The sequence below is a fragment of the Motacilla alba genome, chromosome 5 (assembly GCF_015832195.1).
Source record: "Motacilla alba alba isolate MOTALB_02 chromosome 5, Motacilla_alba_V1.0_pri, whole genome shotgun sequence".
In the NCBI taxonomy this organism is placed as follows: domain Eukaryota; kingdom Metazoa; phylum Chordata; class Aves; order Passeriformes; family Motacillidae; genus Motacilla; species Motacilla alba.
In genome coordinates this window covers 39,746,957-39,806,440 of record NC_052020.1, presented here as the reverse complement: position 1 = coordinate 39,806,440, position 59,484 = coordinate 39,746,957, and the positions used below count along the sequence as shown (strand labels likewise).

Genomic DNA, 59,484 nt, shown 5'->3' with positions numbered 1-59,484 from the left:
CTCCAAAGAAATCACTAGTGATGTCACTTAACACCTTTTTAAAAACAAAACCAAAAAAACCCACCTAACATGAAACATGACTGAAGTAATGATAGGGAAAATTCTGTAGTGTGAAAAGGACAAAGGGGATGGTGGCAGAGAATTCTAGATCAGTTAAACTTGATCTCAATCTGAACAAACAATGAAACAGTTAATCCAGAATTATATGGGAAAAATAAAATCAGAGGCTAAAAATATAGTGAAAAGTAGGTCTTGCTAGGCTGTTAGCCTCTCTCTCCAGTTCCTTCTTTTTTTTTGTTGGTTGGGTTTTTTCCCTTTTTTTTTTTTTTTTTTTAACATGAATGCAGGCCTGGTAGGCAAAGACAGCTGTGCTAATGCAGCATACCTGGACATCTACAGCAAGACTACAGCCATGGCCACTTTAGGTGTCATTTCATGTGCATTATGCAGGTTCTAATATATTCCAGGCCCAAAAACCACCCTGTTCAGTGCACGCACCAAGCTGAGCCCCAACTGTCCTCTGTACGTAGGAAGGCAGTAGTGGCAGTCTGATGACTGTGGCATGCTGGCTGCAGGGGAAAGCACTGGACGTGCTGCTTTCCCTCAGGCTGCTCAGTGCATTTTGCTCCGCACATCCTGGAGTCATGACAGGCTCTGGGCAGGGCTGCAGGAGACAGCAACAGAGCATTCACTCAAAGGACTGACATGCAAGAATGGCAGGGCAATCTATGTTCCTATAGAAGGAAAGGGATAGAGCTGGAGGTTTCTGGTTATGGGCAGGCTGCAGCCCCTGTCTGGAGAAACAAGTGTCATGACAGACTTGGAGCAATGTGACACAGAACAGGAATGTGGGCAGGATACAAAAATGTGCCTTGGTCTGGAACAAGGAAGACACTGGGCTGAGTTTTCAGGAACCTCATGAGGAGAAGAACATGTAAGACCAGATTCTTTGACTCAAACTTCCTTCTGGGACACCTCAAGTAATGAATGTGTGCTGCGAGCAACCCATAGGGTATGTAATCCATGGATTAAAAACAGGCTCTCTATTTGAGACTCAACAGTAAGATGACATTACACATAGACACGAGCACAGGTCTGACCCATTGCAATTCCAGCTCATTGTTGCTATTGGTACTACCTACAGATGGATGGGGTGGGTTAAAATATGGAAAAGAGGTTGCCCTCAATGACAAGGCTGCTCTCAATCACATCATTCTCTATAACCCAGCAATGCACAGCCCAGGGCAAAATACAAAGCTGGAGGGACAGATGCTGCAGGGGACTATCACAGAGATAAATTTGGGGCTCCCAAGCACAGCATGAGCTCTCAGGTAACCCTAGGATCAACAACATGGGAAAGATTAAAAGCACTATGTAAACATCTTGCTTACATCAATGAGGCAGTTGTGAGAGCCCTTGTCCCGCACAGGTGCAAGCTTTTTGTCCCCTTGACTAGTCAAGACTGAGAGAATGTGCTTACCACAGTAAAGCACCTGAGAGCACAGTGGCAGTCTTATAGAAAGAACTGTAAAGAGATACAGAGCCAAAAGGCTGAAGCTGCTAGATCCAGTTCAGAATGAAATACTGCCATACTGCCTCCTAATGGCAGGGGGAATTGTACACCAGCCAAGGGGGAATAGAACTCACTTTTCTGTGGCTTACACCTGTTTACATGAGATAAGTTACAACATAGAATTGTCTTCAAACACTGCTTACCAATCCTTGCAGATGTCCTGGAAGAAATTCTGTTGCAGGACTCTATTTTCACCTGATGAGGATACAATATCTTGGACTGCTGAAAGATAAACTGTGTGCATCTGAGAACATATTAAAAGCCAGCTATCAACAGAAGACCTGCAACAGGACTCTAGAGATATGGAACAGATCACACAAGGTTAGTAGACACATGACTGGATCACAACTGTATCTGAGGTTTCCAATCCTTCAGCTCCCCAAAAGACCCCTCACCACTAGCCTTCAGTAATCAAAGGACATGCAGATACTGTCCCAGAAAATTAAATTAAAGCAGTTTCATAAAACAAATTTAATTTTTACTTGAAGTCACCACAAATTGTCTGTGATGCAAGTCCTCTTTGATAGGTAGGCAAAGAGACAAAGTAGCTCTGAGTGCTCTAGTACCACTCCATAAAAGCACTGAAAGTCTTAGCCTGCAGTAACTGATCACTGGCTCTCTATTGCAACAGTTCCCATCCTATTTCCCCATACTCCTTTTTGTCAGGAGGTATTGTCTATTCAGTCCTTGTTGGGATGTTTATGGAGCACTGTGATCAGCTCTGAACCAAAATTGTCCAACTCTTGTGGACCTTTTTTTCCTTCCTACTATCAGAATGAGATTTCATCTTGATGTTCAGGGCTTGGAGACCCAGAGGTCAGAGGCCACCACACGATCCACTGAGCCACCCAGTCCCTGGATCACAATGTTAACAAATCACCATTTATCTTTGTTACTGCAGCAAGTGTCCAAGGCAAAACGGTGCCAAAGATCATATCTGTTGGGATAACCTATTGATTTGTGTCATATTCTGCCCAATCCCTATTTTATTCTTGCTCAGGCAGAGGTCAAGACAGGTTAAAAATAACTCCTTCAGTCTGAAGCGCAAGACTGAGGAATTTAAAGCCAGGCTGTTCTTCCCAAGGGTGGGGGTTCAAAAATCGCCAAGAAAAGCAACTGAATCAGAAATATACAGCAGTTGTGAGCAAGACCTTGTAGTCAGGGAACACAAGCCACGACAAAAAGTTTTGCAGCTTTAACTATGACTTCTTTTTTTTTTTTCTGTGAGAGGTAATAAATCAATCATCTTAGTTCATTCAAGCAACTAAGCATTACAAAACTTTACGTGATGTACATACACAGTAAATGCTTTGAAATACCAGTGCAGATTAATGCAGATGCTGTTACAGCATCCACATCTCCTAGCCAAAGTACACTGACCAACATCAGCATAATTCACTGTCCTTATTTGACAGTAAGTTAAAATTTTTACCCTTATTACAGGAGTAAAAAAAAAAATCAAAAATACCAGAGTTGAAGCAGTTACTGCTTTCCTAGCACTAATATTCACATGCCATTTTTGTCAGAGAACTCTCCAGGTAGATGCAAATTTTTATTTAGATTATTTTATCCCATTTTAAAACCTTAAATTGCCAACACTTCAGAGATATTTTCCCTTCCATTAACATTATGCCCTCCAGAAAATGGAATTTTAAACTAATACACATTTACCCTTCTTTTTCATTAAAGAAACATTATGTACATGCAAAGCAAAAAACATTTCTTTATCAAATCTACATGATCTCCTGAAAATGTTGCCTGGTGATGTAAAAGAGAATCTTACCTTTACTCTGGCTTCATATTCCCACTCTCATATACAGATTAGATGATTAGGAAAGGAACAGAGTTTGTTACTGCATCTTCTAAAAACAGAATTTCTGACACTTGTACTAAAGCTCAGCTGACTTTAAGGGGCCTAACAGGTGGAAAAGTCTTTTTCTTCTCTCCACAGAGAAATTTACATCTGAGTATCATTCACTCAATGGCCACACTACTACAGGCCTCAGAAGTCCTCCACAGAAGATAAATTAAACCAATCTATGCTACCAGGTGATAAAAATATGGACTCTGAATGACAGAGACAGAAAATAAAACCTCCCACCAACTACCAGTACCTTGCCTGTAGAAGAAGACGGGGGTATCAACTGTGCAACAGGTGTCAGAAAATTCACTCACTTTCCCAATCAAATGTCAGAAAAATATTGCTTCCCTTTCTATATCGTCCTTGGACCTGAAGGGACAGCATATTTGAGGAATATACATTAGTCATAGCACTCTGGATAAGGAACAATTAAGGACTTTATTGCCTTTGCACAAAAGTAATGTGGAAAGTGTGCGGCACCTCCATGGGAAGTGAACAAAACAGAAACTCCAGTTCTACCAGGACAGCTTCTCAGATGGGATGAGAAAAATCTCTGTATAAAGTAGTTTATTGAAAGAGAGCAGTAAAACCACCCTAATGTTGTAACAAAAAGCAAAGGAAAAATCGGGAGGGGCTGAAGTTTTCCTGGGCTTACAGACTGGCACAGGGTGGCAGAGGCTGGCTCACTGCACACAGCATCCTGCAGCTTTGGCAGAGGAGAAGGGCATGTGAGTGCAAGCAGGGGATACAGAGGCAAAACTTGACAGCACCAAAACGATAAAAAACCATGAATATGTTAATCTTTGCCCAGTCACAAAACTGACCTGCCCCATGGTTAGGCAGGCCCAGAGATGACTGACCTTGCTGACTGTCACAGATGGGTGACTCTCTGTAACAACCAACAGGTGGAAGAGCCAAAGGGCAGTTTAAGTCTCAGCAATACCATTACTTTATGATACATGCTCCAAAGCCATCTCTTCCCTTGCTGTATTCTTTCACCAGCCATTTCTGGAACAGCAGGCCAGAGCTGGCTGCAGGAGCTGGCCACAGGAATCATCCAGCTGGGGCTGCTCATTTACAGGTTAAAGAGGAGACCACCAGCACAGGCAGGAGGAAGAGCACACAGGGGCAGGAAGCAGCAGAGACTTAGCAAAGCCCCTCTCCTCTGCTTGCTCTCTAGTGGTTCTGCAGGCGATTACTCCAGAGCATCCAGCCATACCAAAATCAATAAACAATTTATACGCAGCCCAGGGAATTTTGCCACACTTAATAAAAGTCTCCAGTCACAGTTATGGCTTCATTTCACCTTAACGTCTTCTTTAACTGTCCCTTCTTTTCAAGATCAATTAGAGGCACGTGCAAAGAGAAAAACAAACAAAAATCACAACCACACACACACAAACAAACAAAAAAACAGGGGAAAAAACTAAAAAGCAAGGTCAAACTGAGCAGCCCAGCTTCTCCTCACCACTCTCCCGAGGCAAACGCAGAAATTCAGGGACTGACAGATAACACATTGGGACACCTTGTTTACACATGCTCCTTGCAGCCTCTGGTTCTGGGCACAGATCAGCAAGACAGCAGCCTTATTTAGGAGAGCTAGAGTATTTGGTAAGACAGTTGAGTCCACAAAAGACATCTGTGTTCCCTGCAAATTCAATGGAAATTCAGCACCTCTGAAAAATTCCAAATAAAAAGGGTGAAACTCTCCCTATCCTCAAAAGATCCTCCACACAGATCAGACACCTTTGAGTAGCTCTTCATCTTGCGCTAGGATGATCCAGTCTCACTGTCCCAGTCATGCTTTGGCTTTTGATGAGACATCCAGAAGCCCACCAGAATCATCTTCTTTACTCCAGTGATTTGCAAGAGTAAAGGGATAATGAAGGAGGGTAACTTCCATTAATAGCAATTGGGGAAAAATAGCTTTTGATCTCTCCTTGACTTTATGAATTGAGGTGCTAATATTGCTTTGATGTTGTGTATTCACTTTAAAAGTATTAGAAAAGCTGTCTGTGTTTTCTTGGTAACTTGCTTGAAAAAAACTATCTCTGCACCTGGGATATCTGCTCTTGAGTAAGACATAAAACAGTCTGGGAGGGCCTGGCCCATTTGCCAGACTTTCAGTCCTTATAAAGCTTCTTGAGTTCAAATGCTTCCTCAGATAGAACCCAAAGTCTCTGCCCTAGCTAAGCTGAGCCCATCAGCCACCATAGCTGTTGCAGACAAGAGCAGCTGAAACAGCCCTTTTCATTGTTTTACAACTTTTCAGACCCAGGCAGAGTAGGATTCAACAGCTTCATGCCCTTGATGCCAGCACTGCCTTTAGGTCCTTAACCAGAAATATGCAGCAGGAACTGGCTGAAATCATTACAATTCCTCAATTCTTCTCACTGCTGCAGGAATCAGCAAGAGAGGATTTGCTTTGCCTTCATGCCATCAGACACAAGAAGGGATCTCCTGAGAGCAGCCCTGGCAAAGCAACAACTGGGGCGACTGACCTCTTCAGGGAAGACACTGCTGAACTGCTGCCACTCGATAGCATGGGCCCAGAAAATACTATTCCCACAGGTAATAGTTTGGCCTCTGACCCTGCTCTTGGAAAGAGGGATCTTTTCATTGAAAGCAGTTTTGAAATGCAAATAACGGAGACTGAAGAAAACAGAACAACACTTATCACCATGCCACTGACACTAGCAGGCCTCAAACCTGAGGTGGATCTATACTGAGCCTGGGTCTCCTTCACCAGAAAGAAAGAACACAAGGGAGGAAGCCTGGGGACAGACAAACACCATTTTCTAGCTGGCTCCCACTGCGTTGGTAGGGCATACACAGAATGAAATGCATGCACTCAGTCAGCAGGGCAGTCTGGCTTTCAAAATGAAAAAAACCCAAAGAAGGTGGACAATAGTTTAAGATATAAGGAACAAAAAATTACTCAGCTTTCAACCCAAACCATATTTCTCTGTTAACATCTCCAAAATGTGAGGTCCAGCTAGATCTCTATTTAAAACACTACCTTTTATCTTGGTTCTTCTTCCTGCCTGCACATACCTTCATACAGGTATCTTCCCTGACGACTTTCAGTGTGCTTTAGCTAGCATCCTGAGATGCCCTGGCTCAGGTCCTGAAGGTTAAAGAAAATTAATTCAGCAATCAACAGTTCAGCAGCATCTCTTTTTTGCCATTTCATTTCACACTGATGTCATAATAGATCATGTATCATCCTGCCCTTCCTCACTTTTACTACTTGTGGCCTACACCCACATCCTTCTCTGCTTGGACAGTATGTTCTCTGAACAGTAAATATTCCTATTCAAAGTCTGTAGAGCCTTAGGGGCAGATGGACTTCAATATTGACCAAAACCTTCCAGGGACTATAGGAGTAGAGAAAGAAAGGAAAGAGTGAGTTTGCACAGACCCCACAGGCTACAGCAGTAGCTCAGGGCACCTTGGTCCTCAGATTCTTTGAAATACTGCTTTTCCAGAAGACTACCTGGTCAATTTTCTTCATCCAACCTTTGTTGGAGGAGTTTAGAGCTCTTCATCCACCACTCACATGATATCGTGCAGATTTTTCAGCACGCTCACACTAAAATAACCTGAGTTTGGATCAGATGGAGTGAAGCATTTCAAAGAAGGTTATGCAAACCTGCACCTGTTATAGCCTCATAATTCGAAGCCTCTCAGGGAACATTGAGATCACCAATATATTAAAGCACACATCAGAAACTAATAGGGTGTTAAATATTTCCAATTGAGAAGAGCTTACATGTCTGGGAGGAAACACGTCCAGTAAAAAAACTGTGTGCTGCTGTATCACAAGCCTTTGGCAAGACAAATAATTTTCTTACGTGCAATATTTTATAGATTGTTCAAGGCTAAAGAAAATCTATCTTTGTTACTTAAATGCAAAATATCTCAGTGATCCCCTGCAACAGAGAATTGGTCATTGCCTTGTGCCATGGTGCTGCTGCCTGTGACAGTGGGTACACAGCAAGAAGCCCTAGAAACTGGGACCTTCCACAGAATGTAGTCACCAGCTACTGGCTTGGTTGGGAGTGTTTGGAGGAAGAGGAGGGGTCTAGACAGAATAGACATGGAGACCAAATCATGAATGCCCTAAGTTAGTCACTGCATGGAGCCACTAAAAACTTGAAACAAAAGAATCCAGTCAGAGTATCACCGGGACAAAGGTGACCAGAGGGATGAGATGTTATAAACCATCCACTGGTAGGAATCAGAAGAGAACCTTCTCCTGCACAAGCATGTTACTACTCATTTATAACACATCAAGTTTATATCTGCCTGGAAAGCACCAGTTAGAAGCAAGCCAATCTCCCAGGCTGTGACAAAGCCAGCTTTCTATTAATAATCCGTAATGCCACCGAGAAAAACAGAAGGAGCACAGCATTTTCAGAACTACTCAAGATTCTCACCTGCCCATGAAACCCAGTTTTATAAACACAAGTAAGCTGATGGGTTTTTTTTTGTTTTCCCTTAATGTCCAAACACTTGGCTATATCCAGCCAAGGTCAGGAGGTGACCATGAGCAATAACAGTTTCTTAACCACTTTCAGGGACCTGATCCTATGGGGATTAAAAAAATAAAAAATTAAAAAAAAAAAAAAAAAAACCACAAAACTTCCTCCAGGAAAAAAAAGAAAAAAAGTAAGATGCCACTAACCACAGGCTATATAAGAGTCAAAGAGTCAACATACCGAGGCTTCCTCCTTTTGTATATCCCGAGAATTTCCATATTCAACAGAAAGTCTTTCTTGATGCTGAGCAACCAAGAGTCCTCATCTAGGGATGGAAATGGAGACCTAGTAGAACATGTAATAGATCGTGTAGCCAAACTGGATGACATCCAGTTCATAATGACATGTCATAAACCTGTGCCAGAATATGAGGAAATGGACCAAGTGGCTTCCCAAAGGGAGGCATATGTTAGAGCCAGAAAGGTAAAAAATATAGACTGAGTCTAAGCTTCTAAGCACTGAATAGCATTCCCTGGGTACAAGAGGGAAATGGACTACTTGACAAACAGGTCACTTCCCCCTGATCCCCCTACTGCTGGCAAAGCTGTGATTTTCTACAGGAAAAATTGAGCACTAGCAGGGTCTGGAATAGAATGGGTCACAACTCTTCTTCTCCCTGCCAAGATGACAGTCCTAAGGGTCCACCAAAGCACCATGCTTGTCTTACTCTTTCAAGAATCACTTCAGCTGTAGCATTGCATTGGACCCTCCCATCCAACTGGGATTGCCTCCAATAGCTTTAATTAAGAGGAAGAAGTATTTAATACAGGAATACCCTTATGTTAATGCCTTGTCAGAGATGCATGAAGTACTCCAGGATGCCAAGTGGCCTGAAATATACAGTCCCTTGGGACAAGGTCTTTCGTGCTTTTTATGGGCTGATGCAGTCTCCAAAAGTAGAACAGATAACCAGTAATACATGTCATTGCAGCACCTGAAAATAAGGCTATCCTGCCCTTTAAATCAACCTGCTTTATGCTTTCCTAGATGGAAAAATATAGTCACATGTTATGCCCTTTCCTTAAACTCAGACCCTCCAAGCCCCAGGAGCAGATAGTAACTGCACTTCTGCATCTGAGAATTACTCAGCACAGCTCATCTCCGCCTCAGAATGGCAATTGCATTGCTTGGATTGCCTCACTACAGGCACAAGAGGGCTAGAGGGTCAGACTCTCTCTTCAGCTGTGGAAGAATATAACCACAACATCTGTGTGCACCCAGGCACACAGAGGTCAAACAGCATTGAAGCAGTGACACTACTACCCTGGTCCTGGGAGATGAAAGAAAACAGAGACCTTTCTGGATTTGAGAGCACACCCCAATCAATCAGACATACTTCAGGCATTTGTTGTTTGTTTGTAGCGTAGTTTCTTGAGTTTGCTTGGTTGGTTGTTGTTGGGGTTTTTTCATCATTTATAAATGGCAGTTCTTTCCCTTCTGCCTTCACAGAGTCCTTCCAGACCCCAGAACGCTTCAACACTCCCATCTGACAAATTTTCATCTACCTGACCTACTAAAAGGGAACAAGAAGAATAAAATATTTTGTGTTCAACAGGACAGAAGGGTTTGTAAAGTTGGATGGTACAGGACAAGCTGAGAGATGTTTGTTGATATGACAGAGAATTTGAGAGTGGGCTCAAGTGAAAAAAATCTGAGAAAGACTCCTGCATTGCCCAGTGTGTCCCTCATTCTGTCTCAGACAAGTCTGTCACTCCTGTGAAATCCTTACTTGGACATTCTGTCCTTCCTTGGTGATTCAAACACTTAGCAAGCATCCCCGTTAGCAAAGCTAAGCCTCCCTTTCACAAGTGGCAGGCTGCTGTAGAAGGCCACTTTACCAGGCAATAACACCTGCTGGAAAGAAAATTCCTGTAAGCAGATTCCTTGTGACTGAAGCAGCAACCTTGACCAGTCACTTCAGAGCCCTGTTACATCCATAATGATACTGTCTCCACCTTTCCCTTCCCCCCAGCATGAAAGATGAGTGGTTGTGTGGAACGAGTCCCCGAGCTGTGATGGGAATCCGTCTCGCTTGGCTGCAAAAAATATATATATCCTGGTATGGCTGTGATGAATCCTTTCATTATTCATCTGCAATTGCCCTGCTACTGCTGCTGTTCTGTTCTCACTCTCTCTCTTTCTTTTATAAATAAAAATGGAAACAGATTAATGACAAATATTGACAGAGATTGCTTTTAAAGAGCCACACCTGGATGTGGGCTGTGAGGGAGAAGCAGTGGCAGAGCACCATCAGAGGGATGGGAAGACCAGGAAAGACTAAGTAAGAGATGGGAAAAGATAAAGATGCTCACTCCAATTGGGCTAGGTGAGTACTGACTGGAGCAAGGTATCCTTCTGGTGATGTGGACCTCAATTTGCTCCAACAATTGAGCTCTAGATTAACAGAGCTGTGCATCCAAAATATCTGAAGTAACTAGAAGCAGTCAGTTGTGCTGTCAAAGGTACTCTGGAGCAAAGTTTGCAGAGACTAGAGCAAAATACTCAGAGGACAAAACCACAAACCATAGAGGGGCAGTTACACACAGATCACCTGTTGATCAATACCCAGTACCTGATACTGCTGTTTGTCCCACTCCACTCCAGGTGACCAATGAACATCAAGGCTCTAGTTGGCACAACTGCCAAAGTTACCTGGATTTTAGGAATGTGAGATTTTAGGAATGTGAGTCAAGTGGACCAAACAAATCTGTAACCAGTCAGGTCACAGGCTGACAGTGAGTGAATGTATCCAATGGAGCCAAACCTGGCCTCATGCTACCCTTCCCTGTCTATTCCCACTGTGCAAAGAAACATGGTAAGTGTCATAATCAAGTAGCACTCCGAGAAGATGAATTGTTTATTCCTATTTAACATTTCGTCCCCCTATTGAAGAAAACAGGAGAGGAGTGGTAGAGATGGTATCTAACTCCTAGAGAAAGAAAAATCAACTCACTTTGGGTTTACTTCTCATGTTAAAATAACCTGTTGTAGCCACTCTGAGCAGATGGGTTGCAGGAGACAGAGCTCAAAGTCCTGGCCTCTTATAACCAAAATATACCCCTTCCTTGTAGATCCTGGTACATTTTTAATTATTACACTAACACATGAAAGACCTGACTTACAAAATAGCCAACTCAGACTGCTTGTTGTGCGGCATCACAGAGAAGGGCAGGGAGCTTCAGCCATTGCACTTGCCTTAGTATTTAGTCCAGATGTTGCATCTTAAACCTCCTAGGTGCTGTGTAAAACCCACAGATTGGAATAAGTCTGCTCTCCCAGTCAGAGAGCTGATGCCACTCTCTTGTCCTACACACCTAGTGATGGCCTTCAAATCAGCTGGAGGTTCAGAGATGACAGTATTTTTTTTTCCTCCATTCTTCTCTCTGCTTTTAGTCTCTTCTTCATCCTCCACAGACAGCTTGAGTTTTGTTACTACTTCGCTATATATTTCTATCCCTATGGTAATCTCCAGTGATTGCAGTCTCCCCCTCTTAGGTCCCATGCTTCCTAACTCAAGCACCATCTATCTCCTCAAAGATACCATGTCTGCCAAAATCACCTTCGACAAAACCATTTCCAAGGCTATCTCCCCTTCCTGCCATTGGTTACACTTCCTATGCATCTCCTTATTCCTTATATGAGTGTTTGACCTCACATATGAAAGCAGAGATGTGCACAGACTCATTGCTGCTCCTTGCCAGCCTCCCACTTAACTAAACCCATTTTCATCCTTCCCTCAGAATTGCTCCTGCTCTTTTGGTGCCAAGCCACTCTCCCACCCTCCTGTCCTCCTCAGAGCACACTGCTCCTTGGACTCCTTTCAACAGCAGCTAATTCAAGACATTACAGCACAGGAGCCTGTGCCAGCAACCAGTACATAAACAAAGATGAGATACATGAGAGGAGAGAACACACTGTCAGCATTTAATAACAAACACTAATTGCAAACAGGGGGATGGACTTCTCCATTCCTGTTCTCTCAGCAGCCTAAAGTGATCTCAGCCAAGGGACATGCCCATTCACAAAGAAAGATCCATTAATCACTAAATGACTCAGTAGCTGACTGATTGCCACCAGCCTGCTTGGTGTCTCACTGATCCACTGAATGGAGTGGATCTTGGAGTTTTATTTGCACCTCGTTAGTGTAGGGACACAAAAATATAAGGCCTCTAGTCATGCAATTTCCAAAGCCCTTCAGGTCTGCTACAGATCTGCCCTATAATCCTTGCAAAATTTTAACCTCTCTCTGTGCCTCCCCTTTTCCTGAGAAAATTGCCTTATATCAGATTCCAAAAACCTGCAGAGCAGGCTGTTTGTGGGCCTCAACATTTCAGTATTTTTACTGAAAGCTGCTGCAAATGATAGATGGCATTTTTAATAACATTCTCATTTACCAGAAAAGCTGGTTCTCATCACAAGTAACATGGGGTAGACAGACCAAGTATTTTCAATAACTTTGCCCCATCATTCATTGTGCTTCATAGATAACCAAATCAGACTCCAAAAGAGAAGACACCCATGTAAATGACTTTGGGTTCTCTAGAGCAGGCAAGTCCCTTTCAGCCATAATCCCTGTTTAGGAAGCGTATGCAGTCATGTCACAGGAAATGTCCCTTCTCTCCTCAGCTAAGATAGTGTCAAAACCTTTAAGGAGCACCTCAGAGAATAGGTATATGCAGTTTGTGGCCATGTGACTTTAGCACCCCCTCAAATCCCCTCTTGCAGCCTTGCACTGTGTGGATTTCCTGTGAGCTGCTGAATCCCTGGAGACCATGGGGTGGTGGGCAGAGATCTGTAAACAATTGAGCCCAAGTTAAAACCTTGGTGCTTGCCAGTTTTGTGAGTCTCCCTCATTCAAACCATTATTCCCAGGACCTTCTCCCAGCCCACCCAACTCCCCAGTCCCAGTCCTACCCTCATGCCCTGGGCTGCCTCTAGCGTTCCTCGTGCACATCAATCAAGTCAAATCAACTGACTAAACCAGCAGAAACCAAGTCAATTTTTGCAGTTGAAGTGGTTTCTGTGACTCAGAGGAGTCAAAGGAGGGAAAGGCAAACAGCAGGAGCTTACAGCCAAGCATGAAGAAACAATGCAGTGGAGAAGGAACGACAAGGCTTTTCCTTCCATCAGTCACAAACCATTTACCTCACTTCATGGCCTTGCATCCTGTATTTCCAACCAAAAAAAAAAATCCCTAAAATTTCAGTCAAATGCAGGCTTTTTAGAGTGCTTGGATGAAATAGTGCAGAAGTATAAAGTGAACACCCTTCCAAATTTCTGCATGCTTTAGGGTTTCAGCTCCCACAGACACTCAAGGTGATGTTGGAAACCCTTTGAGTGCATCTGCAACTGAACTCACTGTATCCTGATGTATCCAGCTGCACATGCATCACACATGCTGCTCTAGTCCTCATGGTACTTCTCCACTGATTTTAAGTTACATAGCCCTTCAGAACTCAAAGTCTGACTCCTCAGTACCCTCCCTTCCTCAGGCTCTGGGGCCAGTAGTTGCAGCTTTACCAGTATATTTACTTAGGGCAGACTTGTGAGAGTTTCCGCTGTTGTCGTGCCTTGAAAACGTCATTTGCTTTGATGTTGCTTTACAAATGCACACCCTGCATTAACCTACATGATGTTTTAGCTTTAACAACACTGAGCAGATTTGAAATCTGTGGAAAGACAGAAGATCTGGAGTTTACTGACCTTCACACCCCATTACAAAGTCCACTTTTCACTCAAGCTTATGTTTAATGAGATGACATGAAGGGCTTAAGTAATGGGGTATAGTATTCATATGGATATAAACTATCCAAGCAAAGGCCTACTCCTGCCTGTTTTTTCTTCCTCCTTTATCTTGCCCCTTGTGTCTCACAGCTTTGCCCCTTTGCCCTTGTTCTGACTCCTTCCTGATCCTCCCACCAGGTGACAATTTGAATTTTAAAGCCATTTACATTCCAAAATGTGCATAATCAGATTTTTATCCTGTACTTCTCTGATGTGACTTTTTTATTATGACATCAAGTACTGACCCATAATAAGGATGTAAATGCCCACTTTAATGTCTATTAGCAGTATCTGCAGATGCATATAAAATTATAGTATCATCACATAACTACATATTAACCTCTTGAGCTCCATGACAAACTCTCCAGGGAACACTGCATTCCAATTTTCAATTACCAGCACTAGTTCAGTGACAAGCAGTAGAAGTTGTACTCACCCATATCCTAAACACTTGAGGTACTTGACGAATGACAGAGAGTAGACATATTCTAAATAGACCAGCTCTGATGCTTCCAGTTGCCAGTTATTTGTGACAAGCATTTGGGCTCTTCCCAGGGACAAATACACAGTTATATTTAAGTATACATACACATGGGATGTAACTTACCTGAAATAAATTTGTGGTTTTCAGCAAAGTTGTTTCTGAGTCATATGGTAGTGCACCATCATCACTTTATGCACAGCGATTAGCAGAGGGAAGATAAGGTGTACAGCAACTTACCATGTGTCATCTTTTATGCTTCTGTTGAGCAAACAATGCACTTGCCTCAGAAAATGCCCACTTAGCACAGGTGTGAGGTGTAACGTATGAGCAAGGAATTATGTGGACTGCAGTACTTTACTGCAAGGATAAGAAAATCACAATTGCAGCTATCTGTCCAGTCCCAAAATGGTACTAATGGAAATTCAAACATTTTGATTTTCATCTTTCAGCTTAAAAGAATCTCTTTAAATGAGACAATGGGTATTCAGCTTGCAAACAGAGCCTGCCAACCCACATCTAACAAATGAACACAATAAAGCTTGTAGAGGGAGCTTGCTTGTCTTTGTCTTTTTGTTTTTTTAAAGATGCACTAATTTCTCTAGAAGATGTAAACCAAGAGTCCATGGAGAGAACAGAACAAGACTTAGGATAATAAAGACAATAGTTAGTATCATTTCCTTTTTGTACCCTTTTCCTTTTTTCCAATACAGTTCAGTCAGATGACTGATTCTGGTTCCAAGGGCATTCTTCCCAAAATATACACCAAGACTTTGATATTTTAAAACTTTGCTGAATTGGGCATTAGAAGGCAGCCTATCATTTGTTAAACAACAGTCAGGTTTACTTCACTAGACAAGCATTACTCTGTAGGTTTAGAGAAAACAATCAAGAGGACAATACTTGAAATATCACTGCAAGACATGAGTCAAAATTCATGTCATCCTATGATGTTCAGGTAAAAGTATATAAAGTGTGATTGTTCCATAGCAAGTTTTCACCTACCTATTGCTCTTTCTTGAGATGCAGTAGACAAGTTATTTCACAGCAGATTCTCAATAATATTTTGCATTTGGGACTGCTCTTTCAATTCCTTTGAAGTCCAGGAATCATAGTATTTCCAGAGACAAAACATATTTGGGGAAATTAAAATATCTTTATAAGGAAACTCCAATACAAAGTGAATACATACCAAGTCCTAGCTCAAAAATAAATAATATATATACACACAGATATACATATATCTGCTTACAGATAAAAATACTCAAAAAGGAAGAAATCCCTTTTCTGCCATCCTAAGTTGTCCCTTGGTCCATACACTTTACAATAATGCTAAATCAAATGATTACACAGTTTATTTTTGAGACTTTTTATACAAAGCATAGAAGGCATGCCTCCAGAGAGGTGAAGGGCAAGAACTGAAGGAGATGAGCACAAATGAGTCAGACCCAATGACAGAAAGCACAAAGCAGGACGCTGTCCAGGTTCTCATGATGAAGGCAACTGACCATCAGCCCTGGAGAGATGCCTGCCTGCTGCCATTTCTCTCTTAGCTGAGAAGCCATAGAAAAACTTCAGCAATGCGGACAGTGCTCCTCACCTCATCAGTAATTGTGGCTGGATGTGCAGAAGCTCTGAGCACTTATAGCTGCTAAGGAAGTTTGTAGGAAATGTGATTTGAACCCACAAAAGGGTACAAAGTCAGTCCCTGCAAATTGCCAGTATCTGTGTATCTCAGGCCCTTCAAATAAAAAAAAAATTAAAAAATAGGGTTTTGCTTCAGTCTCAAATTCCTCACTTAGGCAATAAGGGTGACAGTAACATCCAAATGCTCAGCACACAAATTCAGTAACATTCTAAGCTGTCATAGCAGGAGGTACCCTGAAGATATTAACAAGTATCTTTCCTTTTCAGAGTGGAATCTCCTTGCTGTGCAGTAAATAAAGCTTGAAGTCAGCCTAAGTAAGGGGGAGAAAAAAAATCCAAGCCAGCAGCTGTACATTCAGAGTCTCAACTGTCCTACAATAAGGCAGGAACCTCGTGAGAAGTGGGCAGATGGACAGACTGAGACACACAACCCTCAAACCCAACAAGAAATCATGCAAGTGCCTGTTTGCATTGCACTGCACATGCAGAAGGGCACTGATTACAGTAACATGGGCCACTCAAATTGCACCTCTGTCACCAGAGCAGAAATTTTCTGGTTTGGTTTATTTGTTACTTGAGGGGTGGGTGGGGGTGCTGAAGAAGATTCTTGTTTAAATGTCTAAATACATATGTAAGCAGATGAAGCCCATGGTTTAGAGTCATGCAGCCTGTCAGTGTGGGGAGAAGGGTGAAATGTCACCTTCCCCAGGCAGCTCCTGCATTGAGCGCAGAACAACAGCCACACCTCATGGCCCCCTCTCCCCACCCAGCAATCAAACCCTGCATGTCTAATTCCCTCCTTCCTGTCTCCACAGTATCTGAAAGGACCAGCAAGGGATAAAAGATTCATGAAAGCTCCCCTTGCTGTTCACTGGACAACCAAGAAAGAAAACACAGGACTTCTTTCGCTCACCATACAACATTCAGCAGCAGGAGTGTCTGGCTCAAAATGGGAACATGTGTTTCCCCATGGAAAAGGGCTAGGTGAGTCCAAGCATTTGCAAATTATTTTGTGAAGCAGGATAAAGAAGAGCCCTAAGGCAACACTGGTGAACCTCTCAGGAAGCTGGTGTCAAAATTACAAGGGAAACATCAGTGTCAGTGCTGGCATTAGTTTATCAGAACCACTGGTCTGCCAGCACTGCACCTGCAGGCAGTCTGTGAGTGATGACACTTCTCAGAGGAAGATTCTCCAATCTTTAGGTACAATTCTCCAATCTCCAGTACAATTTTTAAAGTGTGTTTTGAAAACTCTGTGTGCTACATCTGCCCTATTGCAGCAACTCCTAAGATCTGCTCACGTACTCATATTTAGACACCTCCTCGTCACTCCCTCACCAAAAATTAATTAAATTAATGTAGTTTACCACTTTGAAACCCTATACTATATTTCATTTAAAAACTATCTGTTCTTACTGAGAAATTGCTCTATGCAAGTAGAGAACAAAATTTGTACCCCAGATTTTAAATACCCTTTTATTTATATGTCAGAAGTTCTCCATTAATACATAGCAAGTCTACTTGCATTCACCTGTGGTTTCAGTTGATTTTTATGAGCTGGAAAAACACAAAGAAAGACTTCCTGGTTTGAAAAATATCAACATTTATAAATGCCATCATAGTCAGCCCTGTCATCAAACTTACCACCAGTTATTCAAATTGAACTGAGAAAATTCTCAGCCCTAGGATGTAAAATTAAGGACATTAAAAAAAGCACCATTCAGCTTTTCCTTTTTGAATAGAAAGGAATCCAATTATGAGATTAAATGCTTCATTACTCAAAATTTTAAAATTACAAAATTGCAAGTAGGTGTAAGACTGAAATAGCTAATTTTTAGACATCTGAAATTTTTGACATAGTAGTTTGCTAAATCTGAGCCCTTCCCATAAGACAATCTATTGCTCCTTGTTCCAACTTATACCTAATCAAAAATATTTCACAGGGAACACTTCACAATTCTCACAGGTGCAGCTTGTAGATGAGAGAGGAAAATAATCACTTTTAAAATTTGGACAACCCTCTACTCCCAATATGGTGTTAAAAACTTGAAGCCATTTCCAAAGGATCTTGGTCTTTTTGTTTAAAAACATTTAGTCCACTTGGGATCTAATTTTTACAGTTTATTAATTGGAACAGTTAAGGTAAAGGGATTCCTGTGTTGCTCCTACCACAAATATGCATAGCTGTTAATACTGGGACACAAGCATAGACAAAAGAAAATTAGAAGTCCTCCATTCATTTGATCTTTGAAGTCACCGTTATCAAGGTAAAAAAGAATTATGCCAATCTATCTTAAAAGGATGTTAGTGTTGGCAAAATGAATTGATATCCATTAAACTATCAATTGAAACTGACCTGCTCATTTAAATGGCATCCCATTTGGGACTGGGCAGATCTGAAGCAGTGGCTTAGAAATGAAAGGCTATTTAAGAAACTCTGGAATTGTTTCAAATTCCAAACAGGGAGCATCTCACTTGTCTAGAGACAATGTCCTGACAAACTGGGAAACAAAATCATTACAAAAAAACCCCAAAGAACGGACATGATAAATTACCTCAAATCCTTCACTCAGGTTTGCAATTCAAAGCAAGAAAAGCATAGTAACTCCCTACAGACCTTCAGATTACAGTTTATACTTTATACTTACGGAAATGGTCAAGGAAGCATGCAGATTAATGGAGAGCCCAATACTGTAAATCTACTCAGATGTCAGTGAAACCTCTCTTCCCCCACTCTCAATTCAGTTCGCTTTATATCAGATAAAACACTTCTTTCATATATTGATTTATTTCCAGTTTCAATAATCAGAACAGAGATTCTGCAAGAGCCTCATTCACAGAATACATGTCTTATTTAAAACAGAGGAATACAAGCAGGAATCTTTCTTATTTACATGTTACCCTTAAAATAGCGTCCCAAGAACCCAGAGTTCAACCCCTATCAAACAGCTAAATCTTATGACCTCATAAAATATTTGGGACATGCACAAGGCAGCTCTTCACAGACTTTGAGTAGACCTTTTTGTGAGCTATCTTTACGAGAGCCCTCTTTGACAGGAGGAGGAAGCTGAAATGCAACTGATGGTAGCTTTGGTTCACTATCTGGTGTTGTCAAAACCTGAGGGAAAATTCAAGGACTTCAGAAGTGCCCAAGGACTCTGGTCAGACCAGACCAGTCTCAGATCATGGCCCTCTTAGAAATGCCTCCAGCAATGAAATCTCACATGCACCAATCTAGGCAGCCTAGGCTTTGGGTCCAAGTTCATTTATATGCCCATCTGCAAGACAAAATATACTTTATTACTTAGAATTTCCAATGCCATAAAGGGTATTCTACCACTCTGATCTTTTCCAGATAAAACTAAACAGACTGAGTTCTTAAGAATTGCAAACTATAAATACGATTGGTACAAAATTGCACTATAATACTTCTAAAGGAAATGCAATAAATTTTTTAATTAAAAAAAATAATTCTTACTTTCTAGGATCTTGTACGTTGAAAAGCAGTGGTAAGAACTTTAGGTTCAACTGCCTGAATACCACCTCCTATGGTAGTGTAACAGCAGCGTTTGGGCAGCAAAGACTAGCAGCATATTTGGCTATATGAGTATATGAAGCCTGAATAGCAATATTAGAACACTCTATGAGAAGTACCATAAGTGACTCTTAAGAGTTACTCTGTAGCTCTGAAGAATACTTTGAGTATAGACACTAGAACTGAATGCATACGGATGTGGAGTACTGGGGATTTTCATGCAGGAGCACAGTTAAAGGTTAAATGACAAGTTTTACAGTATGAAGCTTATGAAAAATGATTTATATGGGTTAATGGATTACATAGGACTTGTTGACTGGGCATACAAATATGTATCAAAAAAAGCCTCATTGTAAAGAAAGAGCAAGACTTCACCCTTGCTGAAAAAAAGCATGGTAAGAAACAATGTCAGGATGTTGATATTAGGAAAAAATATTCCAAGAGAAGATGCTATTTACTTATAAAGACAGTAATTAATAAGAAAACTGATTACAAAACAAAGATATGCTAATCCTTACTTGATGTTTTCATCATCAGGATGTGTCCTTGTAAAAATATATTTAAATCCCATTGCAGGATAAATACTATAACCAATATTTTAAAAATGTTTTCTCCAGCCTCAAAGAAAGTTTGTACATCTTTTTGAGACAGGACACTGGGCCAAGAGAACACTAAAAAAAAGTATCACTATATTACTGCTTTATCTTTACAGTACCCCCCAGGTAGGCAAACCAGGTCACTGTGAGAGACAGACTCCCAAGACAAGCAGACCTTTGGTCTGACACAGTACAGCATTTTTCATGCTGTTCATCCCGTTTCCTTCAGAGTTTACAAGGACAAGACGGCAGCTTTGCAAAACCCTGATCATCCTCATAATATTGGCATCTCTGCTTTAGGACATTGAATACTCTAGCTCATAACACACAGGGCTCAGCAATACTCTTCTTGATTATTGTCTGTAAGTATATATATTTTGCATCTTTCTCTGATATAACAGGTTGTACCAGTCCATTTTCCAGTTTTACCAATTCTTTAGGTTGGTACAAGAACTCTCTTCACATAGCATGCCAGCGAGCACATCTTTTCAGCTCGCTGGACTCACAGTGACAGCCATGTTTGAATGGGAAGGCATTCTCACCACATTAAAGTTGAGAACGATGTTGAAAGTTCCTTCTGTCTCTAAAGTGTAAATAAATCTGTATTAGATGTCATGTGACTGAGGCCCAGCCACACGTGGGTCTCCAGGCACTGCTGCCAGTTTAGTTGCCCCGAACTTGCGTGTGGCACTATTCACTCTCTTAAAAAGAGATGCTTTGGTATAATTAAGCCATTATGTCCTCTGTGCTGAGTTCAAGCCTTGTACTGGGTGAAGTTAATGGCCTAAGATAATCTTTTACCTCCTGTACAGCAAGTGTCCCCTTATGCTTCATGCCTTAAGAAGCATTACTGTAAAGTATTTTTCCTGCATTTGATGGTACAAAAGAATGTTGCAATCACAAAACACAAACTGGAACAGAATACAGGAAACAAAGACAGAGAAATGAAGTATCACAATGAGAACATAAGTTCGTCTTCCTTTGATAGTCTCCCAACAGACCATTAAAATACATCTTCTGAACAAATCTGAGCATCCTTCACTTTTGCTTTACTGAAAAATTCTCTGGTTACAACCTGTTCCTCAAGACAATAAAGCAAAGTTCTTATCAACTTCACATAATTTCTTTTCAATATCTAGGCACACATACGGGTTTTTGTAGCATCTTCCTTCTTCAGTACTGAAGGGGTTACAATAAAAGAGGCACTCCATCATGCTTCTTGTTGCCCTTCCTACAATTTCCCTTCTCATCCTCTGCCCACTAAGCAGATCGCTGCAACATCCACAAAATCACAGCAAGAGCATCTACAGTTTGAAGGACAACACTAACCTACTCAATGTCATTATTCAAGAATGATGCTGGCAAGACACACCTCTGCATACCACAATCACATAGCTAATCTATCATTCAGTAGCACTAGTCCCAGCCTCTAACAAGTTTCTCTCCAGCTCCTGTTTTGCTGCTTTCTCCACTTGTTACTGTACCTTAAAATCATAAATCCATCACGACAGAAACTACATTCTTTTAATTCAGTCTTCTCCAGTACTTACCAAACTGGGCATTAATCCTGACTAGAGCTCACTGGAACCACTGGGAATGTGCAAAGAACAACTAGGAAACATGGTTCTCTCAGCTTTAGATTTCTCTTTCACTGAATGTCCATCTTCTCCCTATATACAGAAGTATGTCATTTTGAGATTGGTCACTGCCATCTATGAAAAACTGTTGCAATTGCATGAGGTCCCCAAAGACAAGAAGGGGTATGTCTCATCACCTTCACCATCAACCACCATAGCACCCACTGGACCTGTTTGGTTGGACTTGATGATTCCTGTGGATCCCTTCCAACTCAGGATATTCTATAATTCTGTGATTTAAAGGACTTTAAATGCCTTTCAGTAGCACCCAGTATGATCTCCTCTACAATTTTTCCAGGTACTGGGGCTAGACTAGCAGGTCAGTGTTTCTTGGGTCTCACTTCATGCTCTTCTAGTAAACTTGAATAATGCTGAGTAGATTTTAGTCAGCATAGACCTTTCCCAGACTCCCAAAACCTTCGGCAGGGACTGAGAGAGGTCATGCTACAACAACCACTAGCTCCTTCAGTACTCTGGGATGAATCCCACCTGGCCTCATAGACTTACAAACATTCAACTGGTCCTTTACAATCTCCATGTACACAAACGAAGTCACAATTCCCACAGTAACGGTCCTCCAAATCAGAAGACAGAGCAGCCCAAAGTCTGTCAGTATTATAGTGAGACCAAGGCAAAAAAAAGTACTTAATGTCTCCACTTTTTCTTCACTCCAATTTGTCAGGTGATTATCTACAACAAACACCAGTCCAATGTTTTCCTTAGACCGCCTCTTGCTATTTATGTATTTCAAAAAGCCTTGCCTGTCTAACACAACAGTTCTGGCCAGTTTCAACTCTAATTAAGGTTTGGTCTTTCATATTTTCTCCCTGCATATGTGAACTACAGCTCTGTAATTTTTCTGTGAAGCTTGACCTTGCTTCCAGAGATCATAGAATCTCTTTATCTTCCTGAGATTCAAGAGGAGTTCCCTGTTAAGATGGTCTTCTGCATGGCTTATCTGACTTTCAGCACAGAGAGATCACCTGCTCTTGTGCTTTTAAAAGATGATTCCTAAAAACGGACCAGCCTCAAGGAACAGCACACTAGTAACTAGCTCACTGAGTCACCTGAAGTTAGCTCTGTTAAAATTCAGGGTAGCAACCCTGCTGACCTCATTGCCTCAAAAATTTTAAAATTACCCATTTCATGATCCTGTGGCAAAGGCAGCCACCTACCATCATATCTCTCAAAAGTCCTTCTTTATCAATAAATAACAGGTTTAGGAGGGGATCTTTCCTAGTGGGCTGAATACTTCTGACTACAAATTATCTTCAACATACTTCAGGAATTTCCCAGACTTAATTGTCACAGTAGTATGGTATTCCCAGGTTCTGTCTGCGAACAGAAGTGTCTGTTGAAGTGTCCCATAAGGACAAGGAGAAATACAACTAGAGAGAAGACAAAACTGAAAAAAAGACTGGGGAGTCCTGGTGGACAAAAAGAGGAATATGAGCGAGCTGCATATCTTTATAGCAATAATCACATACCGGACCATCTTCGCAGAAGCACAGCTACTAAATCAAGGCATGTTATCACTCCTTTCTACTTAAGTAATCCACATGGGAAGCAGTATCCTTCACACTGAGCACTGTGTGAGCAGAGTGAGTTCTAAGAAATCTGCCTTTGATGAAAAAAGAGGCAAAACAATGGACTTATTAATCTAAGAATGCTGTAGATACTAAAATCTGTACCAAGTTCCTGAAGTCTGAAGATATATTTTGATAAATACCCTGGAGTAACAAGATACATGATCCATTTAGGTTGCCTACCACTCAGGAGAATCAAATTTGGTTGAGAATCTGACTGATTTGTAAATGAATTTTAACCTAGAAATAGAAAAGACAAGGCAGCTGCAATAATTGGAGTCTCCTGGAACTTCCAGAAAGTTGCCTTGGCAGGAAGTATGGCCTGTCAAGACACTGCCACAGGTGCTCTTCAGTACTGGCACGGGTACAATCTGCCTTTAAAGGCAAGAAATACCCCCTAGGAGCTTACAACCTAAGTAAGGGCTCAACCAGATAACAGTGCTACTGACCTCAATAGGAAACTATGACAAATCCTCTTTCCCTGTACCCAGAGAAAAATCACATGAAGCATTGCAACCCACCCCTCCACCACCACAATGAGATGAAGGCTCTTGATTCCCTAACATCTTTCTTGAAAAAGCTTTTAAAGCATCCTGACATCATGGAAGAGAAAAAACTATTTGGACAATACTCAGAATACTCAGAATGTAGCAAGATAAATCACAAATTTTAAAAGGGGATACAATGGCTAAAATTGTATGTAAATAAAATAAATTGTATTTATTCCATAAAGCTAAATGGTCAGTAATCTGAGTAAGTCTGTTAAACACATTCAAACTAAGAGAAGCTGTGGAGGATACCCCACAAGATCAAAACCAGTCAATTTCACAAATGCTCTTTTAGGGAACTACTCATTATCATTAGAGCAGCATGTAGTTTAGATTACAAGGCTTCAAACCCTAAATTTTGTCTCCAAGTTGTCAGGAGAACATTATCACCTTTCCCATTCACTGTATTAATGAGTACTAGACAGTCAAGCTAGTACTCTTCAGGTTTGCCTTCTCTTCAGATGTTTGAGATTACAGGCCCTCCAGTGCTGAAACTTCCTGTGTTACCCCTTAGGCATAATTGTTCAAAATAGCTACAAATAAGAAAAAGCCATGACAACTTTAAAACAGGAACACTTCTTCCTTTATAAACTGTTACAGCTTGTCCTGTAATCCAAACGGACTTCTGTATTCCTTCATTAAGGTAAAAAGGGTTTCCCTGTTCTAATTACTTCTAAAATGTACCACCCAAATAAATTAAAAAAAAAAAGGAAAAAAAAAAGAGTTTTGAGAAGGATTTATAGATTTATGGTGACAGATCTGACACTTTGCTTGTGCTGCAAAATATAAATCCAATTTGGATGTCTCCCCAAGAATTAGTAGGTATTAGGGGATCAGACACAGTGTGCATGTAGTATAACTAACTATATCTGTCAATCATGATTTAGCAAGTAATACAGTTTGTTTTGTGTATATTATGACCATTTCCCATTTTAATACACAGCTAATATAAATCACTGCTTCATATTCCCCCAATCAAATCTGTCCCTCAGTCATTTGATTCATAAGAGAACAGAACACTGCAAAATCAGTAAAATCACACAAATTTTGCTGCCTGCTTAAGACTGCTAGATGCACTGCCACAATCAATACAGATTTTACAAGTTTAAACAGTCCTGTCTGAAAGCTTCACACAAGGAAAGCAAAAAGTTCTATTTATACAAATAGGACTTTAAGACTTAAGAAGCTGTGAGGCCACCTGTTCCTTGGTACATGCTATACAAGTACATATTCTGAAAACATAGTCCAAGATAAGCTCCAGAGTTATTACAGAGAGGGAAGAAATCCCTGTCCATATATTCTGCAACACAGAAGGTAACAGCAGACCAAGTGCAAGTTCTATGAAGAGAATCTCTTTAGTGTACACTGCAGTGTAATGTGCAATCATCAGCAGGTGGAGACACCTCCAGTAGGTATAGCAGACAATACTTTTGAAGGAAGAGGAAGCATGATACAGAAGGAGTCTGATCTATACCTATAATGCTCTGAACTCAGGTGACACTTTAAATGGCTTTTTTTGTTAAATGGCATGTGAACTTTAACAAGCATCCTTTAGAAACACTAACAGACATTTTTAATTTATACACTGAGATATGGATGTTTTGTATACTCTTCTACCATACTGCAACAATATTCAAGGCTCCAGGTTTCTATCCAGGACACCAGCTTGCACATTTATGTCCAAGTAGTCCTCCCAAATCCTCATCCAGTAGGAGGTTTAGGAATGAACATGCAATACACAATAAAGACTGAAGACATTCAGAACAAGGGAGAAGGAAAAGGTCGAATGGACAATGCTGCCAGTGAGCTAATGGCAATTTCTACATAGACAAGCACCATATTTGCTTTGCCAGAAGCAATGTGATTTGAGTCTGTTAGCATGTGGCCTAAAACATTCTGCTAATATAGGATTCAGGTTCCATGTTTCAACGTATTAGTATTCCCTCCTCATTCCCCAGCCAAGAAATCCTTCTGGTCTTGAAGCAAGCAGAGGGAGACTCCTACCTCCCTGAATGGCAGAGGAACTTTCATCCTGAAAATGCCAAATACACAAACAAGCAACATGTCCGGGGGGTGAATAAAGATCTGAAAACCCAAAAGAAAACCTGTACATGACCCATTACATATGAGCTGGAATCAGGGAAAGAGATGAATTCATAATAAATACAGTGATAGCAGGAAAACTTCTAAAAGCCACTGCAGTCCCAACACTGATTACCTTTTCTTAAACATAGATTCACAAACATGATTTAGGTGTGTGAGGCACACAGACCAGCCTGGATGATGGCACGCATCACGCACCAATACTGAAGATATCACTACTGCCAAACAAGATGTTTGGTGCAGACAAACACCAGGATCAAACACTTCCAAAATCGAGCAAGCCTTTACAGTTGCAATGCTTCCTTTTAGCTGTATCCAGGGCTCTTCTCTGGTGGCATTTTAAAAAAGTTACTGGAGGCAGCAATAGTAGATTTCTCAGCTGCTGGTGTTTTCCCAGTCCACTCAGAGTTCTGGGATCTCAAGGATGGTGTTGCTGGTAGCTCTGATTCTGCTGCATCCATGTGGACAGATAAAGTTGCTGGAATATAAAATTGCAGGAAAGGGGGAACAGAGGAAGACAATAAGAAAGGGCAATAAAAAAATGTTAGAACAACTAACTTCATGGCAAGTCCCTCATATATATAATTTCATTTATGAGGATATTATTTATTGAATTTCTAAAAGTTCTTCATCCAAATTCATCTGAAATAGAGGTTCTTGATAGCACTAACAATTTTGCTCTAACGATTCACACATTCAAAACTCTAAGTTCCCAGTCCACTAACTAGTTCCCTTAGTCAGAATTCCTGTTGAAAATCAAAAGTTTTAGCTGTCCCATATTTAAAGTGAATCAATTCACAATCATTTATCTTAAAATAACCTGGACTCCTTGCAAAGACTCAATTAACTCTCTACTTGAGATTTTCAAAGTCTCTGAAAGTATGGCAAATTTCAGGTTGCAAAGCTCTTCTAAAGAAGAAAACATGCCTCTCTTCACCCAGTACGGGCAGTACCATCAACCTCCACATATATCCAAAATGGTAAATCAGCGTATTATGACAAGAAACTACTTGCCAAACTAGGTTGAAATCCATTCTCATTTTCTCAATACAACCACTGCTTCAAAATAGGACAGGCTATAATAGCCAGAGAGATTTGCAGACCCTTAGCTCAACCCAACAGTCGCCAAAATTTCCAGAAGGATTGCCAAAAACCTAGAGATACGAGAGTTTACTCCAATTCTCAGCATCCTGGATCACTCAATCCTCACAAGCAGAACAGGGCCAGGTAAAGAAAAGTAATTGCCATAGGAGTCTTTGGGGCAAACAGAATTTTTTAAACAAGTAACTACTTAAATACAAAATACATTTCTTCATTGTAGTCTCACAACAGATAATAGTTGTTTGTGTGTTTTAATTACAATTTGCATCTGCTGCTCTGTATTGGATGAAGGATAAAGAGGCCACAGCAAGCCTCAACTAGAGGACAGACTGCTTTGAAGTTTAAATAAAAAGTCAGTTCAATGCTTGAGGTTCTACATTCAGTAGATCTGGAACCCAAACAATGCTGCTTTTGTAAATCCAAAACGGTGAGTCATTCCCATACAGCTACAACACAGCTGACAAAAGTACCTTGCAATTTTAGATCCAGCCCATCATCTCCTCCATCTCCTCCATGAAGGTCATATGAAACATAAAAAAAAACCCAACAACTCCAACAGTCCTTAAACTCACAATCACCAGCAATAATACACTATGTGCCCCTTGCTAGCAGCCTCCACACTCAGGCTCTCCATCTTTCCTCATGAAAAGAGAAAAAGAAAAGGACTGAAACTGGCTTCTTGTTTCTGGCTATGGCAAAGAGTGAATAATTAGCAAGAAGTAGAAGAGGGAAAATTCACCAAATTGCTATTACTCATCAGACTGTTCTCTGATAAGCAGTTTCACAGGCTGCTAACTGTCACCTTTTTACAAGCTAAGTGTGAATACATGCCAAGGCAGACAAAAATCTATTTATGCAGATTTTTACCCTGGACTCACTATAATAGCTGATTAGGATGCCAGCTACCATGTGCACTGCTACATACATAGAGGATTAAACCACATAAACATTAAAAACATCAGTGTAAAGATTGGTAGTTGTTCACCATTTATGACACAACCATCTGTACTTGTGGCCTATTCTGACAAAACGAAGACAGACGTGATGGTCTTCATCAGATTCCTTTCAAACCAGAGAATAACTTCCACGAGAATAACATTTTATGCAGTATTCTTTAGACAAGCTCTACTGTGCCACTGGGGATATTATTCAAAATCTACTGTATTGCAATGGAAAGTAACTAAACACAAGGACACTATCCATGCCTTCCAAGTCTCAGAGCACAGAAAGGTCAAAGGACCTTTACCACCACAGACCTTCTTCCTCCCTAGGCACTGGCTGTTGGTCACTGAGTTGGATGAATCTCTGGTCTAATCCAGTACAGTCAACCTTAACTTCCTCCAGATTTCCTTATTCTACTGCCAAACTACACTAGCCATATTTTTGTTCTTATCAGGTCAAGGCCTCATGCTTTAGGGCTCACACTGTTCAATTGTGTAGTGTGGAAAACATGAATTTTTAGCCTCTCTGAATATTTGCATAAGTTTGCCCAACTTAACTTTGATAAAAGTAATTTCCTGAAGTGCAAATTAATTCTGAATTTTCTACCCACTTTTTGTTGTTCTCAACAGCTCAGTTATGGTATTTAGGCCAGTTAGACTCAAAGAGCAGGATTAATACCAGAACTTTAATACTATAGCAATACAATAGAGACCCAAGGCACTTCTACAGTAATGCAGTTTTTTGATGTTCATGCAAGGGTCTCTGGGAAAAGATACTTTACCAGAACTCATAAATACTCACAGTCTTGAAAGTATGTTAGAAGACATGGAATAAATTTAGTTGCTTGGTTCCCAAATAAGTATTATCTCTAGCTGCCTTTATTCAATCCTGCACTGAGGAGGGAAATAGCACCCACATCTCATCTGCCTTTTATTAGCATCTTCTGATTTCAGCCAAATTCAACTCAAAACTTTCTGTGGATGGTGGGGGGGGGGGGGGGGGGGGGTGTGAGGCGACAGGAGAAGATTTGTAGCTGCATGTTTAAGAAAGAAGCTAAATTCATCACAATGACAGGGGATAGTGTTGGCAGAGATTTGAGCTATTTATTCTTTTAGGAAAATCCTATAAAGAATGACACGAGGAAGCCTCTATCTGCAGTCTTGTTCATCACACTGGTGAGGAGTCCGATAACAGATGTATGCAGCAGCGTGATTTAGTGCCGGGAGCTGGCCCCTGATGTGTATTAATACAGCGGCAAAGCGGAACGAGCCCCTCTTCATCACTCATCTCTATAAAAGAGGTGGAATCCGAGATGGCCCGATGTTCGGCACAGCAAGCCCATTTGTTCTGCTGACTGATGAAGCCAGCTCAGGCTGTGTCCTTCACCTCCACGGGGCACTCAGGTTGCAAAAAAGGAGATCACTGAAGCAGGACCTGGTCAACAAGTGAGACGAGAGCAGTTGGACTCAGTGAAGGAGCTATTTAAAGGTGAAGAAATCCAGCACTCTGTGTCTGCATGACAGGCATGGGCCTGTATTCTGATTTGTGCTCCACCTTCTGTAGAAGTAAAATACCACAAATATAAAAAGCCTCAGAAGTGTAAAAAATGAGACTGCCATGACTCCTCAGGCACACATGAACCCCAGTATACGGCATTTATATGGGGGTGAGTAGGTACATGGCAAGGGAGAAAAATCTTTGTCTCATCAATATCCAAGAAACATAAGTGTCCAACTAATTCTACATTATTGCAGAATAATACTATGTATCTTTCTAGATACTGGTAATTCCATAACAAAATCTCCTTGACAGAAATAACATCAGATTCCAGAAGTTTCCAAGTTACATTTCCAGGTTGTGCTTCAGCTGTAATTGGGAATCTGTAGTAGAACATCATTTAGGACACAGCTTCAGTTACCCAATCACAAAAGTTTCTTTCCACAGTCAAATCCTGTCCACAACTCTTGACTTGGCTGAGGATATTTCTAAACAGGATCTCAGGAAGAGATCTTTACCATTTCTGACCATTAAAGATTTTGCAGACCCTGTCTCTTGATAATCAGCGTAAGCATGCTGCCCATACTCTGCTAACTACACTTCTTCCTTATTTTGTAATACATAACAATCCTCTCTCCCTCATCCATAGTAAGAAAGCTTTCCAAACCCGTGTGCTAATTCCAGAGCTAAGTTCCACTCCAGATGCACTCTCAACTCTTCAAAAACTGTTCACTATACAATTTGCCTAATCAGGTAAGTACAACTTAAATAGTACTTTGAAACATGTAGGCATGGAAGCAGAAGCTCTCCTTATGGAAAGTGACCAGCAATGCAATACATAATACATTCTGAATCGTAAATAAATGGACAGGTAACAGGGGACAGTGAGACATTACCATTCATACCAAGAAAATCTAGTATTCCAATGCTAAGATTCTGAGGTTTCAGATACTATTCCTTTTACTACAGAAGTTCAAACATCTCAAAATGGAATACTCAAAAGCCAGGAAAGAAAAACCTAAATAAATAATCAATAATAGATGAGACTTTTGCTGAAAAACAAATTATTAATGCTCTTTTCTCTTCTTTTTTTTTAGTACAGAACCTTTCCAACAGTTTGCAATCCAGATCAGTGGCCTGGAGAAAAAGCTCAGCTTTCTTCCCTACTTCATTATTCTGTCTCCACCAGCCCAAAGAAGAAACACAAACTTCCTCCTATTATTCATCAGTTTATTTGGTCTTCCCCACTGCTTTTACATCTCTGCTTTTTCCATCATCTTACCCACTACGTTGTTACTGGATTACAAGAAGAGATATTAATAAACTAGTTGGAAGAACAGCTATCAGTGGACAGTCACAAGATAGGGTAAGGTGAAAGGACAGAAAGAAACATGCTAAAACCCACCGTGTTCACCAGATTAAAGCTTTTTCATATTCTGGTGACTAATCAATGACTTTTCAGAAATCTGCCACATGAAAATAGGTCAGCATTTTAATGACTACATCCCCATAACAAGAAAAAAGTATTTCCATCCAAAAGAATAAGACAACCCCCAAGGAGTAAGTGGTTTCACCCAATGATTACACAGAAATTGCCAGATTTTTGCTCCTGTGAAAGTGTCTGTGAAGCAGATTACTATTCACAATAAGGTGAAGCACTGCAAATTATATTAACTTAACATTGCTACATTGCCAAAAAATTGTTTAGTGAGCCGCTTTTGATGCTATGTAAAAACACCATATGCCCTCTCACACTTCACACTAGCTTCAAAACAAAATAACACTATGTTTGCCTTGGAGCTTTGCTCAAAAGGGGCATGACTATAAAATTGCTAGCAGGTTACCTGATGTTGGGCTAGACATGGAGGCTGCAGCTGGCTTTCGTTTCCTCTTGATGTCCCTTGAACATGGTGGTCCCAGGTGGACATTTGCTTGCCTATGGAGAAAATAAAACAAAATAAACTCAGTTCCAACATCACATATCTGTAAGACTGACCAGTCACCTCCAGCTCCTACCTTCCCATCAGCTTCTTCACTAGTAAGTAGCACAACCCAAAAGTTTCTCAGGGAGTTTTGCTCACATTCTTTGTCAATATAAATTATGCTCCTATTTCCTTTAAGAGCTCACACATAAACTGCTCAGAAGAATAATTATTTCTTAGCCTTTAAAGGCTTTAACCTTCTGGTTTTATATTAATTCCAAACTAAGTCCTTGCGTACATAAAGACGTAATCAAGCAGTGATATGACATGTGTCCTACCATTACTTCTATGGAAGAATAACAAATGTCTGCAAGATTGCTCTCTATGTAAACTGTGTGGTATTTGCTCCTAAGTCAGAAATTATTTTGCAATCTATTTGGTACTGTAGAGTCATCTTAGAATGCACCTGTAATGCCAAATGTCCATGTATGTTGTTTCCATGACAGTAGTAAGTTCATAAAGTTAGGAACACAAAGCTGTCTCATGTGTTTTTAAAATCATTATTTCCTTATTAAAGTGCTGTGCAAACATCTGAATCTGACTTATGGCAGCCTTATTACACCTCTAAACTGGCTGAAAGGCTTAATCTGTTCTGTTAATATCAACTGTTAAGTCTGAAGCCTACTGATGGCCGTTTCAGTTTAAGCATTTGCCAATTAACAAGTAGCCATTTGCCAATTAAGAAGAAATCTGTATTGTTGGAACTGACTTGAGCTGAGAACTCCTCCAAGTCATGTACCTGTAGGAAGTAGAGAAGTTTAATTCAGAAATGACAGTCTTTGCAGCAGACTAGAGAACTTCCTCAAATACCATCCATAATGAATATAAACGCATAATTTAGCAATGACATTGGGTTCAAATCCCTTCTTTGTCTGATATAACAGACTTCCTTTGGCAAGTTCCTTGGCCACTCTTATCATGAGATCTGATGTGCAAAATGCAGAACTACAGTGCAAATAAAATCAGTTAAAGACTGTGAGGAGCTTACATGATGTAAAATTTGTAACCCTGCAAGTTTTGATGATTAAGTGCTGAAAAGCTTCAGTGTCTTCAAAGCTTGTTACTTTGACTTAAAAAAAATCCTGAAAGTTTAACAAACACTTTTATCACATACTAAAGCCTTTGAAATATAAAAAAAGGAAAACTTAATGGGTTTCTATTTTCATGACAAAAATCTATTAAAAAAACCAAACCCACATATTTACAATATGTATCATTTTAGATGCTGTATTTATGCAAAACTAAATTGTGCTTTTGTATCTATACAGAATAGTGCAGGGAACACAAAGAAATTCCTATACTAGTCCAGTCTATAAATTGTTAGAATGCTGCTGGGTCTTTCTATTTACCTGAAACAAAAAAGTGCAACCACAAAAAAAAAAAAAAAAGAAAATGCCTACTGTCTCATCTTGTCAACTAAAGTTCAAAAGTTCTACAAGAAGTCTGTAAGATCTGTCCTCTAAATCTGACACTGAAAAACAGCTTCAAAAATTTTTAAATAATGCTACGTTTCACAGACAGCCAGTTTTTCAAATGTGAGAGCACAACCAGACAAAGTCTCCTGAGGGGATGGAGTGTACTCTCAGTAAACTCACCAAGACCAAGTGCAGGGTCCTCCACTTTGGCCACAACAAGCCCCTTCATCACTGCAGGCTGGGGGAAGGGTGGTTGGAAAATGGCCCAGAGGAAAAGGGCCTGGGGGTGCTGATCAACAGTGGCTGAACATGAGCCAGGGTGTGCCCAGGTGGCCAAGGCCAGTGGCATCATAGCTTGGATCAAGAATATTGTGGCCAGTTGAACCTGGGAAGGGGTCATTCCCCTGTACTTGGTGAGGTCGCACCTCAAGTCCTATGTTCAGTTCTGGGCTCCTCACTACAAAGGACATTGAGGTGCTGGAGCGTGTCCAGAGAAGGGCAATGGAGCTGGGGAAGGGTCCAGAGCACAAGTCCTGTGAGGAGCAGCTGAGGAAGCTGGGTTGTTTAGCCTGGGGGAAAGAAAGCTCAGGGAAGATCATATTGCTCTCTACAACTACTTAAAAGGAGGGTGTAGCCAGGTGAGGATCAATCTCTTCTCCCAGTCAACCGGCAGAAGAATGAGAAGACAAAGTCCTGTGCTGCACCAGGGCAGGTTCAGGTTGGATATCAGGAGGACTTTCTTCAAGAAAAGGGTTGTCAAACATTGGAATGAGCTGCCCAGTGAGATGGTTAGAGAAACCATCCCTGGAGGTAAAAAAGCTTTCAAAAATAGTGGCACATCTACAGAATGCACATTCAAATTTGATGTTTGTACACCAAAGTGACTCACCTCTAAGTAACTTTGTGAATGCTAAAAACTGCTTTTGTACATGACTATAATAGTGGCTATACAGTGTTTTAATATAGCTTTAACCATGTATTCTGAAACATCTAAACACACATAGCCTGAAGAAAAGATTCCATTTTTATTTTGCATCAGTGACACAGTATTAGATTACTAACTGTAAGACTATTGTATAATTGTATATAATAATCCAATTAATTTTAAATAACATAACACCAAAAATAATTTTTAAATGTTCCCTTTTTAATTTTATGAACTTACACCAACATTAGCCAGTTGATCCTAGGTGGACAAGCACTATGGACTGGGAAAGAAGTATGTACTATCATTTCCAAGAGACTTTATGCAATTTTCCCCAGCTCACAAACGTTACAGCCAGATTTTTCATAAAAGCTCCTGGCTCTCAGCTACATACTCGAACATCTACCCTTACCTGATGATTACACAAGGGGTAAAAAAAAAGAAAAATGAAAATAGAAGAATCTCAAAATCCCTTCTTATAGTGCAAGTAAAGGCAAATCATACTTCAGTTGAAGACTACTAGCAAGAATGCTCTACCTAATAGTTGTATCTAGTAAGATACAAAGGCTCAGAGGACATAAATTGTCCCTGTAATATGTTTTTCTTTCAGGTTTATCCCTTACTGATCACCCACACTTCAGTTAGTAAATCAGGAACCTATTGATTATTCACTGGCTCGGACTGACCCAGTGGTAAAAGTGTCATTTCAAGTGGCTGGTGTACTTTATAGGCACCATAAATCTGCAGGGAATCTCCAGGTGGGAAGTACCTTGGGAAGAAGACTGCATTCAGGGATGATTGTCCTCATTAAGGCCTGGACAGAAAGGATGGCTGAGGTATAACTTATGAAATATGGAGATTTTTGGTAGATAGCACACTTTTCAATGTAAATTTCTAATCACTAGCTTGCATCAAGGTCTATATCAGTGAAATAATAGAATTCATGAATCCCAGTTTAACAGCAGACTCCTACAGACTCCTACAAACACCACCACTAGGAAAATCAAGTCATGGATATGCACAGCACCCAACACAGCAGTGATAGGTGACAGGCTGAATTATAAAACATGAAAATATCACAAGTTGCAATGATGAATTAGTTCTCCTTCCAAAGCTGAACTTTAACAACTCTTCTGAACAGTTAAAAATTACTCTAAAGTAGACTAGAACAGGAAAGGCTGACAGAAAATGCGTATTTGTGCATTGTCACAGCCTTCTGTGAAAAAGTTTGAGACCAGAACTTTGTGAGATGAAAGATCTGGGCCTAAACTTAAAAAGTAGAATAAGATTTACACTGTCCTTACTAGCCTTCAATCTCTTCTGCTAGGCCTCCATGCTTTCTTCAATTTTGCATAAACAGTAATGAGAAAATAATTCCCTGGTTTCTTTTGGACTATGACAAGTTTATCATAAGAAAAAACCAAAGTTGCAGGGCTTAGTCACAAGTGGATCTGCCAAGTGACCACAGACTAACATGAAAATGTAGTTTACAATTTAGAGATTATAGCCCTGGAAGAAATTCTAACCAGAAATTTTAACCCTGGAAGAGAAAAAGGAGAGCACACTTAGAGAAACAAATCAGGATCAAAAATGTGGCTGTTTTGTTGGCTGCAATATATTCAACTCACACAGCAGTCACTGCCAGGAGTTAGTGAATGAAAAATTACACATATGTAGTAAAAATGGCTTTCAACAATATGAAAAGTCTATAGTGTCTTTTTGACAGTGATAATATTTTTTGTAATGACAAACTAAAGGAATTATTCAGGAAATACTTTTTGTCTTTTGTTTTTAACATAGTACTTTTTTGGTACCCAGTTCTGCATGCAGGTCATGCAGGAGAAAAAACAGGCTTTGTTATGCAGAAAGATTAAATTCATGGTAGTCTCTAATGTGTCAGAAGTAATGCTTCCTTCCATTTCTTTTCCACATATTTATTCTGTTACTTTATTTACACGATTTTTAATGATCAGTGCTTGCATACACAGGACTCCCATCTCTCTTCTACAGTTTGACGTGACCATGCACTGGAGCTTGCCACTATTTTACATCTACCACAGTATTTCAACAGAAAATTAGGATTGGCAATATAGTCTGTGGGAGACAATACAGAGCACAAGCAGACACCAGTCCACAAAGAATCTTACTGGACAGCATCAGGACCCTGAAAACTTTGCTATTTGTCAAGTCTAAACTGTAGCATGAAGTACACTCTTTTAAAATTCAGGATAAAAACCAGCTCAATCTTGCAACAAAGGTCTCTGAAAAGGCCATACAGAGCTAAATGTGACAACCTGTGGCCTTCTTGGAGGCAAGCAGCAAACTGCACATTTGTGGTGTATGCCTCACTGTCATCTCACATCATCCAGCTTGTCTGCTTACACTCTTTATTCTAACCCACTCCTCAGAAGAAGCAAGGCACATGGATTATACAGTGAGAGGCAGTCATTAGACTACTACTAGAAAAACAAGGGATGTTATTATCCTCATGTTAAAGTGAATGTTAATAGAGACTGCCTTTTAACAAAGATACTGCTACTAAACTCCACACAACCCAGCTGTTGCTGTTGTGATGCTTTATTCAGAGCAAACACAAGCCAAATGAAAGGCTCTTTCTCTAAGCCCTGAGGTGTTACCTGAGGCTGTTGATGGTGGCTTCACAAAATTAATAGTAAAAGCAGAATTCTTCCTCCTCTTTGACTACAGAGCCAGCTGGGCACCCGTCTAATCTACACATAACATGTGTAAATCAATACAAGTTGCTCATCCTATCTGCATGCAAAGCTCCCACACGCACAAGTGCTTCTTGCTATCACATCCCAGTGTAGATATTCCCGATGCACAGCAGTCTCCTATGCCCTGCAGAGCCTCTTGGGAAGGCTTCTAGAGCACATTTTCAGATTCCAAAATCTCTTAATACATCAGCTCACTTCTTCAATCATCCAAATCTCATAAATCTTCAACAGCAGCAGTCTGTTCCCCAAGTAAGCATTATAATGATGTGGCAATTTAGTTCCTAAAATTCTACATGTGGCAAATGCAAGTGAAGGCATCTTTTTCTTGTTTTCCATGTAAGCACCCTAAGCAGAGATGTGATCCCATATATTATATTCCCTATTTTCACACTGAATCACACTGTAACTGTGCCACAAAGACTCCTACTGTTTTCCAGATCTGCTGAGTACACAGATTTGAAATAGCAAGTAAAAAAAAAAATTCTGAAGCCAAGGGGAATTTATTTTTCACTCCAGAGAATTAGGATTCATCAAAATGGGACTATTAGGCCCCAGTCAACTGCATGTGACACTAGGTTGATAGCTGCTGTTCATTGCATGCCTGTCAGAAGAATTCAGTTACATTCCCAACTGGAATATTAGCCAGGCTTTAGCAAAGGAAGACATGAAAATCTTCCAGCTAAATAGAAAAAGAGAAAAAAAATAATGAGAAAGGTTGCCTGGAATGAACTGGATACTGTCCTGCTCAAGCGGCAAAAGTATGTGATTGTGGACATCTGTTCACTCCTTTGGCTGCCTCGGAAAAGGCCTGACCTTGCAGGCAATCCCTGTATTTCCACATGCTTGGGGTAAGAGGCAAAAATATCAAGATCTCTGTGTACAGATACAGAAGTGACAGAACAATATTTATTTTCACAAGAGTATTTCTAGAGCCAGAACTAGAATTTCAGACATTCAAGTCTGGTCAATTTAACAGTACCACCAAACCCAGAGTACAGGGCAACTGGCAGTAAATGAGGAGATCACTCATGCCTCTACATCTTTATCCCATGTTCCAGGCAAAATGACAGACTTGCTTCTAAATCAGAGTAAACTCTAGATTTACAGTTTGTATTAACAGAGCACATGCAAAGCATTTCTTTTTTTCTGCGTTGTTCAAAAGTCTAATACAATTCTTCAAGTCTCCACCTTCAACATCTGCCTGCCATCCAAGGTCCACTTTTCCTATGACCTCCAGTGGGAACATTTAATTGCTTTTTTTCACTCATAATCCTGTTTTCAAAGCTACGCAAATAATAAACAGAATTAGGGACAATTTATCATCTACCTTTCTCTCTTATTCTGCCTGCTACTCAAATTAAAGGGAACGTTGGTTCTAGGCTCTTATCCTGCCTCAAGGGAATAGCATTCCATCAACCAACAACCTACAATATCTTCTCAGCTACAGAATATTGAATAACCAACATCTAATAAAATATTCAACTTCAGCCTATACAAAATCCTCTTAAGTAGAAGAAGCTCAACAACAAAATTCTGCTCAGACCGCTCCTCCCAGAGAGGCAAACAGGCAGAGGGGAAAGAGGGAAGGATCCCTTGAGTTGCCTGTGTAAGTCTCTACTTGCTTGCTTTTAGCAGTCTGCATCGTGAAGTCAAAACCTTAACAGACAAGACATGATTAGCAAACGTTTTGTGCTCTTAAAGGAGAGTAATTATAGGCATGTGAAAAAAGAAGAGATCCCTGAGGTACTCTTCCTTGCATGCCTCCCGAGAGGCAGCAGGGCCATTAAAAATTCCATGATGAAGAGGAAAAACAGTCTGGGAACAGCCAGGAGGCAATACAGCAAATTAATACACCAGCCATCCCTTGGGAAGACTGCAAGAAAGCAGAAAACTCTCCTTGCTTCACAAAATAAAATTATACCACTAATGATAACAGTCACCACACACACAAAACTGCTTCTAATGATGGGTGTGAAATTCCCAGTGCTGTGCATACACTTTGAATGAAAGCTCTTCTCATCACAGACATAAATCAAGAAAGGTAGTGTACGATTTATACTGCCTTTCAAATAAGACTTCCCAAGGAACCTTCCACATAGGCTTGTCAGTGTCAAGGAGGAGGTTCCTTCTCAATCCTCAGCTGCACTCAGTATTCTGGCTTCAGCTCTGCTTAAACAAAAGTACTGGGTTACCAGTCTTCCAGATACACTGCACCAAAATCCACCAGTGAGACAAAGAAAACAGTTCCATAGCAGAGAAAAGACTCCACTCTAAATATACTCCACTGGACACACTCCATCATAGCAGAAACAAAGCAGAGAAAGGAGATTTTGCATAGCACAGCAGGCAACAGGTTGAAGAAACTGGATGGCCTCAACATCAAGACGATTTATTTTCCAGTATGTTTCATATCATTTGAGAGGATTTGCTTCCCACACACACATGCATCCCATTCTGGCCAATTTCAGAGCAGAATTTCTCCAGGATGAGGCACAAGCTCTTAGAAGCTTCCTGAAGCACAAACTACTGAAATTGATTCCATACATGGCAAAAGCATGAGATGTTAACTGGGGCAATAGCTTATCTGAGCTTACAGAGATCAGCTGAACCTCCTGTAAGAAAGTGTACTACTAACAAGTATGCTTGGCATGCAAAGCTAAAGAAGAACTACTATCAAGAAGATGTTTCTCTGAAGGAACAATCTCCTTCTGTGCCCTTAGCAGCATCTTTACATAAAGAAGCTCCTTGTACCAAAGAGTTCAGTCCTTGCCACATACATGAGGCCACAAAACACAGTCATTCTTTTCATATTTCTTTCTTCTATAAAGGTTCTTGAGCACATTTCACACTAAAATAGGAACTATTTTCTCAAATTCCAGGCATTTAAAAACACGATTGCATCTGGCATGGTACCATTTCTCTGTCAACTCAGTAACAATTCATCAGTGATTATGTTTGTCAGGACACCAACCATCTGTTCATTAAAGGAGGGAACCAAGCATATATATTAATTGGTTAACTAGACTATACACCCAGAAAAACCTAGCAAACACAATCCCTCCAGGTTTAGAAATCCCTTGCAAAGAGCTTGGCTTTGCAAAGGGCCTTCACTGACCATCATAAAGGCAGAATTTTTGCCCAGTTTGAATTTGCAAGCAGGATTTGTCCAGCTCACCTTTCTGGAAGACAAACTTCTATAAAGCACCAAATAAAACACTGGAGGCAAAAGAAAGGCTACCCTAGCTGAAAATTAAGAGACCATTCAATCTTCTTGCTTCACAGGCAGAAAACATCCCCAGAGTGGGGCAAAAGCACAGAAAGGAATCAATTTGCTGATGCACAATCTTCTGAATTCCTTTCATTCTCATCCAGTTGAACATTTAAGAGCTGATTTCTTCCTCCCTCCCCTTTTCCAGCTTTAACATGCTGGCTACAGCAGCATGAGGTCATGGTGCGACATCGCAAAATTCCCTGCAGAAGCCAGTGGGAAGAGAGGCTTTGCTGGGTGGGTGCCAAGCTTCTGTTCAGACACATACAACCTTAGTACATTTTTCATGCTCTATTTGCTAATTAACAAGGGAAAGAAAACCATGAAGCTGAAAGTCCAGACATTTCTTTCAGATTGGGCCCCTGGTACAAGCACATAAGCAGGATTGTGTCCAAAGCAGGGCCTTGTCTACTTGCACAGGACAAGAGCTCAAGGGCACCTTACCTTTAGACAGTCACCTGCAGCACAAAAACAGGAGTCACTTCTAAGGCAAACACTTGAATTTCATTTAGGATTAGTCAGCAGAAGGTGCCTGAATAGTATATTAACCCAAACTATGCAGACTCAAATATACCTAACATCTGGCCAAACCAGATCTAAATTTCAGCTATTGCTATAGAGAGGTATCAAGCTTTAGAGGTCACCTCAGGTGAGTTCTTAATCTGCTCAGAGGGTCTATTTTAGACACCTAGGATAGCAAAATGCTTCAGCATGTCACCTACACCAGTTTGTCAGCATTTTCCCTCTCATCTTGTTCCAATTTTAGTGGGCAATGATACTATGCCCATTTGTACCTATAAAACAGACTTAACAGCAACTCATTGCACATTTCAAAACACTGCAGTTATTTCCAAAGGAACAGTATGTTCTGCCTGTCTGTCATACACTGTTTCATATACCGTAAGCACTTAGTTCATTGAAATTCTCAAATAAACTGCACTGCTACATTTTGTGCTAAGTTTGGACATGGACTTCCCAGGGAAAAGTGTGTTAAGTTACAGGTCCATTCCTGTTCAGATCACACAGTACTACTGAAGACATCGAGGAGAGGGAAGTGAGACAACCCCAAGAAAGCAGAGCAAGGGAGTTACCTGGCAGTGCAGTGTGCTGGTGAGCATCTTCGGTGGGAAGCATCAGCAAGCACATCCAGAGAGTACAGAGGAGATAATGGATTGAACTGGAAAGTCAAGAGATTTTATTTAAGCAAAGCATTAAAAGAAATAGTGTCCAGATAAAGCTCCTCAGATCTGTTCTGTTCACACAGTATAAGGAGATTTTCAGCTGTCCACATAGTAGAAGGAGACCTTTCTGCCACCTCAAGGGGTAAGACTAGATGAGAAGAGACTCTCAGTTCAGACAAAAGGGTAACACAAAGGGTGAAACAGCAAATCTAACCACCTTCTCACAACAGACAGCCTCAGCACACTCCTCTTCTAATTGAATTATTAAAAATGCTGGTTGATTAAGAGCACAAGTGCTCTATTGCTGCATACCGTGAGAAAAAAATCTGCCTCTCTTTCAGAAAGTCTCTTGTCTACCTTCACACTGCAGAGAAAAAAGTCACTGTTATGAATTGTGCAAGCACAGGGCAGTTCCTGTATTCCCAAGGGTTGTGTATATCACTGAAACAGACCGGTGCAAGACTCAGGTCCACCAAGTTAAGGTCACAATGAGCACCTAATTCATTCCATGGCAAGCGAGTTGCTCCTTCACTCCCCTCCAACCTCACAACCTGTCTCTGCAAACTGCTTAAAACAAATTTTTGAAACAATGCATGGTCAGGCTAGTCTACTATGTCTACTACTCCATTAGACATACACTAGACAAATCTTGAGGGCATCAAACCTGTGCAAGACAGCATGTTGCACAAAATGCAATGGTCAGGATTTCTAATGGTCAGGACAGAAATGGAATAATCTAGTCAATCAATGCACAGAACAAACTTTGCTCAATATGTAAACAGAAGCTTTAGACTGGTAGTTTCTCTGGGGTACCTGCTTTGTACTTCCATTCAGCATTTCCTCTTTATTTATAATTCACACCTCAAGCACAAAATTAATTTCTATCTGCTTTGCAAAGTGCTACACCAATCTCCAGAACACTTTTCTTGTATTACTAGGAGTACTGATGCATTTTTAAATAAGGACAAAGGAACAATCCACACCTGTAGCTGGACTCCTCACACAAGCTGTCTGCAACTTCAGAACTCAGTACTAGGCCTTTACCTTCCACCTTTCTGAGAAAGAAGATGCACCACAAAGCTGCTGCTATCAGGGAGCTCCTCCTTAAGTGGGACTGCTCGTTTACTGTCACTAACACTGCAACTGCACAGGAGGGAGAATCACCAATAACCCTCTGTTATTGGAATGGCTAATTCAAGTTCATTTAAGAAAAAAAAAAGTTACTTATTTTTGGTCATTTTAAAGCTTATGTAGTTACTCTTATCTTTAGATATTGGTATTATTATAGCAATATAAAACTAATCTGTAAAATGTTCTCACTAATGGAAAATACACAATTGCACAAAGGTTTTAAAATAATTTCTTGCCATATAAGCATTTTTAGACACCTGAAAGGTAAAGAAAAATCAGTTCTACTACTCACCAACCATAAACAACTCATATAGGAATAGAAAGGAGTGTGCATGGCCAGGAGCAGTGCTACAACATGACTGCTCAAACAGAAGAGTGGTTTTTTTGCTCTTTGCTATCAAGAACCTCAGCTTTTATATCTTAAAGTAAAAAAAACCTCCTAGCACTGAAGCTAAGAAAGACTTACTGGAGAGTATAAAAGTGCACACACAAGAGTTCAGTTACAAGAATGCCTATTTCTCTTGCTTATCACCTCTTATATTTTCCCGTTACAGCTATTTAACTATGTAATTTAAAGTTCACCATTTTTTCCCTTCTCTGTGAATGAGACTATCAGGTAGAAGCCCAAGCCAAACAAGGCAAAACAAAGTATTTAAAAAGAGAAAAATGTTCCAGCTTTTATAGAATTTGAGAGGCCAAAGCTCCTCCTGTCAAGAGGCATTTTCCCTCCCACTCACTGTCAGAAAGGATGGCAAACGCTAACCTGAAACAGGGAGATAAATAAAAGGAGTTCCTGAGCTATTCAGTTTAAATAGACAATACAACGCCCAGGAAATGGGTTGTGTTCAAAGTCCAGAAGACATCACTTTACAAAATGAGAAGGGGCGGGACTGCCTTACCTCAAGTGCACAGGCCACAGTGTGTGGGAAATCAGAAGCCAGCATTGTGTTCTTTCTAGAGAGAAGGGAACCAAGAAAATAAAAAAAGGAAAAGCAGAGTCTCCTTACCTGGTTGCGATCTCTCTTCCCCATGGATGGTAACCAAAAACTGGAAGGAGGCAGAGTCAAAAGGACAGGTGGACACAATGCCAAGGGACGAACATGGTGGGGAAAAAAGGAGGGTTGGGGTAAAAAAAGAAGGGGAAGGGAAGAACAAAGATGGAGGGAGAATGAAAAAGATTAAACATCATCAGGAGTCATATTAAAAACAACAAATTTCAGATCCAAGCAAGAAAATAAGGTATCAACAGCTGGTGAAGGCTGGACCCACTGCACTACACCCAGACATGCCATTCTTACCTACCCATTCCCCAGAAAAGCATCAGGGAGATGCCAAAGGATAAGCACCAAGACTATTTCCAGTGCTGACTACAATTTAAATACACTAATTGTGGAAGGAGACATAACACCAAAGAAAGAAGAAGTAATTTCACAGCTGCCTTGTCAGCATCATTTCTGCAGTCTGGGCATGTGCCCATAGTACAGCTCCACAAAGAAGCATTTTAAAAAATGAACATATGGGCCTCAGTCTTCTCTTAATGCCCAAAAGATCTGCAGTTACTGCAATGGCACATTATAAGGGAGGAGGAAAAAAAAAAGCTGACAGTAAAAAAAAAGCATTTGAGTAGCATCCACACACTGGGGCAGCCTTATATAAACATATATATATAACAAAGGGGAAGTCAGCAATTACAAGAAAACAGAGGAGCCGTCAGTAGAATACTGTCTCCCATTCCACAGGTTATTCTTAACTGTCCACCCAGTTCTTCATGTTCTTCACCCCCAGAAGGGAAGAGGATCCTTAGCTCTTCTTCCCTTCCCAAAGTTCTATACAACAACCATTCAGGGCCTTACTCTTTCTGGCGCGGATCACTAACAATATGACCTAGCCTCTCGGTGCCCAGAGTGCTCATGGAGGTCTCCTGAAACACAAAGACAGGCAAAAGGTTGCAAACTCTCACACAGTGAGCAGAAAATAGCTTGCTGCTGCCAGTAAGAACAGATCTCACTCCCCTGGGTCACATCCTTTCCTTACCAGCCCACTCTCAGCTAAACATGTTCACTCCTTCCTTTTAGAACTTCACCTGAGATGATTTAACTAATTAGAATAGCAGAAAATAATTCAATTTTATTTATGAGGCTTGGTTTTTATTTTTATTGATGATATTTGCTTGCAGAGGGGCACACCATAAACTGAACTGGAACAAAGTATGCAGCACAAGGATGCCTGAGAGCAGGGGAGATGGCTGGGAAATGCTTCTTTCCATGTTATTGGGGTCAGTTGGGCTAGAACAGGCTGAGATAGGACACTACACTGTTCCATTAACAGTGGAGATTCACCAATCACCAATGAATAAATTAAGGAGTAAAAGCATGATGCTTTTGCCATTTCTGAAAACAGCAATTCAGCAGCAGGACCTCCAGCAACTAAAGAAAAGACAGGTCCTAGGAGGAAGGACTTGCTCTGGGAGCATGTTGCTTCCTGCAAGATGCTGTCCTGTGTATGTGCTCGATGCTGGCATACACGTACACGCACAGCCTGAAGCACCAGTTGTTCTCATCTGCATAGCAACTGCCCCCAAGAAAGAAGTATACTTTTCAACAAGGGGCTGAAGATGAGGGCAAAAGTCTTCCACAGGTAAGGTTTGTTTGGGCCTGGTATATAGGCAAAACACACTCAAAGTTTGAGGGCAGCTGCAGCAGCAGGGGTGAAAGATGGGCTATTTGTTACAGCAGGAAAATTATTAACTTAAAGTGCCATAATGTTTAAATTTACAGTTTATTACTGTGTAAATTACAAGCCGTACTTTTGGTAATTAGCAGCTCGCTGGCGGGGAGCTCTGAATGAAACTCATTATTTATGATTACAATTTCGAGAGAGATGGGGAAGGGGGAGCAGTGACCTCCGCTGCAAATGACAAAGATCCCTTTAAGGTGATGAAGATGAATTAAACAAGTAAATATTATCCTTCTCATTTGGATCATTAGAGGTGTGCCGCCAGGCCCAGTCGCTTGCAGGTGCCTCAGGAACCCTTCGCAAAGTCAGTTTCTTGCCAGCTGAGGATTCATATTTTGAATGCCGGTTACAATTAAGCAAGGTGAGTGGAAGAAAGAAGGGGCAGACAAGGATCTTTCAAGTATGACTGAGCAGAAGGCAGCTGTCACACCCCTCTAGACTCCAGGCCCCCCTAACACACCTTGTTAGCAGACTACAGTCAGCCAGCTCAGAACTTATGCCAATGCTTTCAAAAGTACAGAGCATATCACAACCAAAAGAAAAGCCAAACACAGCCAACACCTTCCTTCTCAGAACCATCTTTTATAACAAAGAGCAGTGCTCAATACTCCATGATGCAGACCCAGAGGTGTACCCTCTATTTTAGACAGACATCTGCAAAGTATTGTTTGTTCTATTAGAAAAAGGACTGATATGTTGCTTCGTGTTTGCCCTACGTATATTAAAATTAGTCAATAGCTTTGAGCAGCTTTGTCTGCATTTACTGCATATACTTTTTTACTCTCCTGTCTTCCCACTAAAAATGCAACTGCTGAAACCACCTTCCTTTGCTGTCATTCCTATCAGTCTTTGTCCCTATATAAAATTTGGCCTTCCTTCACCTTTGAGGCACCTCTCTGCCCTTGTAGTTTCAGATGAGCATGCAAAAGTCTCATGCCATCATCATTTTCCCCTACATTCTGTCTAAATCTTCCTCATATTTACGATCCCTGACATTCTTCTTCAGGCCTCCTTTTATACTGCTTTCAGCGCTGATCAGCTGTCTTTGCCACTCCAAATGTGCCTTAAAATCCACTTAGTCATTCAATCATCTTCTGACAGTCAAAGCAGTTAAACAAATCAAACAATACATGAAACAAAAAATTTACAGGACCACTTTCTGCAGAAAACAATTTACGTAGTATCTTAGAATGGTACTTCAGTACTGACCAGAATTTGAAATACAAAATTACCATCTTTCAAAAGGGCATACCTTGCCAACCAGCCTCCTCCGACCTTTACGGAGACAACGGGCAGCAGCTCCTGGAAGGCGATTCAGGCGAGCATGAAATCCTGAAAACCAAATGCAGAAAAACTGAGCAATGAACACAAAGATTCTTCCTGACAAAGCTAGCAGGAAAACTCCTTAGTTCAGTAATCAAATCAGATCCTCTGTCTCTTGTTTTTCAGTCTTGAAGATGCAGATATGCTGGTTTATTCACAAATCAAAAAAAATCCTTACATTTAAAAAAAGGAGGACTGCCAGTGGGCAGCTGGTACGCCTATTTCAGTAAACTTGCCAATAGTGCAGGTTTTTCTTAACCAGGTCTTAAAAAAAAATAAACAAACAGATCACCAATACCAGTTTAAATGCAACACCTATGAAAAGAATCTACTCTTGCCATCATGCCACAAGTTCTCAAACACAATTCCTTATGGGCCTCACCTCTCTGAGCTGGCTGTGAGGGCAAAAGGAAGGTGGAAACAGAGAGCTTGTCCAGGCCTGAGTCAATCCTCTCCACTTCAGATCGGTGATCAGCTCCCCACTTGGGAAGAAGGTTGGGGACAGTGAATCCTGGAACACACTCTCCTTCATAAAACCAATCACTTTGCTCATCATCTCCTAAAGAAATAGGATGGAATTAGCCACAAATAACATCAAGGTACCCTGGGACAGGTCTTCAAAATACTACAAGTAGGCATACCTGAATGTGAAACAGTTGAAGTCTCATTAGGAATTCATTCTTGGAGAGCCTTATATTTGTATTCTGTTTCAATGATCCTCAGTAACTATGGGGCCTCACTAAACGCTTTAAACTATCCAACTCATCAGTCTCCAGAATTTCCCTATAGAACAAAGCCTCTTTATAGACCTGCCTAGGGCAGGTTTAGCACTCTGTTGCTACTGCATCTCATCAACCTTAGTTCAGTGTTGTGTGATGTCTTACGCAGAACTCTTTCTCTGAAGTAATTACTGCGACACCGGTAGAGGCCAATCATTTGGCACATGTTATAGGCTGTCACAGGAGAAACTTCACAAGAGGTAAAGATCAGGGTCACAGAGTAAGCAAAAGAAACATACTGATGAGAAAGACCCCAGGCTCCTACGACAGCAGCTAAGACAAAACCACATAATTACCAGAAATGGTCACTCTGAGTGTAAGTACTAACCATGCCATGAGTTGCTCTCAATCAATTTCTTAGAATCTCTAAGAAGTACAAACCCTTTGGAAAACTATGGCAGCAGCAACAGAAGTCACAACCAAAGTCTCCATGGAGCTGGGCTGCTGTAGTTAATGCAGTTGCAGTCTAAAACTGAACTGCATCAGACATTGTCCATAGTAAATCTGTCTGGCCAGAAATTCCCTGAGACCAGTAGCACATGAGCGGCATACGAAAAAAAAGCAGGAGGAGAGCAAAGAACCTGACACACATAGCATTTCAGTAGCCCAACTCACAAACAGCCCCATGTAATTGCAAGGTGCTTCATCTTGCCCTAAAAAACTAACACACCCACCTTAGGGAAAATCCTCATTTGCATACCAATAAGCCTCAACTCAAGCATCCCCACTTATCTCCTTTCCTTATTGGCTTATATGATTCCTGACCAAAGTCCATTATGCCTACTCACACATCTTGCTGGGAAAACACAAAGAAAAAAAAAAAGAATACAAGAAAGCAAAAAAACTCATCCTAGTAAGAATGCTGCAATCTTGCACATAAAAGAAGCAACACACAAAACCAACTCTGATCAGCAACAGGGAGGACAGCCAGAACACTTTATCCCAAAGCTCTGACATTGTTTTTTCTGCCATGCATCAAGTTGACCTACCAATTTTATCTTAAAGTAGAAAAATCCCATCTCTACTTCACAGCAAATTAAAACTAAGTAACATTGAATAGTTCCTCTAAGAGATCTTAATTTGTGCAAAACTACTCCTAGAAATTTGGGCATAGTGCCCTCTCTACCTCAAATCACTGCTTCCACAAGACAAACTTTAACCATCAGCATCATATGCTAATATTCAGTAATTTTCACTGGGAGAGATCCCAATACATGCAACAAATATAAAACCAAAAAAACCCCACCTTGCAATCAAATTATGAACTAGGATCATTCTCTGCTCACAGAAGTGTGCTGGTATGTGCAGTTGAAAAGATTATTTTTTCAATAAGCAACAGCACAAAGTTTACATGATGCAACCTCAAAAGAAGGAGGGAAAAACCCTGCATTTATTTAAGAATGCTGCCAGATTAAGTTTCCCATTATTCAGCCTGTAATTGTGCTGGAAATCTATTTATAAGGTGATCTGTGACAAAAAAAAATTTGTGCTCTCTCCATCTCACTGACATGGAAAGCTGTTGGGTTTTTATTTACTTTATGACTAAGAATTGTCAAGAAAAAGAAGGAAAAGGAGATATTCTTTATTTAGTCTGAAAGTGCAACAATATTTTTAACCCTTTTAACATAACTGCAAGCTAAAGCATCTTGGCCAGAAAGCTACCACAGTATCTACTCTTTGAACAGAGAGAGACCTGATGACAAGGATGCCAAACCTCTTCTCTTACCTAGACAGGGAAGGCTGTAATTGGATTTTATTAATTTATCTAAGTCATATTTCCGCATGTTCCTGTATATTGAGCATCCTACTTCTAGTAGCAGCCAAAAATTAATCAGGGCAAGTATATAGGGCAAGCATATAGACAAGCATATATATACACTACCCAGTCTCCCATCAATTTTGTCTCAGGTGATGAAGTAAAACACTTCAGTCACCACCCTGCTTTGTCATCTAATATACAAGTGCTCACTAATTTCAGCTCCCCCTGGACAATCATCAGTAAAAAGAGAGGGCAAAAGATTCTACTTTTCTGTTGCCTTTGAAGAACCAGAGTCTAGAAACAGCTATTTTTCAGCTAAGGTCAAAGCTGATAGTTGAAATCCCTACTCTTAAGCAAAGTATTATATTCCCCTAAGATCACAGATTGGTCCTACAGCCTAAAACACCATCAGAAAACACATAAGCATGTTTGCTATCATTGTGTTGCTTCACACAGGTACCTGGGCCATTAACAAGCTAGTGGAAGCAGCATGTCCTATTGAGCTACTGGTGCTACTTCCTTTAGCACTCATATATTCCCAGAAGAGATCTCATCCAAATCTTAGCTTGTGAAATGTGACAGAATCAGAGTACACAGAATTGCAGGTCTCTAGGGTCACATTCCACATGCTCCAAATGTAATAGTCCTCAGTGCCAATGTGTCTACTACAACCTATTTCACACTTACTTCTGCTGTATCCCCCATCAACTGAACACTGTGCTGTGGTTGATAAATAAAACCAGATTGCACTTCACACTCAAAACTCCTAAGATACCATTTCTACAACAGATGTTGAAAGTACAATGTTCAACTAATGCCCACAAGAGCAAGGAAGGAACACATACTTAAAGAAATACAACCTATCACATATTACCATCATCTTCTTAGCACAGTCTATCAGGTGACTTGTCAGTATTAAGTAATTTTTTTTCCCATTTTCTCTTCCTGCCCATAGAGAAAACAACTAACAGATTTCAGGCACTAACAGTATGCGGACAACCCTTAAAACACCGAGAGAAAAAAATCATAAGCTGTGCTTTTTCATTATGAAGAGCTCTCAAATTCCTCTTGAATGTCTGTACAATAGCTTCTTTTATTGTGTATCAGATCCATAATATTTGCAAAGTATTTCATCAGAAAAAGTATAGTGTTATGAAAATCATACATTTGTAGTCCTCATCTCATTGCTTAACTTCTAGCCACTCCCTGCCACTGGTTTTTCCTCACAGAATTCCCTCTCTGTCTCTCTTCAAACATAGATCTTTCCTTGCATTTGTGAAGAAGGTAAGGAACTCCCTAGCAGCACATGAGGAAAATCATAGGACACCTGTTACCTTGGCGGCCTTCATCATTTGTAAACAGGCCAGTATCACTGCTGCTGCAAACACTGCTGGTGTCACTGGAACAAACACAGAAAAAAACATGGTTACAATTGCAACAGGCACAATACAAAAACCACTCTGCTACATCTTACTAGCTTCTCCAAGACCTAAATGCTTTACATGTCTCACAAAAATTGAATTTCAGATACATGACTGACTCTGGAACAGAACGTAACTGCTTTCCGTTAAAATTTATCAATGCTGCATCACTTGAAAAAGAGTAGAATCCTGTATCTAGTTTAGTTCTAAGTTATCAAGAAGTAATTTAAAAAATGGCACTTGCCTCAGGTACTAGAATTAATAACCTAACTATGGCATCATTTGGAATACTCAACAGGAAATTAAGCGCAGTTAAAAACGCTGTCCTTGCATCACTTAACTGAAAACCCTTCTAGGTTTTCTATTTCTGATTCCTTTTCCTCAAAAATGTTACACTGTCAAACAGCCTCCCCAACTTTTATTTTGTGTGGAGTAAAGAGCAGCTGTGACATTTACAAGTCTCCAGCTAAATATTTTAGCACAGTATGACTTGCTGCTGCTGAATGCAACCCTGTCATAGCGTGCTTTGCATTTGCTGAAGAAGTTAGAGAAGATTCAATTTTTGAACAAGAGAGTAGAGCTAGAAATTAATGTGTAGCCATTAATTGACTTGCAAATCTAGATGAATATTTGTTAGCAGAAGTACCTGCTCATGTCAGTCCCAAGCATCTCAAGGTTTTAATGCTGACTTGAACTCATTCCTTGGACATTTCAGGCATTTCAGGCAGTACTTAGCACTCCCTGAGCACTAAGACCTTAGATGTGAACACCAGATGGAAGTCAGCACTAGAATCAGTCTCCAATCAGGGAATGCTGTTTGAAAGTATCTCTGGATGCTTCTCTTCCAGGGAAACTGGATCATACTAGAGATCATACTGGAAACCCCTGATTTACAAGGCTGAATAATGAGGGACCACAAAATACGTCACTCCAAAGAACTGCAGGCACAGAATAAAACTCTATTTTGTGAGCATGCTGTTCTTAGAAAATGCACTCTGAAGTACAGCCAAGTCAACTCATCACGCTGGATATCTAAAATTCTGCGTCTTCATCATTGTATAAAGGCCATTTATACTTAAAGGATGAACAATCTATACAGCATCCTCAACTTACAGCATTCAAGTTAATATCAAATTCCAAATTAATCCATTACAAAGCCGGGCCATGCATTCATCCTCCCACTTATATACCACAGTAATTAAGGCCAAGGACTGAGAACCATGAATTAATTGTTTTATCCCAAGCTCTCATACCAACTGACTGTATGACCCTGGGCCAATCTCTTAGCATGCCTGCTTTCCCTTTTGATAGCTTGGATAAACAATCCTCACAAAGCTGCAGATGTGAGGACCAAGTGACTGCTTCGTAAGGTTTTTAGCATCCTCAGAGGAAAGGTGCCTGAGAAAGGAAAAAGCATTGACAAGCATCCAGGTCATATTAACAGTGCTTTATAAGCATCCTGTTGCACTGAGAGCTCTTCAGCTCCTCACAGATAAGCATCACTGCCAGTGTTTTACAGGAACAAACTTCCAGGGATTTCACCCTATTCACTACCCCTTTTACACTGCAGGGCTGAACACAAACTAGACTCCTATGCAGGCCTTTCTGTAGGTCCAGTAAGCACTGATTAATGACCTCCACTTGCAAAGGAGGCTACTTACCTTAACCATGAAATAATGAATGCTATTGATCCGACAAGCTACTGCTATAGAGTGTTATTGATCACCCAATCTTTGGTTAAAATGGTCCTCATTTAGCAATTTCACTGTCGCAAACACCTGAAGCAAAGCATGCTTATAATTAAATAGTTTGGGGGAGTTAAACTGAGAGGTGATGGACAGAGATCTCAGGTTTCCCCCATTTATTCTTTTGCCTGAGCTATTGTTTGTGTCAGGAGGGATATTGATTTTCTATAAAAATAAGAAAACAAGAGGCACCGAGGGGCTGCAGAAGGTCAGGCTGGGCTGGAAAAGGAGGGGAAGCGGAACACTCTGTCTTTGTCACTTGCCTTCCAAGAGAGGAATTTTTTTTTTTTTTATGGAGAGACTGGCCTCCAATTCATCAGCTTAGCCAGACTCATGAATGCAGCTGCAGACTGTCATCAAAGCAGCTCCTTCCAAAGGGTAAAGCAACTTACCTGCACATTCAGGATGAGCGATGGTCACATTCTCAGGCCAGAACATTGTACTGGTTTTGGCTGGCACAGAGTTAAATTTTTCTCATAGTAGCACTTTGGTTCTGTGTTTTGGATTTGTGATCAGTATTGATAACACAGGGATGTTTTAGTTATTGCTGAGCAGCACTTACACAGTGCCAAGGCTTTCTCACACTGCCCTGCCAGTGAGCAGGCTGGGGGTGCACAAGAAGATGGGAAGGTACACAGGCTGGACAACAGACCCTGGCTGACCACAGTGATATCCTACATCATATAATGTCATGCTTAGCAATAAAAGCTAAGAAAAAGAAGAATGAAGCCAGGGACATTTGGAGTTGTGGTGTTTGTCTTCCCAAATAATATTACAAATGATGGAGTTCTGCATTCCTGGAGATGGCTGAACACCTGCCTGCTGATAGGAAATAGTGAATTCCTTATTTTGCGTTGCTTGCACGCTATAGCTTTTGCTTTAACTACTAAATCAACTTTACCTAAAGCTGAGAGTTTTTTCACTTTCAGTCTTCCATTTTTCTCCCTCATCCCTGCAGGGGAGTGAGCAGGTGGCTTTATGGAGCTGAGCTGCCTACCCAGGTTAAACCACAACAAATACATCAGCATTAAGCCAGTGAAATCTCACAGCATTGGTGGGTCAGTAGAATCCCAGGTTTGAAAAAGTCACAGTAAGAGTTTTGGTACTTGAAAACAGATGAGACCAACTGCGTATTATTCCCAAGTAAACACACTACTCAAAGTGATTTTTAGACAGCTCTTGTACTATGGTTTGTTCTGCCCTCAAACCAAACCCAGACCATTCTGGAAGTACTCAGTTTAGATCAACAAGAGAAAAAACTTCAGCACTCAATATATAATTTGCCTTTGTTTTATTATGGCTGCAGGGAATCTCAAAACATTTAGGGACAGAAAGACATACTATTTCTAACAGTCTTAGCTGCTAATTGTCACCTTTGCACAAATACACAAATGACTGCTTAAACTAAAACTTGTTTCTTTTGTTGTTTCCACAGTTATTTATAGATTAGGCATTGGGTCATGTCATTAACCAATTCAGAACCACCATCGTTTCCTTATTGTGTTCCTACACATCCATCTTTCTCTCAATTTATGTTCACCTTTTGCCATGTTTGGCAAACAATTTCAAAGATTTCATTATACGCACACTTGAATCCCAATACTACAGCTCATCTTCCTCCAGGAAAGGACTGGGCATAGTCCCACAAGCAAACTAGAAAAAAAAACCACTTCCTCATTAAGAACCCATATGCAAGACTTTCTCAGTGAATGGGAGTTTATCAACTGAATAAACAGGTCTTTGACCTGACTTAGGATAAGAAGCCTTCTAAAAAGCAGAGAAAATACAGGATATTTCAGCATTTACAGGTTCATTCCTACATAACAAACCAAAGAAATTGTCAGTGTAGAGGAGGAAAAAGAACGTCAAAAAAAATCCATTCTGAATGTTCTGAAAGTTTGCCTAAAAACCCATTTCGTTTTGTCACGTTCCATATTATTAGAGGAGTGAACAGTAGTGGAACCAGTTCACTATGAAAGTTTTGTAAATCACCAGATCACCACAGATTGCTTACAAGTCCCACAAGCAGCATCAGTCACCTTTCATCCCATCAGCTTGTGATGACAACCACACCATTTGCTCTCCCAGGCATCCAATTTTCTTCTCCTTTCCTCAGGATATGCCCTTGTCATACATCTGTGAAAAGTACTTCTCTTACTGTAGCAGAAAACACAGCTAGAGCACAGTGTGAATGAGGCAAACACAGCCAGTTTCACTGTGCTGCTAGCAGCAAAGGGCTATATTTAGAGCAGCAGAGACCAAAGCATGATCCTTCACTGCTGTGAGGGATACTCCACAGTGAAGAGGGCTGTATATATTACTCCCTCCAACTGCGGCCCTCCCCAGTGAGTCACAGCACAGATCACACATGTGGTGTTGGAGAGGTCAAATATTCCAAGCACTAGCTTTCCAGAGAGAATCTCAAGGATTTGGCAGCAGATGGTAAGTGTCATTTGATGCATACACTTGCACAATAATTAGTCTGAGAGCAAGGGACAACTGAGACAGAACAAAGCCATCTCCCAGCATGGTCCTCAAGTATCAGTCTGGACATAGCTCTTTATTTACTCTTTCCAAGGCTGGCACAAATAAAGGCTGGATGAAAGCCTGCTGGTTTAAGTTCAAGTCTGACATGATGGAACAGACTCTGACTGGTGTTAAAAAAAACAACTCAAGGAACGCTGTCCATCACTGCCACATCCAGTAAGGGCATCTCTCAGTCCATCACCACTGACATGCACTATTCAGGAGCTACTTAGCACACTTCTTTTCCTGGACCACTAGCAAACAGCTCTGAGAACATAAAACTATGTTTTAGTTTTTAACAACTAGCAACAAAAGGTTTCCATCCACAAGTTTCTTGTAAAGCCCCACTTCACACTCACTTTTTAGTAACAACAGCCACTCTTAAAAGAAAAAAGGGACCATACTGTAAGAGTTACATCCTACAAATCACAACTGACCCAGTAAAAATGCAATAGTGGTTCCTGGACCACAGTGAAGACTTACTATAACCTAAGCTTTTCACAGAGTCCCAGAAAACACCACTGAGAAGTTTGCAACTCCAGCTATTATCCACAAAGCCGTAATAATGAAGTGCCACCAGTCCACTCTAACAAACCGCAGGAGCTAGACTGTCACAGCACTTAACTGAACCTCAACATATGAGCAGTCATACTGTATCAAAGAGCTAGACTTTCCAAATCCACCCTCCTCTGACAGTGACTACCACACTGCTTGAGAAAAGAACACGAGAACATGACAAACACACATTTCTCTGTATGTTCCTCTACCTCTTAGAAGTTAGCAGTTTAGGGACTTCCTGAGCAGGATCTTTCATCTGGGCTGTAATGTTCAACAGCCCCTGATATGCCTATGCTCCACATCTCCCTTTTGAATGTATTCAAATTTTGACCTCTAAAATGTCCTGCAGCAGAGAGTTCCAGACCTCATGTTTCATGAAAAAGAATACTTTTTGTTTGTTTTAAATGTCTCCTCAATGTCTGCTGTTCTTACACAATGATAATTAGAAAATCAGCGATCACATTTGCTTTTTGTATGCCATTCATTAAGAAATTTCTTCCATTTAATTCTCAGCAGCTGCCTCTTTTCTAACCTGAAAAATCACTTCCGACAGAAGCAGTTTTATGATCCCAACCCTTAGACAGAGAGAATAAAAGTCACAGTTGGGGAAAAAATTTAGACCATGACATTTACATGTCTCATTTTAATCCCTTGTATGTGATTCTGCCAGAAATTCATCCAAGTTCTCCAAAACTGGACACCAAGACATCAGACTCCACTGTTTGCACAGGCTTATCCTGTAAGTAACATAAGTTCCCCTCAACTTCTTCATCATCTCACCACATTCTCCCCATAGCTAGGCTTTGACAATCAGATCAAGAGCAGAAATGTAGAACTGCAAGCAAGGTTAGACTGAGGTTCACACAGCACCTGCACAGAGGGCCAGCAGTAATGATGGAAGATCTGATCTGTTATCTACTACTACTTATAGTAAATGCTGAGAATAAGAAACTGAGATCAGCTCCTATCGATCACGCAACACAAGTGCCAGTTGGGGGCTTACTCCCCGAACCACAGGCCACAAGCATGCCACATTGTAGCTGCAAGGCCACTGACATTTCAGAGGACGCTTCGTGTAACAGGAGCCAGAAACCTACCAGCTTCCCAACTTTTCAAGGAAGCATTCTGGGTCATCATACAATACTCACAGGAAAAACTTTGAAAAAAATCTACATTTTAGAAGCAGCCGAGATATTTCTCATCTTCACAAAAAGAGCAGCACTGAATAATTTTAAGAACTTCAAAAAGCAAGGCACAGCATTTACAAGCAGCTGCAAGCAAGGCAGCCATCTGACTAGCACAGGGAAGAAACTGAGATCTCACCATTCCGACATGTTTTCATCTGAACCCTGCTTCTGATCATCGGCTTCACACTCCATCCGCTCCTTCCTGCCCCCGTTGCTGAGGAAGGGCCTGTTCTCTCCTGACTCACAAAGGCCATGACTGGATGATGTCCAAGGGGCATTCTCTTTCCAGCGTGAAAGACGCTGTTTCTTGGCTGACTTGAACCTGCAGCCCCTCTCATAGTTCCACTCTGACACCCTGAGCTTTTGCTGGAGACTGGCAGCCACCTCTGATGTGACACGTTTGACTTTCCGTCGGCGCCTGAGAGGTCGGCAGGGTGCATTCTCTGTAAAGGAGTCTGACTCATGCCACAAGTGTTGCTTGCTCCTCAGGGTGGCACTAAGAGCTGGATGTCGTTTGACCACTGCCATGTCATCAGAGTCACTGAAATTAGCTGTCAGCACCTCACGGCAATCCTTGACAGCTTCGTCCAAGCTCGACTCTGAGGCCTCGCTATAGCAGCAGGCATGTTCTGCCTGATGTGTGAAGTCTGAGCGTCGTTTACGACCCCGTCTCTTGCGAAGCTGACGCCGCTGCTGCCGCGGGCTTAGCGCCATCTCTTCCCATAGCTCATCCAGTTTGTTTTGCTCTGAAGTCTGCTCTAAAGCTGAGGCCAAGTCATGTACCAGTTCATCCATTGGCAATGCCTACTAAAAACGACAATAATTAGCCCCAGACATAAATACTGCTACCAACACATCTCTGGACTGTAGGACGCGATACCCTTTATAACATTAAAGGAGTTAGACACTTACTTTGAAGTTACCTGGGAGGACCCAATGCAGGACAACTGCCACTTCCTGGCAGGGTTAAATCCTTTTTGCAAGGGTTAAATCCCTCTTCTAGCCATGGTGGAACAGATCTCCTCTACTGCAGCAGTTGGGTTGAGCGCTCTGCGGCTGAAAAGGCCTTAAGGTTCATCTCTTGTGTTGAAGCAGCATGCTTAATTACACATCCCAAAGGGAATGGAAGCCGGCAACTAGTTTTTGCTACCCAGCATCAGTAAAGCAACAGAGAAGGATCAGCCCGCTTGACAAACAGATTAAGTCTTCCAAAAAGTAGACAAGAAGCAAAGCTGGGAGTAAAACAGATGGTAAAACAGGTAGTTTACAAGCCAGCATCACTTCAGCTGTAAAGCAAGGTGCACGGGACCCTGGGGTCTTGGAACAGGGTGTAGGAGCCCAAACCCCAACTCCTACTGCCGAAAAATACCACCCCTACATCTCAGGGCTGTCAGTGTGCCAATCCCAAAGTCCTGGCCAAATCCCTCATCTCACAAAACCCCTCACTCTACCCGTGCCTTGCAGGCGTGGGATTTCTCTCCCCACCGGGCTCCGAAACACCCGGTGGTCTCCAGCCCGGTGAACTACCCACTGCCGCAGGCCGCCTCCCTTATTCCTCGGCGAGCCGGCCGCACTGACTCCCTCCTCTAGGGAGACGCCGCTGCTTCTGCCCGACACCCCCCCAGCTTCACCGGGAAAAGCTGGGAAAACTGCCCTCACCGCCCCGGACGCGCAGCGTCCTGCCGGACCTCCCCGCGACCCCGCTCACCGGCCAGCGCCCCGCTCCGCCAGCCCCTCCTCAGCGCCGCTTCCGGCCTCCCCGGGCCACTTCCTCCGCCCGCCCCGCCTGCGGGCGGGGCCGCCGCGCCGCCGCCGAGCCCCGACAGCCCTGACGGCCCGGCCGGGCCAGCCCCGGCCCGCCCCGCCGCCCGGCCCGCCCCCGAGCGCGGCCCGCCGCCGTGCTCCCCGCGCCGCGGTGCGTTTACGCCGTGGCTGGTGCCACCAGTGGAGCCATCGCAGGGCCCTCACCTGCCAGCGGGGCAGCCCTTGCCTATACGTAACCTTGAGCTGCTTGGTTATCGTATTTTATTTTTAATGGCCAACAAATAAACTTGGTACCCAAACTCCTCCGTTTCGTTGCTGCCACCCTAGTTGTGTGCATCCTAAATTAAACTTGACGGTGCTGCTCCCCTCTCCTTAAGGCTTGCATCTCTTTTCCCATCGTGCCAGCTTACACATCACCAGCAGCCATCAGAATAAAGCTAGGTGTGAACCTGCCACCATCCAGTTTTGCATAACATTCCGTTTATTTCTTAGCTTTCATGATGCTTCTTCAGCGGGTTTTGAGTGGGGTTTCTTCATCGTCGTTTTGTTTCGTTTTGTTTTCAGGGACTCTTTTGCTGGATTTTTTTGTTTGGGTGGTTTTTGGGGTTTGTTGTTATTGATTATTTGCTTGGGGGGGTTGTTTGGTTTTTTTTTGGTTTTGGGTGGGGGTTGAGAGTTGTTTTTTATTGTTTGGGTTTGGTTTGGTTTTCTGGGGTTTTTTGTTGTTTGTTTGTTTTTGTGTTTGTTTTTTTTTTCTCTTGAGAAGGCTGTTTGGGGTTTTTTTAACCAACATAGCTGCACTCATATTCAAGCCAATACTGGTTCATTTTTCATGTAATGTTTTACAGTGCAGCATATTGAAAGTTTTGCCAGAGTCCATATCTATATTATGTTTGAGTTATTCTCTTCACTAATTTTGTAAATGAAATCAAAAGAAAGTAATCAGATTTATTTTGATGTGATTTATTCTCTGGAAATATATACTACTGCCTATTGCTCACAGATATCTTATCCTTTGTATTCTTACTTTTTCCCCCATTTCTGTTTATTTCATCACATTGCCAGGAACAGAAGTTGCTCTGAAAGGGTGATATTTGCCAAGACCACTGCTGCCTCCCTACTCCCACCACAAAAGACCGGCACTGTGTTTGCTCTTCCTCAGTCCTCTGGCACCCTCCCTAGTTTGTCAAGATACTTCAAAAATAACTGAATCCTTGAGTTTGCCATTGATTCCTACACCCCAATAGGACAAGCTTCATTTAGCTTTGCTGAACTTTTTTCATGCTGTTTATCTAACAGTCCTTTGTGCCAGTTTGAGCTGTCATGTTAACATTGTCATTTCCTTGTAGTTCTCTATTATTTCCTTGGAAAAGAAATATTAAAAGAAGAAAAGCAACTATTAGGTAGATTTTTGTTTTATCCCATTTCCAATAGCTGACTTGACAAAAGTTACTTTACGTGCACCAATTTGCCTGTAAAATTCTGTCCTTTTTGTTTTTTAACCCTTTCTGGGCCAGTAACTCACCTTACTTGCTAGCAGCATTTTGTTTTCCCGGCCAGTTTCCTATTTCCAACACAGGGGTTTTCTTTTTACTCTCAGATCTGAGAGAAAATCCC

At 41.1% G+C, this 59,484-nt stretch overlaps 1 protein-coding gene across 7 annotated transcripts; it reads right to left on the bottom strand.

Annotated features, from left to right (window-relative positions):
• Positions 1-18,656: 18,656 nt before the first annotated feature.
• Positions 18,657-57,944, bottom strand: GPATCH2L (G-patch domain containing 2 like). 7 transcript variants are annotated; one of them, XM_038137973.1, is made up of 11 exons: positions 57,812-57,944; positions 57,016-57,159; positions 56,240-56,910; positions 50,001-50,065; positions 46,511-46,687; positions 46,058-46,137; positions 43,923-43,990; positions 43,077-43,116; positions 40,849-40,934; positions 31,277-31,368; positions 18,657-26,370 (listed from the first exon to the last, which is right to left on the bottom strand). In XM_038137973.1, exons 3-11 carry the CDS (start codon positions 56,896-56,898, stop codon positions 26,198-26,200), a joined length of 1,440 nt encoding a protein of 479 aa, XP_037993901.1. In that variant the 5' UTR covers positions 56,899-56,910; positions 57,016-57,159; positions 57,812-57,944; the 3' UTR covers positions 18,657-26,197. The 7 variants fall into 7 exon arrangements, with proteins under 7 accessions (XP_037993901.1, XP_037993903.1, XP_037993902.1 ...); XM_038137975.1 differs by having other exon boundaries at positions 56,240-56,907; XM_038137974.1 differs by having other exon boundaries at positions 57,016-57,335; positions 57,812-57,900.
• Between the last annotated feature and the right edge of the window lie 1,540 nt (positions 57,945-59,484).

What these genes read in the sequence shown, in the direction of transcription:
- GPATCH2L (XM_038137973.1), bottom strand. Translation starts at nt 56,898, where the DNA reads ATGGATGAACTGGTACATGACTTGGCCTCAGCTTTAGAGCAGACTTCA. An exon ending in CTCACAGCCAGCTCAGAGAG is followed by an intron (nt 46,138 to 46,510) that starts GTGAGGCCCATA and finishes TTTGGTTTTCAG; the next exon opens with GATTTCATGCTCGCCTGAAT. An exon ending in AGTGATCCGCGCCAGAAAGA is followed by an intron (nt 43,117 to 43,922) that starts GTAAGGCCCTGA and finishes GCCTCCTTCCAG; the next exon opens with TTTTTGGTTACCATCCATGG.